General features: G+C 41.7%; 3 pseudogenes; all 3 read left to right on the top strand.

Annotated features, from left to right (window-relative positions):
• Positions 1-17,249: 17,249 nt before the first annotated feature.
• On the top strand, positions 17,250-18,789 carry LOC144372883 (forkhead box protein L3-like; annotated as a pseudogene).
• Positions 18,790-44,222: 25,433 nt separating this feature from the next.
• Positions 44,223-46,437, top strand: LOC144372888 (sodium/calcium exchanger 1 pseudogene; annotated as a pseudogene).
• Positions 46,438-49,233: 2,796 nt separating this feature from the next.
• LOC144372884 (zinc finger BED domain-containing protein 4-like) lies at positions 49,234-52,685 on the top strand (annotated as a pseudogene).
• The last annotated feature ends 19,404 nt before the right edge of the window (positions 52,686-72,089 follow it).

Below are 72,089 nucleotides of genomic sequence, written 5' to 3'. Positions count from 1 at the left end.
GCATTCCTTTCCCCACTTTCATGGCAGCATGGAGCAGCCTGGGGTTGGCTCAGGGAGCACTGCTGCCTCTGTCTCAACCCGAGAAACAGTCGACCAACCAGCAGCAGGACTGTACCAGCTGGGGACAGCATGGCTGTCAGAGCTGTCAGAGCTGTAGTGGTTCATGGGAGAAAGCTTGGTACCCACTTTGTTTTCTTGCATAGCATTTAATTTTTTTGCTTTTAAAATGTTTGTATTATTGTATTGTAGTTATTCCTAATAATGAGCAGTAGTGTGGTTCATTTTGAGATAAGCATACATGCATGGAATATAATTGCTCCCTTGTAGTCCTCAGTGATTACCTTCCCCGCTCTCCTTCCTTCCTCTGTTTCCCTTCCCCTTCTCTACTGGTCTTCTATTTATTTATTATTTTTAATTGGTGCTTTATAGGTCTACATAAAGGTGAAATTTATCATGGTATATTCATATATGTACCCAGCATAATTTGGTCAATTTCATTCGACAGTTGCTTCCGTTCCTTTCCTCCTCCATAATCTGCTATTTCCTTCCTCTGCTCCACTGATATCCCTTTTTAATTTTTTTTTATTTTTCACTTGATACATTCAGACATACATGACAATTATGTATAATATTTTGACATACATACGTGGAGTACAACCCATTCCAATTGGATCCCATTCTTTTGGCTGTACACGATGTGGACTTACATTGGTCACGTATTCATATATGAGCAGAGGAAAGTTATATCTGCTTTCTTCTACTGTCTTTCCTATTCCCAGCCCTCCTTCCTTTCCTTCATTCCCCTTTGTCTAATCCAATCAACTTCTATACTTCCGTTCATGCATTAGTGTCCACATATCAGAGAGAACATTCAGCCTTTGGTTTGTTGGGATTGGCTTATTGCACTTACCATGATATTCTTCAGTTTCATCCATTTACTGGCAAATGCTATAATTTCATGCTTGTTTATGGAAGAGTATTACTCCATTGTGTATATATAACACATCTCATTTTTTTATCAGTTCATCTGTTGAAGGGCACCAGGGTTGCTTCCATAGCTTAGCTATTGTGAATTGAGCTGCTATGAATATTAATGTGGATCCATAACTGTAGTATTTGGATTTTAACTCTTTTTGATATAAGCTTACAAGTGGGTAGCTGGGTAAAATAGAGGTTCTATTTTACATTTTCTAAGGAAACTCCATACTGTTTGCCACAGTACTTGCACCAATTTGCAATGTAGTGTGAACGATTTTCCCCACATTTTTGCCAACATTTATTGTTGCCTGTATTCTTGATAATTGCTGCTCTGACTGGAGTGAGATGGCATCTCAGTGTACTTTTAATTTCTCTAACTGCTAGAGATGTTGAACATTTCTTCATATATTCTTTATATATTTGTTGACCATTTGTATTTCTTTGTGAAGGGTTTTTGTTTTATTTGAATGTGTTCTGAATGATTCAAATACTCCTACACATATTCATATTTGTTTCTCTCCTCATTTCTAGCCTTCTTTTTCTTTTCATATTTCTTTTTTTCCCCTGAAAGTCTCATTTTCCCATGCTCATGTGAGGGCTAGGGATTCTGATTAGTGTATTTTGATTTTTTTTTGTGTGTGTGTGTGTGTATCATCTTTGCCACTACTCTTATCTCCCTTATCTCCCCCAACACCTTATCTTTTTCTTTTTCTTAATACTTTTTTAGTTGTAGTTGGACACAATATCCCATTTATTTTATTTTTAATGTGGTGTTGAGGATTGAATCCAGTGTCCCGCATGTGCAAGGCATGCACTCTACCACTGAGCTACAGCCCCAGCCCTGCTTTTTCTATTCCTGAAGCCAAAGTTTTATTCTCTTTCTCATCTTTATGTTCTTCTGGTTTCTTTTTCCCTTTTTACATTAATAAAATAAAGAAGGACACTACATACTGCTCAAGGGAACCATACTCCAACAAGACTTAACAATTACAAATATATTGTTAAATTTGTAATTGGATATATATATATATATATTTGGATATATATATCCAAACAATGGAGCATCTACATTCATCAAACTTTTCTCAAGTTCAAGAGTCAAATAGCTCACCACAAATAATTTTGGGTGCCTTTAATGCACCTTTTTCACCACTGGATAGATCTTCCAAACAAAAGCTGAACAAAGAAACTACAGAACTCAATAATACAATCAATAACTTAGACTTAACTAATATATATAGAATATGTCATCTTTCAATGAGAGAATACACTTTCTTCTCAGCAGCACATGAATCCTTCCCTAAAATAGACCATATACTATGCCATAAAGCAACTCTTATCAAATATAAAAAATAGAGATACTACCCTACATTCTATCAGATCATAATGGAATGATATTAGAAATCAATGATAAAATAAGAAATAAAAGCTACTCCAACACTTGGAGACTAAATAATATGCTATTGAATGAACAAGGAGACACCAAGGAGGAGATTAAAAAATTTTAGAGGTGAAAGAGAACACAGATATGACTTATAGAAATCTCTGGGACACTATGAAGGAAGTTCTAAGAGGAAACTTCATTGCATGGAATTCATTCCTTAAAAGAAGAAAAAGCAGGGGCTGGAGTTGTAGCTCAGTGGTAGAGCACTTACCTAGCAGTGCGAGGCCCTGGGTTCTATCCTCAGCACCACATAAAAATAAATAAAAATAAAAGTATTGTATTTAACTAAAAAAATATTAAAAAAGAAGAAGCCAACATATAAATGACTTTACATTACATCTCAAAGCCCTAGAAAAAGAAGAACAAATCTACACCCAAAGCAGTAGAAGATAGGAAATAATTAAACTCAGAGCTGAAATCAATGAAATTGAAAGAAAAGGAACAAGTGAAAAAATTGACAGAACAAAAAGTTGGTTCTTTGAAAAAATAAATAAAATTGACAGATCCTTAGCCATGCTGGTAAAGAGAAGGAGAGAATAAACTCAAATTACAAATATACAGGATGAAAAAGGAAATATCACAACAGACACTACAGAAATACGGAACATAATTACAAATTATTTTTGAAAACTTGTACTCCAATAAAATAAAAAATATCAAAGGCATCGACAAATTTCTAGAGTCATGTGATTTGCCCAAATTGAATCAGGATGATACACACAATTTAAACAGATCAAGTTCAAGTGATGAGATAGCAAACAACATCAGAAATCTACCATCCAAGAAAATCCAGGACTGGATGGATACGTAGCCGAGTTCTACAAGACCTTTAAAGAAGAACTATCACCAATACTCTTCAATTTCTTTCAGGAAATTGAAAAAGAGGCAGCACTTCCAAGCTCATTCTATGAGGCCAATATCACCCTGATTCCAAAATCAGGCAAAGACACATCAAAAAAAAAAAAAAAGAAAGAAAGAAAACTTCAGACCAATATCTCTAATGAACATAGATGCAAAAATTCTCAATAAAATTCTGACAAATCGATTACAAAAACATATCCAAAAGGTCATGCACCACAATCAAGTGGGACTCATCCCAGGGATGCTAGATTGGTTCACCATTCAGAAATCAATAAATATAATTCATTACATAATAGTCTTAAAGATAAGAATCATATGTTGGGCTGGGGATGTGATTCAAATGGTAGCGTGCTCCCCTGGCATGCGTGCAGCCCACGTTCCATCCTCAGCACCCCATACAAAACAAAGATGTTGTGTCCACAGAAAACTAAAAAAAAAAAAGAAAAAAAAGAAGGGACTTTAAAGGGTAAATTTCAGGGTGTGTGAATTTCCTCTCAATATGTTTTTGTTGAAGAAAACAACTGAGACTACTGCATCTAGTAAGATTCTCAGCATGGCTAGAAACAGTGCATCCTGGCTGCTGCTGGGAGGCTGTTATCATCAAGCAGTGCTGGAAAGCCCCAGGCCCCATGTCTGCCCATTCATGAGGGCTGGGGCTCCCTGTGGGGTTGCCCCATCCCTACTCAAAGCTGAGCAGGGCAGCTGCAGGCAGGAAGGAGGCTGCTCACAGAGTGTCATGTTACCCAGGCCTGGGATCACCCACAGTGTTGGTTACTTAGGGTCCATTTGGGACCACCCTTTAGCTTGCTTGGGCCAACTCAGCTGCCCTACTCCCATGTCTGAGGCAGCAAGGGCAGTAGCCCCTCACTGCCCAGCCAGGCTGGCTGCACTATGAGCACTGTCCCAGAACACTTACTGACCTCAAGAGCAGCTAGCCAGCCCCAGGACATGAGCCTCTCCCTCTGTTGCTCACCCTGGATTCTGTGGAGGACACAGAATGAATGGCAGGGAGGCCCTGCCCCAGAAGGTGCCACTCCCCTCCACCCCACCCCCAAACCTGCCACCCCCTGTGCACGTAGGTCGTTATTACCTTCTTGAACCTGATCAATTAAAAATGGAAAGAGCTCATCTCCTTCCAGTCTCCTGGCCTGTCATGAACATCCAGAGGCTTGGGAAGCATTGGGCTCTGCCTCCTGCAGCAAGAGGGCATGGGCTGAGTGACACACCCCCCTCAGATAGGAGAGAGCCCTTGGGCCCCTGCCTCCACTACCCCCTTTCCTCTAGACCCAGGTCTCGCTCACATGTGAACTGGGTTCCCCAGAGAGTTTGCAGTGCGTGAGTCTTGACTTGCTCAGCACTTCAGCGAGCTTCTGACCCTGGCCCCATCTCAGGCAGCTTGTGAAAGACCAAAGGACCAGCCATGGGGCCAGCTATAGCCAAACTGCTCTGCATCCCTATGACACTCCACACTGGAGCAATTCAGATGCACAGCATGGTCCCTAGGGAATGGTGCCTCTTAACCACAGCAGTTCCTACTGGGCTGTGATTTGTGACTACACTGTGGCACCTTGCAAGGAAGACACACACAGGGTCAGCAGCACCTCACAGGATGAGGACCTCAACACCCACATCCTCTATCCTCAGAGCTCAGAGGCATCACAAGGTCATAGCCAGCCTTCCAGGCTGCATGTGAAAAGGGGGGCTCCTTGTGCACAGACTCACCCAGCAGAAGACAGCCTGGCTTTCTGTGGCTGTTTCTCAATGGGACCTGGGAATGGACCAAGGAGAACTCACAGAGAGTCTGGTGGGGACACAGCCCATCCAGGATGACAGGTTGTGTTGTGCCCTCTCATACCCTGATGCCTCCACCCACAGTGCCCCTTCCTGTAGAGAAGGCTGGCCTCACAACCATCACCAGCCAAGGGCAGAACTTCCAGAGTCACAGCAGTTTGGGGGAAGGTGGGAAAGGTAGGCAAGTCTGCCCCAAGTCCACGGCAACCTCTCTCGGCCTGCTCTAAATGTTCTCATTTCTTTCCTCAGAAAAGAATCCAGCAGTTTCTCCAGTTTTGTCCTAAGAAACCATGGCTTCCTCACTCTGTCTCAGGACATCAGTGTTCAGAGCTCTATCCTGAGTCCTGGGCTAGTATCCCTCCTTCATCACTAAGGAGATTTCACACAAAAAAAGTAGAGTTCTGTTCCTGGGCAGAGAGCTTGGAGATGTCCCTGATGTCAAGAGTTGAGCCCCTCATATCCCAGCCCCCAGCCCAGGGGCACATCAAAATGTGTGAAGGAGAGACTGACCAACTGCCCTGAAATCTCAGCATTTCACACTCACCAAGCACAGGGGCAGGATTGTCTTCCTGTTCAACATGGTAGGCTGACCACATGATAAACTTCCTTGTCCTCCCTCAAGACCTCATTGATGTAAGACTAAAGGTATGCAAAAGTAGAAAGCTCTTGGCCAAAAGGAGCCCCCAGTGACAAAGAGAAAATTCCTTTCTGGATCAATAGGAACTGGTTTTGGAAGCAACACTCTGAACAATGCACTGCTGCTGAAGTGGGGGCCCTGCTCCAGGAGAGACTGTGGGTGCCATATCCCGATAACGTGCAGACACTTGCACATGATCAGGTATTACACATGTCACTCGGGATGTATCTTGTTAACTTTACTCATCACCAATACCTATCCATGCAAAGTGTGGGAGCCTGAGCTGCTGCTTGTTCCTCTCTGAGGAGGGGATAGTCAACACCCGCACCACCCAAAACCCTGTCTTGACAGGTATAATGTCCTAATCTCCAGGGAAATGAGATGGCCCCTCACCCCCGGGGGCTGCAGAGCACTCAAAATGTGGCTACTGCCACTGAGGAACTAAAATTTTATTTAACTTTAGTTGATTCCAATTGTAATAGCCAAAGATAACTAGTGGCTGCTAAATTGGATAGTGCAGATGCTACACTACAATTAAATGGCACCTCTTACAGAGTGGACACAGCTGTCATGGTGGTAGTACTAGTGATGTTAGTAACAGTAACAAAGTAATGGCTCCAATCACTAACCTGTTTTTACCATAAAATCATCCCCCTAATCATAGTACCTTGTGGTGGTTGATGGTTTTTGAAGTGCAAGAATCTCACATTAGATTTCTTGCCTCCTCTTAAGTGGAAGTGAATGGGGTACTTGACATCACACTGCAGAGTCCATGTGACCCTTTTGCATATGGGACAACCCAGGCAGACCTGCTGTAGGCACAGTTTCAGCAGAGGGGGAGTTCAGAGAGGAGTTCAGAGAGGAACTGAACGGCTTCACTTGGCTTGAGCACATACATCTCCCAGGTCCCCAGCTGCTGGAGTCAGCCTAGGCAGGATGGCCCTGTGTCTACCCTCTGTCCTGGGCTCACCTGTTTTTTTTTTTCTTAGTTGTGGATAGGTCTTTAACTTTTTTTATTTATAAATGATGCTGAGAATGGAACACAAGGACTCTGACATGCAAGGCAAATGTGCTATGACTGAGCTACACTCCCAGCCAATGTGGCAACTTTTTTAAAAAAGTGTCAGAGATATAATTATATAGTAATATGTATACAGATATGTAAAAGTATTTTTAAGAAATAAAACACTAGAGGGACAGGGGATGTAGCTCAGCGGTGGAGTGCTCAACTGGTATAGGAGAGGCCCTGGGTTTGATCCTCAGCACCACATCAAAATAAATCAATAAAATAAAGGCATTGTGTCCAAATACACTCCCTCAAAAAAACCTAGTAAAAATATATTTTGTATATGCATGTAAAATGATTACAGTGGACCACTTCTTGGTAAAATTAAAAAATTAGCCACAGTACCAATGAATGACTCATTTAAATTGAAATTCTTGGACTAAAAGTAGGCATGCCCTTTAAATTTTGGCATATTTTCTGAAACTTCTCTGCAGAAGAGTTATGACAATTTTGTATTGCAATTATCAGAACTTGAAAATTCCATTTTCCAACACTGTTAACATTAGATTTTCTCACTATCTTGATTCTTTGTATTTGATAGGCAAACACACACATGTACTTTATGTTTCCTTTGGATTCCTCTATTGTGATTTGGATTACTAAATTTTTGGTATGTCATCTTTTATAAACAACAGATACTGGGTTTTACCACTTTTGTAGGCTCTTTGTTTCTCCCTATTGACTTGTAGGAGGTCCCTATGTTATTAAGCTCTCGGAAGCAGGGCAGATTCCCCCAGAAACATCACCAAAAACCTGTTTTCTAGCAATTGACCACAGTTTTGCCTCTTGCAGAGAGCTCTTTGCCAGCTTGACCTGAGAACTTCCCATTACTCTGGCTTCTCAAAATTTGCACAGCCTCCCAATCACCTTGCCCTGTGGACCAAGCCTTGAACATAGTTTGCCTTGAGAATCCTCAACATCTCAACCATAGATACCCTTCAGTGAGTGCAGTGAATCATGTAAGCTCTGTCCCAGGGGAGAGAAAGTCCATACCACTGTGACAGTTTCCTATGAATAGGTGTCTGCAATTCTGCGTATTTCAATATTCACTATTATGTGGTCAAATGGAAATCCTGGAGAAAGTTATGGAGATTTTGTGGAATGGTTTTCATTAACTCAGAAAGGAAAGATAGGAAATAAAAATAATTACTAAAATTTAATCATTCGTAAATAAATAATAAATTTAATTATTAAATAGTTATTGAAGTTTCATAAAGGGAAGTATCGAGAAGTCTATAAAAAATGACTTCATTTCATCACTGCCTTTGAGAAGATGAAGAGTAGCGGTAGTATTTCTAGCACTAAGACAAATTCGCCACTGGGATGTAATTGAGAGAGGGCTTCTTTCCACTTGATATATTTTGTATGAATATTCACTGACCTGTGTTGTTTGGTTTTCTGGCATTCCCTCTTATTTGGATTCAGACTTGCCCAGGGCTACCCTGGAATAGGCCATATTCATACCAGAAAGACAGATTACTAAACCCCAGTTAGGATATGTAAATGATACACATATCTTTCAGTTCTTAAGATTCTCATTTTATTTGTAGACACTAAAAATTGTTGAACCATCTCTAGGAAATTTCCAGTTTCCAGGAAAGGAAGATGCAGTCCTTCCTCTCATTCTGTCTGTCTCCCTGGCTGTGGAGTATGTATGTGTTCAGGGGATTTTCAAATATTTGACAAGGGCCCAAATTCCCATGATTGTTCAAAGCAAAGGCCTTATAGGATTTGTGCCCTGTTCTCATTAACCATGCAAGGATACTCCTAGGAAATTTGTATCAGCATAAAGGGACAGTTATGAAAAGAGTGTGAAGCGATATATTCTTTATTCATTGGTAAATTTTTCTATGATTTTTATTCTCTTTTATATTAAGTGGAACTTACCTGAACTGTCAGTTAAAAATGAGAAACAATGCCACTAAAGCCTAGAGTAGTCAGCTCTTTGCTGCTCTGAAGACAAGATCTGATCAGAACGATTTAAGGGGAGGAAAAAAGTTTCTTTGGGGGCTCACGCATTCAGAGGTCTCAGGCCATTGAGAGCAGACTCCATTCTTTGCAACCTCAGAAGAGGCTGAACATCATAACAGGAGAGTGTGGCAGAGGGAAGTAGCTGACATGATCATCAAGAAGCCGAGAAAGAGATTTCCACTTTCCACCTACAGGTACACAGCCCAAAGACTTGACCCCCAAGACAGACCTTCTCCACCTGAACCCCACCTGCCTTCAGTTACCAGCCAACTGATCCCAGCAGGTGAGGAGTTCACAGATTGGGTGAAGGCTCTTGACACCCTATTAACTTCTACTACCCAAAGATTCAAAGGAATATTAACAAGAAGAGAAAACAGCCTCCTCCACCCAACACTACACAGCATGGTTGGAAAATATCCAACAGAACCACAAAAGGCTCTAAGGATGTATCCCAAGATTTGTGACGGGATGAATATGTTATAAAGAAGCCACCTTTGTCAATACCTGCCATGGCCACTCAATCAAATGAGAACAACTAAGATATTCCTGTACCATCTCTTCCTAATTTTCTCAAAGAAACATCAAATGATACAAATGCTAAACAGAGGAAAGGGAGAAAAGGCAGATCCAAGGACCAGCTCTCTTTTGTCATCAACTCTGGGTGGCCCAGCTCCCATGGAATTTGACTTGCCTGCTGAACAACCAGTATTAGGCCACCTAATTTGATATCCAGCCAGGGCCTGCCTCAGAAAGGTACTACAGAGCAAATACAGGTGCAGGTTCTCCTTTGATTTCATGCCCTGGAATAATTGTGAGTATCCTTTCTTCCTCAAGAAGAGGCAGATAATAGCCCACCCTTGGTGGACAGCTAACCCTGGATACCATACGTGGTAACAGAAAACAAAAAAAAAAAAAAAAAAAAAAGAAAGAAAGAAAGAAAGAAAGAAAGAAAAAGAAAAGAAGAACAGCAAAAAGGCTTACTGAACCTTGATCCCTCCAGATGATCCAATTTTCTGCAACCCATACAAAGGATCAAGCCAAGGACATGGACTTTGCAGATATTCACTGTCCCCAAACCTCTCAACATGCACTCCACTCCAAAATCCTCTCACCCTGGTTTGGATTCTTGTCTGGAAAATGCCTGAGTGTGTAAACCCATGCTGCCGGGAAATGACTGTAGAGCAGGGGAAAGTCCGGCACTCAGAGTGGAAGCCTCCAGCATCCATCCACTTCCAAGTCTAGGCTCTGGCAGGAGATTGCACTTGTTTGTGTTCCCTGTGGGTCTCTCTGGGCCTTGAGCACCAAGGGACCCACTTGGTGCTGCTATGCCCTCCTGGCAGCTCTCCAAATATCTTCCAGTGTCAGGGACAGGTGGACTGCCAGCGTATTGACGTTAGCGTGAACGGGTCAGCAGAGGAGCTTTCATTCCTGGCGGCATCCCAGGAAGATCCAACCCAAGGAGCAGCTCAGCGGTCATGTTAGGAGGGGAGACCTTGGCACGAAACCCCAAGAAGGCATGTCCTTTTCAACACATGCAGCCCCAACTTCTTCAGCCCCTGGAAGTGGAGCGTAGTTCTCCTGGTGGCCTGTTCAAGGTGCCCTCAGGGCAATCCTGCTCCTTCCAGTGCCCTGGACCCAGCAGCTGTCACTGGCCTGGCAGGACCCTGCAGTACCACTAGGCGGCGCCGTCCGCGGTTAGTCGCACCAGGCAGGCAGAGCGCCCTGCAATCCCTTATCCCAGAGCCAGCATTGGGGGCTCCACAGGTGCAGCGAAACTGGGAGGGCCGGAGGGCTGGTGAGCACCAGGAGGACGCAAGGATCATCCCAGGTAGCACCAGCTCCAGCAGCCTTGCTCTCCTGTCCTGTTCCTCTAGGGCCTGACTCCACTGACAGTTGGCCCAGTCAGCGAACTGTCTTAGGTTCCTGGGGACCCCAGGGAGCGGCTGCTGGGGACAGCTGAGGGCAATTGTGCATCCAAGGCAGCTCAGCGGGTTAGGGGAACTTGGAGCTCAACATGCCACTAACTCTGTCTGGCTGCCCTTCCGTTCCTAGAAAACCAATCTAGGATATTGAGATTGCTGCACCCGGGGCAGAATGTAGGTTAAGGGCAGGTGCAGGTGGGCCCCTTGTTTTCTAGGGAGGGGAGCAAGGGAGGGAGTCCCTGAACATGGGTGTCAGAGGGAAGGAACAAGAGAGCAAGGGAGCTTCCAGCGCAGTGCACCATCTGCACCAGCCAGGCCCTACTATGGCGACAGCGGCTGTAGCACCTTCAGCAGCAGCTGTTGCTGCTGCTGCTGCTGCCAGACACCAGGTCCAGTCCAGAAATCCTTTGGGCCCTACTGGCTAGATATTTCTGCCAGTAGGCCTGAACCTGAGGGTTCTTCCTCTTGGCCTGCCTCTTGGCTCTCAGACATAAAGCCCTCTGAGAAAATGCAGGGGGTTCTTGGGGCAATCCCTGGATGAAGAGATTTCACCAGAGTATCACAGCCCCTGCCAAAAAGATGCTTCACAAAGGTCTGTGGCATGAGCGCATCAAGTGACCTGTAGGAACCTTATCATCAGGCTCAACCAGGGCTTCCTGTCAATTTCACACATCAGCCTTGATAGAGGAGTGGAAATGTAGAAGTTTCTAAAGTTGGATATTAAAAATGGGGAGAGCTCAACATTTTTCTGTGGAGCCCTGAATCCAGAAAGGAGTTGGGAATGAGAGGATGCTATTTATTTCACAGACACTGAAAGAAGTCGGTATTTATTTGCCTCTGACAAATATCAGTAGCGTCATCAGCTTCAATATACCATCAGCAAGAAGTACGGGCAGAAGATTCTGAAGCAAAAATCGTAATAGACAAGACTTCAACTTCCACAGAATATAAGGCTCTTGCAAGTTCTGAGCCATTTCTTCTTGATTGCAGTGAAGAGCAGATCATACATGTGCTAATGTTGCTTTTCTGGGAGAAGATGGAAGAGGGAAGATTTTTCTGTCAGAATAGGACCTTCACCTAACTTCCAAATCAGAAAACAACCATTCTATGAGTCAGATTTTCATCATTTGAACTAAATATCTGAGGCAACAGACGTATAAAGACAAAATGTTTATTTTTCTTATGATTCTGGATGTTCTAACCCAAGCACTAAGGATCCTTTGTGTTGCTCCTGTAGAAAGGGAAGCACAACATGATGTAAGCACATGGCAGAGCAAGCTGCCCTCCTTATGAGCTAGGAAGCCCTGGAGCACAGGCTGGGCCTACAATCTCCTCTGGGGGAAATGCACAGTGACCTGAGAACTTCCCATTACCCTGACCTCTCCAGACTTACACCGCCTCCCAATCACACTGCCCTGTTGACCAAGCCTTTAACATAGGTGCCTGGAGAGTCTTCAACATCCCAACCAAGCTACCCTTCACTGAGTGCAGTTAATCATGAAGCCCTGTTCCTAGGGGAGAAAAAGTAAATACCATGGTGACAGTTTCCTACTCTTAGGTGTCTTCAACTCTATGTACTTCAATATTCACTATTATGTCGTCAAATGGAAATCCTGGAGAAAATTCTGGAGATTTTTGTAAAATTCTTTTCATGAACTCAGAAAAGAAAGATAGGACATAAAAACAATTATTAAATTTAATCATTAATTAATAATTAAATGAACTTACTTATTCAATAATTATTGAAGCTTCATATAGAGAATTTCAGAGAAGACTATAAAAAAAATAAATGAATTCCACAACTGCCTTCATTAAGATGAAGAACAGCGGTAGTCCTTCTAGAACTAAGACAAATTTGCAACTGTGATGCCATATGAACAGGACTTCTTTTCACTTTATATGTTTTGTATTAATATTCACTGTCCTGTGTTACTTTGTTACCTGGCATTCCCTCTTATTTGGATTCAGACTTGCCCAATGCTTCCCTAGAGTAGGAAATATTCATACCAGAAATATAAATCAATAAACTCCAGGAAGTACATGCAAAGGATCCACATATCTTTCAGTTCATAAGATTTTCATTTTATCTACACACATGAACAGTCATTGAAATATCTCTATGAAAGTTCATCTTTCCAAGGAAGGAAGACGCAGTCCTTCCTGTGATTGTCTGTCTCCCTACCTGTGGAGTCTGTGTCTGTTTGGGGGATTTTCAAATATTTGACAAGGGCCAAAATTTCTTTGATTGTTCAAAGCCAAGTCATTATTCTAAGTGTGCCCAGTTTTCAATAACCATATAATAATACTCCTAGGAAATTTGTACCATCATAAAGGGACAGTTATCAAAAGAGTGATAAGTGATAAATACTTTCTTATTTGGTAAATTTTTGTATAATTTTTTTTCTTTAGTATTAAAGTGAGCTTACCAAAACCGGAAGTTAAAAATGAGTAACAATACCAGTGAAGCCTAGATTTGTCAGCTTTTTCGCTACAGTGAAGACCCAATCTGATCAGAATTATCTTAGGGGAGCAAAGTTTATTTGGGGGCTCATGAGTTCAGAGGTCTCAGTCCATAGAGAGCAGGCTCCATTCTTTGGAACCTCAGGTGAGACAGAATATCATGGCAGAAGAGTGTGGCAGAGGGAAGTAGCTGACAGGATGATCAAGAAGCAGAGAAAGAGATTTCTACTTTTTACTTACAGATAGATAGCCCACAGCCTTGACCAAAAAGACAGACCTCCTCCAGGTCTGGAGGCACCCTGCTTGCCTTCAGTTACCTTCCAACCAATCCAAACAGGTGAGTAATTCACAGATTGGGTTAAGGCTCTTGATGCCCAATTAACTTCTACTCTCCAAAGATTCAAAGAAGTATTTACCAGAAGAGAAAACAGCCTCTGAAACCCAACACAGCATGTTTGGAAAGTATAAAAAACAAAAACAAAAAAGACAATAAAAATGTATCCAAAGAGTTGTGACCAGATGAATAGCTTACAAATCAGCCACCTTTGTCAATACCTGCCATGGCTGCTCACTCAAATGAGAACAACTAAGATATCCCTGCACCAGCTCTTCCTCATTTTCTCAAAGAAACATCAAATGGTACAAATGCTAAACAGAGGAAAGGGAGAAAAGGCAGTGCCAAGGACCAGCTCTCTTTTTTCATCACCTCTAGCTTGCCCAGCTCATGTGGAATTTGGCTTCCATGCTGACAACTAGTATTAGGCCACCTAATTATACATTCAGCCAGGGAGCCTGCCTCAGAAAGGTACTATAGAACAAATTCTGGTGCAAGTTCTCCTTTGATTTCAGGCCTTGGAATGATTGTGAGCATCCTTTCTTCTTCAAGAATAGGCAGACTAACACCCCACCCTCGGTGGACAATCATACCTGGACACAATATGTGGGAACAAAAAAGAAAGAAAAAAGAAAAGAACAGAAAAGACAAGAGAGAACGACAAAGAGGCTCACGAACTTTGATCCTCCAGATGCTCCGATTTTCGGCAACCCACACAAGGAATCATGACAATGACTTGATTTCCAGACAGTCACTGTCCTCAAACATCTCAAACATCTTCTTCTGCCTATTCTTGAAGAAGAAAGGATGCTCACAATTATTGCAAGGCATGAACTCAATGCACTCCACTCAAAAATCCTCTCACCCTGTTTCAATTCTTGTGAAGGAAGTGCCGAAGTATTTGAACAATACTCCGGTGAAATGACTGCAGAGCATGGGGAAAGTCCGGCACATAGAAAGGAAGTGTCTCACATCCATCCACTTCGGAGTCACAGGCCTGGAGATCCTAGGCTCTGGCAGAAGAGTGCACTGGTGTGTGTCCTCCATGGGACTTTCTGGGTTTTGCGTGCCAAGGGTCCCCCTTGGTGGCTGCTATGCCATCCTGGCTGCTGTCGACATACTTGCGGGTGTCACAGGACAGGCGGACTGACAGCCCAATGACGTCACCGTGTGCCAGTCATCCTAGGGGCTTCCTGACCTGGTGGCATCCCAGGAAGATCCAACACAAGCAGCAGCTCAGTGGTCACGTTAGGAGGGGAGACCTTAGGACCGAACCCCATGAGGGCATGTTCTTTTCAGCACAAGCGGCCCCCAACTCCTTCAGCCCCTGCAAGTGCAGAGTGGTTCTGCTGGTGGCCTGTCTAATGTGCCCTCTGGGCACTCCTGCTCCTTCCAGGGCCCTGGACCCAGCTGTCACTAGCCTGCCAGCAACACCCTGCAGTACCGCTAGGCGGCGCTGCCTGCAGTTGGTCGCACCAGGCAGGCCTAGTGCCAGAACACCCTGCCTCCTGGTGCCAGCCCACTCTGGACTCTGCAGGTGCAGCGAACCTGGGAGGACTGGAGGGCTGGCGAGCACTAGGAGGACGCGAGGATCAACACAGGTAGCACCAGCCCCAGCGGCATTGCCCTCGCATCCTCCTTCTCCAGGTCCTGGCCTCGCTGAAAGTTGGCCCAGTCAGCGAATTTGCCTGGGTTCCCAGCAGCCCTAGGGAGCAGCCACTGTGGACATATGAGGGCAGTGGAATATCCAAAGCAGCTGGGCGGGTTATGGGAACTTTGAGCTCCACCACCTCCTTCCACCGGGTGCCCCTCCATTCCTAGAAAGCAAATTCTGGAGATTATTGCAACCTGGTCAGAATGAAGGCTAAGGGCAGGTGGGTGGATCTGTTGCTTTTTGGTGAGGGCAGCAGGGAGAGAGTACCTGAACATGGGTGACAGAGGGAAGGAGCAAGAGAGCAAGGGAGCTTCCAGCATGGTGCACCCTCTGCACCAGCCAGGCCCACTTTGGTGGCTGCAGCTGCTGCTGCTGTTGCTGCTACTTTTGCCACTGCCTGGCACCAAGTCCAGTCCAGAAATCCTCTGGGCCCGACAATCCAAGGGTCCCTTCCATTTACCTGCAGCTGCAGAGATATCTAGCCAGTCGGGATGAACCTGAGGCTTCCTCCTCTTGGCCTGACTCTAGTCTCTCAGAAACAAAGCCCTCTGAGACAATGCCCCAGGTTCTTGGGGCAACCCCTGGAGGAAGAGATTTCACTGGAGTGTCACAGCCCCTGCCACAATGATGCTCCAAAAAGTCTGTGGGATGAGTGAACCAAGTGCCTGATTGTAACCTGATAATCAGGCTCAACCAGTGCTGCCTGTCATTTTCACACATCAGCCTTGCTAGAGGAATGGAAATGTAGAAGTTTCTAAAGTTGGATATTAGTAAAAGGGGGAGAGCTCAAAACTTTTCTGTGGAGCACTAAATCCAGAAAGGAGTTGGTAATGAGAGGATGGTGTTTATTTCACAGACACTGAAAGAAATGTAGCTGGTACTGATTTGCCTCTGACAAATAGCAGTAGCATCACCAGCTTCAAGATATCATAAGCAAGAAGCACAGGTGGAAGATTCTGAAGCAAAAAAAGAATGGAAAGAATTCAACTTCCATAGAAAATAAGGCTCTTGCAGGTTCTGAGCCATTTCTTGCTGATTGCAGCACACAGCAGATCACACATGTGCTAATTTTGCTTCTCTAGTGGAAGACCTAAGAGGGAAGACTTTCCTGACAGAATAGAACCTTCACCAAACCTGTAAAATAATAAATCAACTGTTCTATTAGTCAGCTTCCCATGACTTCAATGAAATACCGGAGATAACTGGCATTTATAGACAAAATGTTGATTTTTCTTATGATTCTGGATGTTCTAACCCAAGAACTAAGGACCCTTGTTTTGCCCCTCTAGAAAGGGAATCACAATATGATGTAAGCACATGGCAGAGCAAGCTGCTCACCTCATGGGCTAGGAAACACTAGAGCACAGGCCCGGCCTACAATCTCCTCTGGGGAAATGTACTGTGACCTGAGAACTTCCCATTACCCTGACCTCTCAAAACTTGCACTGCCTCACAATCACATTGCCCTGTGGACCAAGCCTTTAACATATGTGCCTTGAGATACTTCAACATCCTAACCACAGCTACCTTTCACTGAGTGTCGTTGATTAATCATGAAGCCCTGTTCCTAGGGAAGAGAAAGTAAGATTTCCACTGTGACACTTTTCTACTAGTAGGTGTCTTCAACTCTATGTATTTCAACATTCATTATTATGTTGTCAAATGGAAGTCCTGGAGAATGTTCTGGAGATTTTGTGAAATTGTTTTCATTAACTCAGAAAAGAGAAGTAAATAAATGTATTTGAAATGTGGAACATTAGTGTAACGTTGTACTCTCAGTTGGAATCTGGCTCATTAAGCTTTTTGCTTTATAACAGAGTTCTTTGAAAATACTGTGGGATACTATCTGCAATTCTGATTTTCTCTACTATTTTTTAGTTCTATCTACTTAGTCCTCGTAAAAGTATGCGTAATTTCTTTTTTCAAATATCTGTGTTCTTCTAAGGATAGGCGTTCCTATACTCATTTAAAAGCATACAAACTAATAACCAAAGTGAAAGTAACTGCAAAGACATAAGAATATTATTTTTGCTTCTAATTTTAATATTACTTTGTCCTTGATAAATGTTGACATGTGCCAAGGCATAACTGATCCAAGTTAAGTATATTCTGAATTTTCATTAATAATAATGTTTATGAAATTATGGTCATACATTTGGTACTACTATGTAAACCATTTAATTTATTTGATACAGGAAAGACAGAAAATAAAAATAATTATTAAAAACTATGACACCAACGACTACCCAGCCGGCAGCTCAGAGGAGGAAAAGCGGCTCACGCGGCCCGCGTACAAGTGCCTGAGGAGGCCGGTGGCGGGGCTCTGGGGACAGCCAGGGGCTCCGAAGCCGGAGACTGTCCCGGGTGGAGGGAGAGAGGGGCTTTCTTCCCTGGGGCGGGCTCTGGGAGAGAACGCACCACGCGCACTTTGGGGGGGTAGCCGAGAAAGCAGCTTGGATCTCCCACCTGGCGGGACTCCGAGTGCAGGAGAGGTCCCAGGGTCTGGGTGGAAGCCAGAGCTGTGTGCACGGGGTCTCTAGCCAGGACAGCGCTTCCCTTTCCCCCTCCAACCCCGCGCTGGCTGCCTGGGGAGGCGGAGCAGTCGGCCTCGCCCACCGGGCGGGAAGGCTGCCTGGCTCCCCGCGCCCTGCACGGTGCCCGCTTGCCTGACGCCCTGTCCGCAGCTACATCGCGCTGATCGCAATGGCCATCCAGCAGAGCCCCGCGGGCAGGGTGACCCTGTCCGGCATCTATGACTTCATCATGCGCAAGTTCCCTTACTACCGCGCCAACCAGCGTGCCTGGCAGAACTCCATCCGCCACAACCTGTCGCTCAACAGCTGCTTCGTCAAGGTGCCCAGGACCGAGGGCCATGAGAAGGGAAAGGGCAACTACTGGACGTTTGCAGGCGGCTGCGAGTCGCTGCCGGACCTCTTCAAGAACGGCAACTTCCGCCGCCGGCGCCGGCGACGCGGCCCCAAGCGAGAGGGCCCGAGGGCACTACGCACTGAGGCCGCTGAGGGGTCCCTGGGTCCATCTGAACTCGCCGCGCGGGTCTCCGGCCTCAGACGGAGCGCCTGCCCTGGGCCACGAGGCCCTGGCCCCCGCCCTCCCTGGCGCCCTGGGAAAAGAGGGCCACAAAGACATCAAGTTCAGCATCGACTACATCCTGTCCTCTCCAGACCCTTTTCCAGGGCTCAGGGCTCCATGTCTTGTGCAGGAGGGGAGCTTCCCCCGTTGGAGCCCCAGTAAATAAACCTCCACTTCCGAGGAGGCAGTGAAACATGAGACAGGTTGCTTCCTGGTGGCCACTACAGAATTAGCCTGGGGTCTGGGGTTAGTTTCTCCCCAGGAAGCAGGTCTCAGCCCCACCTTGAGCCATGAAGCCCCCTGATTGCGTATTGCCACGAACTTTGAACTTTCTCCCCAGTCGGACCCTGAGTTCCTGGGTTGGAGGCAAAGGTGGAAGACGGCCTTAGGAGAGCTGCTTACTGTGAAGTGACTTTATCCATTCCGAGAAAAGTTCCCCAGCAGGAACAACCCTCTTGGGTCCAGTTTGACTTTGGAGTTTGCTTGTGGATTTTTCAGATTTCAGTTCCACGGGAAGAATGCAGGGAACATTCCCTGGAGCCACATAGCAGTTCATTCCTGGTGAGGTGAGAAAGACTCGTGGACAGCCGTGTTCCAAAGCTGGTGTGTGCTCAGCAAGCAGTCAGTGAAGTTGGCTAACACCTCCCTGTAGGTTAAAAAATAATAAGGTAAAAAAGATGAAGACAGATATTTACTCATCCTCGTGAACAATAATGACCCCACATTCCTGATGCCCTGTGTTTGGGTTAATAGGATCAGAAGTAACAGATGTGTCTTGTGTTGTCAGCAAAGTTTTGATGATGGTTTAAAATGCCCCTTGCACAAATACAAATATGGGAAAGAAGAAAGGAAGGGTGGGAGGGGCCCAAATTTGGGAGGGCAAAGCCAGTTCTTCTGAGCAGGCATCCACTCCTGCTCTGGCACCAGCTGGCTTCCCAGAAATGCAGGCTTGGACAGCAAACTGTTGGTAGAGCCCCAAACACGGAGGTGCAGAGCCAAGCATCCGAGCTGGGCACACTCCATTTGAAATGTAAATGATTTAATTACTGTGTAGAGACAAGCAGTTTTAAAAACACAATTATGCACAGTGAAACTATTTGACCAACCTTATCATTTTTCACCAGCCCATTTTCGCAGAGTTAATTGCTTTCTGTGATTTAATTTGCACATTAGTATGGATTACACCTAATCGGATTCGCTAGGTGACAATGATTGGCTAATTTTGTGAATGGCAAAAAAACACACCCAAAGAGGCTGGCTGTCTGGATTGTGAATTATAGTCTTGTATTATTGGGACTCTCTTAAAAATGGGCTCTGAGTAATGAAGGCAGGCAGGCTGCTGAGGCAGACCCGAGCCACGTGTGAGGCCCGCCTGGACCTGGCTGTGTTTCTGTTCAGAGGCCTGACATTTTGTTAATTCCAAGTACTCCTTTGCTCATCTCCCTGTAAATAGAGACTGTGTACGCCTTTGTTTGGGGAAGAGGGAAAAGTGTTCCTGACAGATGTTGTGAATGGCCCGGCTCCTACTCTACATTGAAAACTAGTGAGTTGCCGGCTCCTTTGGTGACCAGGCCCTGCCAATGGCAGCCTGAGCCCTGGAGCCGCCCTCGGCCCAGCAGGAAGAGAGGGAGCCAGCCTCAAATGCCCTTTCCTGAAAGCATAAACAAGACCTGGGAATGAGGCCTCTCCTCTGCAAATGCTACTGCTATTCCCAGACCTCTGCTGGCTTACACATGAGGCTCCCCAGCCTGCCAGGATGACCTCAGCCAGGACACGCCACCTCCCGGCATCTCTCAGGCCCTGGGAGCTGGGTGAGAACTGCAGCACAGGCATGAAGCCCCCTGCTGGCCCCTTCCTCTGCACTGTCTGGTCTGGGTTGTCAGAAGGGCCATGTGCACATGTGTGTTGCTGGTATGTGTCCTGTGTCTGTCTGCATTCCTGTTATTTATATCCCTTTGTCGGATGTGCTAAAAGAATTGATTTAAATTATACTAGATATAATTTAGATGGTGATAAGGCACAGATGGTACTATACATAGTGTATGGCATAGAGAGTATCTGAAGATATATTTTTCTGTAACCAATTGAACAAATAAAATTTGCATTTTATCTTTTAAAAATAATTATTAAAGCTTCATATAGAGAAGACTATAAAATATCAATGACTTCCATAATTGCCTTATTAAGATGAAGAGTAGATGCCGTATTTATAGAACGAGGATAAATTTGCAGCCAGGAGGCAATATGAAGGAGACTTCTTTATGAAAGGAACGTGACCATAAAACTCAAAGTGACCAAGATATCTTTATTGCAGCAGTGCAAAAGAGGAGATAAAGAGATACAGAGAAAGACTGGGGAAAGAGAGAAGAAAGAGGGGAGAGCAATGAGAGAGAGAGAGAGAGAGAGAGAGAGAGAGAGAGAGAGAGAGAGGGAGAGGAGAGGAGAGGAGAGGAGAGGAGAGGAGAGGAGAGGAGAGGAGAGGAGAGGAGAGGAGAGGAGAGTGAGAGGGAAAGTGAAAGCCAGAGAAGAAAGGGAGATCAAGAGCAAGAGAGAGTGAGAGAGAGAGAGAGACAGAGAGACAGAGTGAGAACAAGAAAGCATGAGAGAGAGGCCCAGCAGGAGGGAGTTTTTATAGCCTAAATCTAATAATGTCTCTGGGTCTGCAAGCTGCCTTCTTGGCACAAGTTGGGGTTAAGTGTTCGGCCTTGAGTGGGGGGTTGAGTGCTCAGCCTTGAGTGGGGTTGAGTGTTCAGACTTGACGCAAACAGGTGATAAAGGACCAGATAGATGGGGGTTTGGGTGCATGGGTTATCCTGCAGCTAAGGTTTGTTCAGCATGCCCTGCAGACAACTTAGTTTAGCCTGACCTGCACCTAACATTTCTCCCTTTTTGTTTTTCTAGTTGACATGGGGATGGTGTAAAATCATCTGGCTACTTCCTGCTTAATGATGGGAGGTGTGGAACCTAGGAGGGAAAGTGGAGGAATGTCCGGGGGACAGGTCTGGAACACCAAGGCAGCTAGAAATAACATCCAGTGGCTATAGACAGTTATCTCAGAAGGGGCAAAGTCCATAAAGGTTCCTTGAAGCCATAGGTTGTCAACAGCATCAAACCATTTCTGAGTGGAGGAGATCTTCGGTATTAGCCATTGGTCCCATTGTAGGGACTTTAGGAAGTATCGGAGGTGGCTTGGTTGAATCCAGTATTGTTAACGGTGACAGCCTGATTGCAGCCAGTGGAAGGGCAATCACCTTGACCCATAAACTGAGAGTGGGTGGTGTCATCCTGGTACCATGTCGCTTGGATGTTAAAGCGCCATCTTTGGTTGGGATAGAAACTTGAATGAGATTAATGATTAGTAAAAAAGCAGAGAATTGGCAAAAAATCTTGAGTTTGGTGGGTGTGGTGGGAGTCCAGGACTGGACATTTGGAACAGATGCCTTTTTAAGGTGAGAGACATGTTACCAGGGAGAGTGGTCCAAAAGCTTGGCCATTATTGGGGTAGTACCTATGACTGTATGGGGTCCCATCCAGTGAGGTTCCAACGATTGAGGATGCAGTTCCAGAAGTAATACTGTGTCATCCAGTTGAAGAGCGTCCAATTCAGTTCCTGGTTGTGTTGGGATTGTGGCACTGAATGGCGCAAGAAGGCATCAGTCTGCGTGTTCCCTTAGGAGTTTGTGTAGAAGTGTGAGATAGGACAGATAGGATACAAGAGGAGGAGGAGTGATTGGAAAGCTTTGGGTGGTTAAGAAAGGGCACCCATAGAGTTGCTCAAAAGGACTAAGGCCTGAGGGATCTCTGGGGGCTGCCTAAATTCAGGTGAGGGTCAATGGCAGGAGATTGGGCCAGGACAGCCTGAGTTCAATAGCATGTTTAATGAGATGATCCTTGAGAATGCTGTTAAGCCTCTCAACCTTACCAGAGGATTGGGGTTGGTGGGGGATGTGGAGCCTCCAAGTGATGTTGAGGCATTTGGAGAATAGTTGAAAAACCTGAGAAGTGAAGTCTGGACTGTTGTCTGACTGAATGGAGGCAGGAAGTCCAAACCTGGGAATGACCTCCTCAATGAGGGTGGAGGTGACAATGTTAGCAATTTCCCTGGAGGTAGGGAAGGCTTATATCCAACCTGAAAAAATATCAACCAAAGTAAGTAGGTAGTGAAGCTTTTTGTGCCTAGGCATGTGAGTGAAGTTGATCTACCAGTCTTTGCCTGGGTGGTGGCTCCTCATCTGATGTGTGGGGAATTTAGGTTTGTTGCTTCTTTGTGGGGATGCTGTAGAGCAGACAGAACAAGCAGAGTGGACCTGCCAAAGAGTAGTTCTCATTCCTAGGAAGTGAAAGAGGAGTTGTAAAATCTGGAAAAGGATTTAGGGAGGGTTTTAGGTAGAGGCAGAGTCTCTGGAGCTGGAGGAGTTGGTCATGAGTCATAGGTCTCTGTCTTGGGCATCAAGGGCTGGTAGTCTTAAAGAAGTAGTTGATTGGCTGACTGGTTGGTGAATTTGTGTATCTGATCTTTCAGGAAATTTTGTCAGCAATTTAACAGACATGGTCCCATTAGGAGAAAGATAAAGAGGACAAATAGGGGCCTTGCAAGGGGAAGAAGCCAAGGCCATACTTGACTGAACCTTTCCCTTGGAGACCATTGGCCTAGTTGCTGTCTCCTATTTTCTAGCTGTTCTTGTCCTTCATTACTCCTAGGAATGACTGTGTTTTGGCTTAACTATTTTTGGTAGGTGTTTAAGATCAAGCTGTCAAAATTGACTTTGTTTCTATCTATTGTTAAGAGTCAGCCTCAGCCGAGTTCCCGTAGGGTTCACTTGTGGAGGAACTTGAGAGCAGCTTCTTAGTTCTGCTAGTGCCATTTACGCTAAGATGGGTCCAGATCTTGCTTGACAATGTGGCTTCCCTTGGAAGCATCAGGAATGACTCCTGACTCCAATGACCCTCGTATTCACGTATTCACAGCAAGTGCACTAATTGGCTTTTCATTCTCCAGTGGTCTCATTAATCTCCCTGATCAGGAGGTTATGTGGCCCAGAGTTGAAAAGCTCTTTAGAGAGTTCTCTGTTCCCTAGATTCAGACTGACTCAGAGGGTAAGGGCAAATATTGGTTTTCTTGGTCATTTTAATTTAATTTTAATTTTAAGTTTTGATCTTAAACATCTAGCAAAGTCATTCTGACATTTAGTAACATGGGAGGCAGAGCTTTATCTCACATAAGGTGAGGCTCTTTATAGATCTTAGGTAAAGTGTTCTAGTATTGAAGCTGATCTTTGTTTTTAAATATCATATTATAAAGTTTCCATATATTGTTGCTTGATGTCGCATGAATACTAGGTAACACAATATGATATTACATTTAAATTGTACCCCAGTTTATAGAACTTTATATTAATCTTATTGATAACAGTTCCAGTTATAGAAAATTAATGATATAAATAAATCTCCAATATGTTATTTTTATAAGCCTAAGATTACCATGCAACCTTTTGGAAAACATCAGCTTGATGTATTTTTTTAAAGCTTCTATCTTAAAGACTTATATACCTGGAATATATGAACACATTTAATATACAAAAAAGAGTAATAGTACCACAATTACATTGATGTTTTTATATTAATCAAGTTCAGATCTTAAAGAAATAACATATTACAATATTGAAAAATAACAGTTGTTGTTAACCATAGTTGTATAATCCTTAATTTCATCAAGATTACTTGCTCAAAAAACTTACATATATAAGCAACTTACACAGACCTTCTTTATCAGTTGCTTAAGCCCTCTTATTTATTTAATCACATAGACTCTCTAATCCAGAAACACATTTTTCTTCTATTAAATCCATATTTAGAACCTTCTAATTACTCTTTATCATCTGTTAACTCTTCTTTATTTACTCTTTGAAACAATCCTTGTAAATTTCTAAATTTAGGCAAGTTATTCCATTTTAATAAGGGATATTTTGTTATTTGAGGTACACAATTAATCACATCTATTTACCACTTCATAAAAACATAAACAATGTTTAAGTGTATAGAATTATGTTGTTGAACGGATGAGCAAGGCAAGGCACATAAGATAGCATGGGAGATAGGGAAAGAGTTTTATTTAGTTGCAGCCAGATTCAGAGAGCAAAGCTTCTGCTGTAATCAATTTATCCCTTGAACCCCAAATTTAGGTAGTTTCAGAATTTTTCACACAGCATGTAAGGGGAGGGGCTCAGAAGTTCACAGTCTTCAGAAGTTCACAAAAAAAAGCATTTTTTTCTCTCTCTGTTTCGGGCAAGTTAACCCTTCAAGGACACCTGAGAAGGGGAGAGCTTCTTCTTCCCTTTCTTCCCTCTGCCTGCCAGCTGTTACCATTGAGCCCAGTTGGTAAATCCCTTATCTTAGAAATGTAGCCATCACTGTGAAGCCCCAACTCAAGTCCAGAGGCCTTGTTTACATTTTTTGTGAAAACACTAGTAAGGGGGTGTCCAGAACCTGGAGTGCTGATTTTTTTCCATCCAGTGACCAAGTAAAACAGGGCAACACGAAAAGAGGAAATTTATCTCCATTGAACTTTTCTGTAGGGACTCTTTGCTGACAATCCTAAAATCAGCCATGGTAAAGATTCTGTAGAAGGTCAGTTATGACTTTTCTGTGGGACTGGATAGGAAGGGGGAAAATGGGAAGGTGGGGCTGAGAGCATCTCCCATGGATCTGAGAATGAGGAAGGAGATGTAAAAGAATAATTAAAAAGGGGCCTGGGATTTTCCCTAGCAAGGAAAACTTGAGCAGTAGAACAGGTAGAGCAGAGGGGAAGTTGGGAGTGAATACATCAAAAAGCCTGTAAGGGACTTTAATTCTTAGTAACCTTGTTTTTAGTGATGATAAAGCAACTTTAAAGGCCATTTTCATCAAATTTTGGATAGGGGTCCGAGGGTTCTCCTCAGCTAGTTTGAGCTTTGGGTTAGCTGGTAAGAGGACCTAGTTAGACCCAGTGTGGGCACTGACAGGAGAAGAGAGGAGTGAGTAGGTGGAGGGATAACTTCAGTACCTTCTACCTCAGCAAGGGGGCTATGGTTTGAGGAAGGGTGGTAGTTTGGGTTTTGGATCTAGTAAAGGGAGGGGAGAAAGCAGGTTATTGAGGCAGGGGAGATGGCAATTTAACAGACATGGTCCTATTAGGAGAAAGATAAAGAGGACAAATAGGGGTCCTGCAAGGGGAAGGAGCCAAGGCCATACTTGACTGAACATTTCCCTTGGAGACCATTGGTCTAGTTGCTGTCTCTTCTTTTGGTGACAGGGTGCAGGTGATAGATTCATCAAGAAGGTCAAAAGTAGTGGACGAGTCTGGAGGAGGAGAAGATTGGGGATTGGTGGTTGTACGGGCTAGTTTGCAAGCAAAAAAAATCTGTAGAGGTTTGCAAGAGGTGCAGAGATCAGGATTGAATCAGAGCAAGAAGAAAGCTTGGAAATAGTAATCTCTACAATTTTTTTCAAATGCTCATGGTAATTGTGGAGATCCCTTAGAATGGAGGGATCCAGGGACCCAAAAGAGGGACAATTTCTTTGGTTGTCTAAGGGATAAGTGGGCCAGGCCTAAATGATATATTTGATCAATTTTTGGGGTTCAATGTCTGGTGTCAAGGAGAGGGTTTGAAGTTATCCAGGCGGCATTGTAGGGGAGCGTCAACAGGTAGAGAGGACCCATTATTCATGTGGCAAACGCAGTATAAGGAGGTGGGAAGAGGATTGCAAACACAGTATAGGGTAGAAGGAAGGAGACACAAACATAAGGGGAGAGGGAAGGAGATGCAAAGATAGTATAAGAGAGAAGGAGCAAACTGATTTATTGGCAAAAGGGGTATACCCCCTAGAGCCAAAAATCAGGAGTGCCTAGTGGCAGGTTCGAGCTACAAAGACTGGTCATCAAAGAATCCTTACAGTCAAGGAGGCTTTCATCCTGGTTGGAGCTGGGCCATGGGACACCTTGGCCAAGGCTTTTCAGGACCTCTCCTGGAGAGGCGGAGACTCCCAGGGCCTGAAAGAGGGGAGAGAGAGAGAGAGGCAGGAGAAGAGAGAGGAAGGGGAGGGTAAGCCTCCATCTAATGGCTGAGTCTTAAAGGTGCAAGGACTAGGACTTTATGAGAGCCACCAAAACCGTGAAGGTCTGGGTGGGGTGTGATGTACAGTTGTCTGTTATGTGTTCTGAGAGGTTACACAGTCCTTTGAGGGAGACCTACAAAGCCTATGCTGGTAAACTACCAGCTGGGAAGGGGATGGGAAATGATTTTGAACACAAGAGTCAAATCTGCCTGAGGAAGGAGTCCCTCAGGGCCACCATGGCCTTAAAGGCTGTGGTGGGGGGTTTTCCTCCCCACAGGTGGGTGAAGAGTTTTGCCAGACAATCAGTGGTCAAATCCTCCTGATACCACAATTGGGTATAGGACTCCAGGAAGGGGAAACTCACCAATCAAAGTCCTGTGGTGGATGGAGTTCTGCTGGTAGAGAAAATGGGTTCAGGCCATCCAGTGAGTGGCACTTCTGAATGAAGAGGGATCCAAAAGTGGGTTTTAACCCTCTTCCTGGTTTTCGGCACCAATGAAAGGAAAGTAACCACAACACTTGGAGCAACCAAGAGATCTTTACTGCAGCAGTGCAACAGAGGAGAAAAGAGAGAAAGAAAAGTGGGGGGGCCTGGCAGGGGAAGGCTTTTATAGACCTTCTGCTGTGCTGCCTAAATCTAACAGGGTCTCTGGGTTTGCAAGCATTCAGCCTTGAGTGGGGGCTTGAAGCAAACAGGAGATAAAGAACCAGACAGAGGTTGAGTGGTCAGGTCGGCCTGCGCTAACTTTGTTTGGCATACCCTACAGACAACTTATTCAGCCTGTCCTGCACCTAACACTTAGGAGAACAACACCTGAGTACTGCATATAGCTATTGAAATGGATTTCAATGGGATCTTCTTCTCTGGGTTCTACCACATTATTTGTTTTTATTGTATTGAAGATGGAACCCTGGGGAGCTTAACCACTGAGCCCTATCTCCAGCTCATTTTTGTATTTTATTTAGAGTCAGAACTTCACCGAATTGCTTATGACCTTGCTAAGTTGCTGATGCCAGCTTTGAACTTGGAATCCTTCTGCCTCAGCCTCCATGTGACAGGCCACCAGGCTCAAGTACTTTCTTCTTCACACACAAGACACATTACTCCTGTCATCTTTGTCCTCTTTCCAGAATCAACAACAATCTGGTAGAGCGAGCTTTTCCTAAATGTGCTGCCTTTCTTTAACCTCCTAGGGTCCCTTGACTGTCCTCCTGTTCACAAGGGTTTTCTCCTGGTGGACTGAGTCTCAGCATACCTGTGGGATTCTGCATACCATTACAAGATCCCATTATGGTAATGATCTGGTTTCCTGAGTGTGGTCATGATGTGCTGATTCTCTGTCATGACCCCGAGGTGAAATCTCGAGTTTGATCGTGCTTGTCATTCTTCTTGTGCTGAGGAGTCCTCAGGGATATCCAATAGAGGAGAGAAGATGAGTGGCCAAGTAATTCACTAATTACACCACAGTGCAGAGAACCTCAAACACCTTGATGAGAACTGTGGGACTGCCCCAATTCTGGGCTCTGGGAACACAGATCATTATCCCTACCCTCATGGAATTCAGATGACACCCTTGGAGAGGCAATGGCAAGCACTAGAGACCAAATGCAGCAAGGGGGCTGCCATGGCCCTGGAGGCTCCCAAAGCAAGCTGTGGAATGAGTTGTTTCCACTTTGGGTTTATATTGAGCAAGATAAAAATCACTGGAAAATTTCACGTTCTAGGACAACATGTTCTGTCTTCTTTTTTCCATGGTATTGAAGATTAGTTGATTCTGGCAACTTGTTGACCAAAGTCCTAATTGCTGATCTACTTTTTAAAATTTTTCATTTGCTTTCATTAGTTATATATGACAGTAGAATGCATTGATGCACTTTTGAAAGATCATATGTAAATTGTTTTTTGTTGTTGTTTTTAAAAGGCCCCTTGGCCTGCTGGTTCAGTAGTAAACTATCGAGGCCTGCGGAGTGCCAGGAGGAGGTTCCCACACCATGCTGGAGGCGGGATGGAGCCAGGCCTACCTTGGACTCAAGCTCTGTCCAGGAGCCAGTCCCCAGGGATGGCCCAGTTTCTATCTGCCACCACCTGGCACCATAGATCCTTTGGTTTGGCCAAGGACTGCCTCCACTCATCAGCAAAGATCCTTGGGAGCTCAGGATCGGCCCAGATCTCCCAGGATGACATGAGGTGATAGCCTGGGCAAATGGTAGTCACAGGTCCATCTTACCTCAGGCTGACCCCTGCCAGAGCTCAGACTCAGTCCAGGAAGAACTCATCCCACTGTCAGATGCCCACCAGAGCTCAGGCTCTGCCCCACTCTGACTCCGCCTACTGAAAGATACCTGCTAGAGTTCAACCCCAGCCCAGGCCAGCCTTGCTGACAGGCATGAGAGCCTGGTCCAAGGTAGGCCTGGCTCCATCCCGCCACCAGCCAACGCCCAGCAGAGTTCAGGCCACATCCAGGACCGACTCTGCCCACAGGCGAACACCTTCCAGAGCTCAGGCTCCTGCCTGATCAGCCAAGGCCAGCTGTGCGGGATCCTGAGCAAGGGTAAGCCAAGTTCCATACCGCCACCTGCAGATCCCTGCGGAGGTCAGGCCCAGGCCTCATCTGCCCAGCTGAACTGCACATGAGCCTGTTCTCAGGGTAAGCCTGTTGTCATCCCACCACTGGCTGAATGCCACCAGAGCTCAGGCTCTGCCCTGATCAGCCTATTTCACCTGCATGGGAGTCCTTACCTAGGATAGGCCTTGGTCCTTCCAGCCACTGGCTGACCTCGGCCTGTGATGAGACTACACCCAAGCACAGGATAGCCACAGGTCCATCCAACTACTGTGGGCCAGGCTCCAGCGCCTGTCAGCAAGGCTGACCTGACTGAGGCTGAACTTCAGTGACTGTCTGTCAGTGGTCAGAGACAGTCATGGGCAGAGCCTGAGCTCTGGTACCAGTCTCATGGTGACTGGATACACTTGGGCTACCCTGGGCTTGGACTTCATCTCCTGCCAGGTCATAGAGTTGGATCTGGGCAGAGCTCAAGCTTTGGCGAGGTTCTGCATGTGGCAGGATGACACTGGGGGCCCACCTTGCCTGGCCTCCCAAGCAGTTCAGCAAGGACAATCTTGGCTGAGTTTGAGCTCCACCTGTTGATCGGAGGCAGTCCTGCATTTGGTCCGAGCTCTGCTTGGGGCCTGCTTGTGGCAGTTGGTATTAGGCCTACCTTGGGCCAGGCTCCTGTGCCTGTCAGTGAGGCTGATATGGGCTGGGGCTAAAGTTCTGCAACTGTCAATGGTTGGATCAGTTGTGGGCAGAGCCTGAATTCAGTTGCTAGTTTCTTGATGACTTGGAAGGACATGGGCTACCCTGGACTCGGGCTTCATCCTGCCAGGTCGTTGAGTTGGATGTGGGCAGAGCTAGAGCTCTGGTAGGGTTCTTCAGGTGGTGGGATGGAACAGGGCCTCCCCTTGCCTGGGCTCCTGTGCAGGGTAGTGAGGCCAATCTGTGCCTTGTATAAACTCTGGCAGGGTTCTGCATGTGGGCGGAGTCAGTCCTGGGCCAAGCCTAAGCTCAGGTGGTGGTCTGGTGGTGGCCATATGTTCCCGGGGCTACCCTCTTTCCGGGTTTCTGTGCACATCTGCAAGGCTTATCTGGTGGGACCTGAGTTACAGCAGGGGTCTGCTGGTGGTGGGAAGACCTGGGACCTACTCTGGGCTTCAGCAACCACTCAAGTCGTCGAGGCTGAAATGGGCCAGGATTGGCCACCATTGAGTGTCTGTTGGTGGCAGTCTGTCCTGGTCCAAACCTGAGGTCTGGAAGGAGCTGCTGGATGGAGGAGGCAGGCCTGGGCAGAACCTGAGCTCTGGCACCAGTCTCACGATGAGTGGATGGACTCGGTCTACCCTGGGCCCCATCTCCTGCACAGGTCCTTGCAGTGGCTCTTTACTGGATCTGAGCTCCTGAAGTGGTCTGCCGGTGGGCAGAGGCAGTCCTGGCCAGAGTCTCAGCTCTGGGGAGGGTCAGCCAGTGGTTCTGTATATACATGGGAAAGCTGCATTAGAGTCTTACCACTGTCTTTCCTTTGTTTATGCCCCCTCCTTTCCCTCCATTCCCCATTGTCTAATCTTCTGCACTTCTGTTCCCATCACCCCTCCTATTGTGGGTTAGCTCCCACAAATCAGAGAAAGCATTTGTCCTTTGTTTTTTGAAAACTGGTTTAGCTTCAGTTACCATGATTGTCTCCAGGTGACAGATATTGTAGTCATATTTTTTTCTGCAAATTGGTATGTTTTCTTTAATCTTCTTTTTAAAAAATTGTTCTAATTCTACAGGACAATAGAATGCACTTTGACATATCAGACATAAATGTAGTATGATTTGTCATGCTTCTGGTTGTGCAGGATGTAGCATCACACTAGTCATGTATTTGCATATGTACTTTGGAATAAATGTCTGATTCATTCTACTAGCCATTCTACCCAGTGTACCCCTTTCCCTCTCTTCACTTCTCTATGCAGTCTAAAGCAACTCTATTCTTCCCTACCCCCCTCCTTACTGTGATTATCATAAGCATATCAGGGAAAATTTTCAACCTTTGGTTTTCTGGGATTGGCTTATCACTTAGCATGATAAGCTCCATCCATTTAACCAGCAAATGTCATAATTTAATTCTTCCTTAAGGCTGAGTTTATTCCATCCTATATATGTGTGTAAAATTGTTTATGTGTGTGTATGTGTGTGTTTTGTGTGTGTGCATTGTGTGTGTGTGTATACATACATGTACACACATATGTATATCGATACTCATACACATCACATTTTTTATTCATTTATCTGTTGAAAGGCACCTAGGTTAGTTCCATAGTTTACCTATTATGAGTTGAGCTGCTGTAACATAATGTGACTGTGTCATTGTAATATACTGGTTTTAAGTCGTTTGGTTATAAAATGAGGAAAGGGATAGCTGTGTCAGATGTTGGTTCCAGTCCACGTTTTCTGAGGAATCTCCATACTGTTTTCCATAATGGTTGCCTCAATTTGCAGTCACACAAGCAATGTGTGCATGCGCCCTTTTCCCCACATCCTCCCCAACATTTATTGTTACTTGATGATTGTATTCTTGATAACCATGTTTGTGACTGGGGTGGGATGAAATCTTGGAGAAGTTTTGATTTGCTTCCTACTAATGGCTAAATGTTGAACATTTTTTCATGTATTTGTTGCTTCTTCTGTGAAGCGTCTGTTAGTTCCTTAGACCATTTATTGATTTGGTTATGTGTTTTTTTGGTGTTATGTTTTTTGAGTTCTGCATATATCCTGGAGAATAATGCTCTGAGGTGCATGTGGTGAAGATTTTCTCCCATTTTGTAGGCTCTATTTTCACACTATTGATTGTTTCCTTTGCTGAGAAGAAGCTTTTTAATTTGAATCTATCCTGTTTATTGATTCTAAAATTACTTCTTGGAATGTAGGAGTCTCCTTAAGGAAGTCAGATCTTAGGATGACATAGTGAAGATTTGGGCCTACTTTTTCTTCTATTTGGCTCAGGATCTCTGTTCTAGTGCCTAAGCTTTGATCTATATTCAATTGAGTTTTGTGCAGAGTGAGAGAGAGGGCTTTACTTTCTTTTTATTTTATGTGGCTTTCCAATTTTCCCTGCACCATTTACCATTTGTTGAATAGGCTTTTTTTTTTTTCTTAAATGTATGTTTTTGGCGTCTTGGTCTAGTTTGAGATAACTGTGTTTTTGTGAGTTTTCTCTGTCTTCTATTCTGTACCATTCATTGGTCTCTGTGTTATTTTGATGATGATAAAATGCTGTTTTTGTTATGATGTCTCTGTAGTACAGTTTAAGCTATATACTATTATGATATGTCTTACTTCTCTCTTCTTGCTTTGTATTGCTTTGTCTATTCTGCATCTCTTATTTTTCCACATGAATTTCATGGTTGCTTTTTCTAGTTCTGTGAAGAATTGTCTTTGGGATTTTGGAATTGTATTAAAATTTATGACCAAGCACAAATTAGTTAAAACTATGAAAAGAATCCCAGCTCACCATAGACCTGACAGCTGTCTGGTCACTGGTGTCAGTTGATCCAGCCACTGTCTCCTGCACACTTGATGCTTGCTAAGCTGAGGTTACTCATTGCATTTTGGTGTTAAGGGTTGATTCTACTCTGCATGTTGATACTGAGGTCTTGGTTCAGCCACACTTTGCCAATGCACAGCCTGGGATACTTTTCTGGGTTTTTTAAACTTTTAATTGTGTCTGAAAGTTTCTTTGGGTCCTTTAATCACTTTGCTTGATCAACTTCTGTGTGCTAGGCACTATACTAGGTGTGGAGTACAGAGTGAATAGGCCAAGTCCTTGCTTCCATAGAACTTAATGAAGTTAGGATAATCATAGCATCTACCTCAATGTTATGAGTTATGTAGGCATTTTGAGGTCTTAAATAATTTTCCATCCAAGTTCTACCTTTCCTCAATTTTTAATCAGAACTTGACTTTTGATAAAAAGTTAAAAATCTCTCTTAAGATTCATAATATACATAATTCATATCTTTTAGGCTTCAAATCTAATATCATTCATTTTCCAAAAGAGCAATATTGGGTCAAAATCATATTTAACCTTAAAGTAGACTTGCAACTAAGTATATAAAAACCTAGAAATAAAAAATGATATTGAATAAAATTTTAAAATGTAAGTGGTCAGCTTTTATTTCCATGCACACGTCCAAATTTTGATATGGCCATTTTCAGTAATTAAATAGGCAGCCAAGTTAAACATCATGAATATGAATGGTAATGTATTTGTGTAAGAGTATGTTTCTGAATTGTAGATGAACCATCAGTCTTGTGTGTGTTTATTGTGGAATTTCAGATAAGAATAGAGAAGGAAAGGACGGGTGGCAGAATTCTGGGGAAAAAAAAGGCATTGAACCATCATTAGACTATACACATGAGATTCTCTGACTTTTCAGCAGTGCCATTGACTTTGGAGTAAGAGTTCCACTAATTAGAGTTCATTTTTGAAAAATTGGCCATTCAGGTATTAATAAGAGGCTACTCTTTAAATAAAATCAAAGGGGTGTGCCTTTGAATGGATTCATTTTTTATGTGCATTATTTATTTTGGGCCCAGTCTGCTTTTTTGGGATAACCATTAGATTGATATAATATGATGTGTTCCTGAACCCAGAGGTGAAATTCCTGTCCAAGCCCCTATTGATAACACTAATAAAAGTCCAGTGACATTAAGGTGAAAATTTCAAAAGAATCTCAAACAAATGTATGCTTTATCATTTATTCTGTTTGGACCTCAAAAATTAATAATAATGGCACTGTTAATAGAAAATCTTAACTATATTCAAGTCTCTGCAAAACTGACCACCTCAACTAGTACTTATTCTCAAAACTCTGTGTTCCATTTTCTTTGCTTGATTGTTTTCATAGTCAAATTTACATATGGAAACTTCTAATGTGCTAATTTGTTCATTTTGCTTACTGCCTATTGTTTTTCCTCTAGAATATAAGTCCCAAAGGAATAGCAACTGCACTGGTGTTTTTTTTTTTTTTCTTTGTCTTTCTAGTGTCTGGGAGGACAATGCAGAGCAAAGAGCAGGTCCTCATAAATATTTGTTAAATGAACACAAGAAGAAATGAATTTTATTTATTTAATTAAGAGAAATTTATTTTTCTCTGTCCCATCAAACTTTAATGAGTTATTTGGTGACTGACTTTAAACATTATCAGAAAGTTCAGTTTTCTTGAGTCTTCAAAATATTTTTAACAATTCAAGCATAAAACATAAAATGCATGATTAATGACTCTCTCTTAATAGATGAAATAAGAGATTCTTTGACTTGTTTATGAACAAATAAACAAATTGGAACAAATAAAAGCTTTAAAATTAATTCCTGAGATAACTGAAAAAGGGTCATTTTACAAGCTCTAGCCTGAGGCTGGGTCTAACTGCCATCTCTGTATAGTTAATCCTCCTGCAATGTAACAGATAATCTGCCTGTCATCACAGAGTAGGTGGCCAGGCAGGACTGTGGGTGTGGATATGGGGACTATGTCAGTTGTTATCCAGGGCCCACACTGCAGTTACCAGGAGCTAGTTGGTATTAAGTTGCAATTCCACTGGACAGGAACCAGAGAGTTTATTTCACCCTGAAAGCAAAAGCCGTCTCCTTTCTACACAGACAAATCCCCTTAGGGTAAGTGGGATTTGTTCTGTTAATTCATCTACCATGTAAAAAACAATGGGCTTGATGCTGGAGATAGAGTGTTCAACAAGACAGATAGAGGCCCTGCAGCCATGGACAGGACTTTCTCGATCATAATTTTCAATCTGTTTATTCTGTTTTTAAATCCCTGTCAGGAGAATTAAAATACTCATTTCTGCTTCTTTGTGGTCCTATGGTCTTTTAAATTTCCAAAAAGTCTTCATTTTTATATTCTGTTAAATATTAATATTGAGTGGAACAGCAGAATAGAAAATATACTTAAGTGGATAGAAGAGGGCTTTTTCATGTGTCTTTACCATCAATTAGCTAGTTCACCTTTCACTCACTGAAGTTCATCCCTGGTTGAACCTTAGAACCACATAGAGAACATAAAAAAATAAAGCCTCCATTGATTTACATATGTAAACCTCTCACACACTGTGTTCAGATCCAACCTCTGACCAATAAGAGAATCTCCAAAAGTAAGGGCCTAGACTTCTATGTAAGCAAATCCATTTGTGCTTTCTAAATTATAAGATTTGACAAATTCCCCTCTAAGCTGATTTCCCTTTTTTAAAATTAACTGATTTTTTTCTGAATTTACAGCCAAGCCATTGAGCATATTGTCAGGAAGTTTAGAAAACTGTAGCATAGAATTTTGATGAAGGGGCACCATTAAGTGAGCATATTTACTTGACTTTTTTCCTTTATATTATTTTTACTTCCTCTTCTCCTCTTCTCAAGAGCATCTTTTTCTTTCAAGGACTGTGAGTTGAGACTATGCAGGAAAATCTGAAAGACTCACAAACATCAAGTTGATAGGTTTCCATCTCCTGAAAAGCTATCTACTGGAAGCTGAAACTTCATGACAGTGGGAAAGCTCATGAAATTCACCAGCCTCTGCTCACAACACTGTGGCTTTTCTTGTTGAAAAAGATTTTAAATGAAAAAAAAAGTCATTCTGGATGTTCCTATCATGCAGCTTGAAATTTAATTCCTAATTCAACATTCCTAGTTCCAAGAGGCACACTAGAAAGCAAGAGTGACTGTATAGATCAGATTCACTCTTCAGTTGAAGTGACGAGGGGGTGCAGGGGATACCCCATAAAATGCCTGTAATTTAAGGAGCGAAGCTTTCCTGTCATCCAAGGCTTCCTGTCTGGGAGTTCTGCATGTTTTCTGCCTCTACTTAGGGCTTGCATAAAAAAACTGGAGAGGTCTCTGAAGACTTCTGTTTATCCTGAGTCTTGGTTCACATGAGAGAATGTCTTGGAAATTCTTGTCTATGTCAGCTCAGAGGAGGCAGAAGTAACCCACATGCATAAAGTAGGTGCTTCATAATTACCTCAGTACTTTAATCTCTTTGTGTGCCATGGGACTCCTAATTAGGGTCCCTTCTCCCCTTTCCTTCAGAGCCAACCCCTGACTCCCAGGAACACATGCACAGGCCTCTCATATTTCAGTCCTGCCTAGAATTCCAGTTTGTGAGAGGCATTATTTCACATTATTTTCTTCTGGATACTAGGGAACTCTGCCCTCTATTTTTAGGCATTAGCTTCCTTCTAGGGCCTCCCAGAACATATTTTTGCCAGGCAGCTGGTTTCCACCAGTTCTGCTCTCTCCTGGCTTCTCTTTTTTCCTTTATGCCCTTCTACCCTTTACACCAGTGCTTCTCAAGGGATGATCCAAGACCACTCTCTCAGAAATACCCCGGTGCTTGTTGAAATACAAATCTGGGGGTCCTTTTTACACCTGTTATAAATCAGAATATAGGGCCCAGGTGTCTGCCTTGTAATGCGTTCCCAGGTGATTGCTAGGGAGCTAAAGTTGGAGAAGCATTGCTCTGTGCCTTTTTCACATCATTTCTTCCCTCTAGAATGTCCTCTAACATTTTCAGCTTTGTCATTCTTCTCATTTCCTCCTTTATAAATTTTTCCTTATTCTCTTTAGTATTAATGGTCACTAATGGTAGCTTTCACACAGAAACTGGGAATTCCTTAATGCAGGGATCTTTTATCAATTATCTTTGTAATTCCTGAAGTGTCTGTGAAGGTGTTTGTACATTAAGGCCACTCACTAACTTCTTTGTGAGTACAAGAAGGGTCCTTCACTCCAAACCTAGAAATATGGAGAGTACACACTATATAAAATTTCCTTAAGGATAAATGGCAGCAGCTAGCATAGAACATATTTTAAGGTAGGAGATATTTTTGTATGCATTATATATAAAAGAATGCGTATGACCTTGTTCCTTTTCCTTATAATATCAAACATCAAAGAAAGATTGCTCTGTCTCTTCAGGGATGATAATGAACAGATTATTACCTAAAATAGTTATCACTGTCCATCAAGAGGACCCTGGAAATTTCAGAGTCCAGAGGAGATGTTCCAAGGTCCTGCTCTAAGATTTCAAGTTTATATTTGAAATCTCTTGGTTATAGAGCCATAGACTGAAGGATCTGAAGTTTCTAGAATCTTGGTTCTAGTAACCCAAGACCCCAGACACTTACCTGGGAACTGGGTAGTTCAGTTGAATGTTGAATGATGCAACTGTTTGAAGGCCAGGGATGTCTCCCTTCTCCTGTGACTCTCTAGTAATTAAACAATTGTGTCTCCCAGTATGTGGACTCTCTCCTGCCTTGCCACCTCACAGCATCTGGCACATATGAGTGGCTCAGAAAATCTCAGCAGGTGAAACCATGAATGACATTTTGTTCTTGCAGTTTTCTTGATTTCTGACCAATTTAAAATTAAAACAAAAAGTCTTGACTTAAGTAAGTAAAGTTGTGAGTTGCATTAAGATTCTGGAAAAAAAAGTATAGATTTGTTAGTAGTGATGTATTAAGTGATTTGTTATGACTGTTCTGTATCATTTCCCATGGCTCCCATCCCATTCCCCTCATTAGTTTTGCTTTTTCAATGCTAGAATTTATTTCTCCTTTTTCCTTCCTGAGCAAGTGGAAGAACCTTAAGTTTGTTACATGACTTTGGAATGATTTCAGACTGCAGACTTCAGCTGATGATCCCCCAAATGAATCATCTTTCCCTTATTACTTGATGAATATGAGTGTTTATAAATTGGGGGTTGGGGAAGGAGACAAGAAACAGGAATGGAAAACACACAAAGCCCTGGATGTACTAATGCAGTCTGAACACATTTATTCAGGTGGGAGGCAGGGGCAGTGTGAGAGGTCATTCTATACTAAGTATCTAAATGCAGAGCTCTTTGTCCACAAAGAACAGCATTATTACCCTATGTAGTGGAAACAAACAACAGATATCCTTTTGGTGTGATGCAAAGTACCTACATTTAAATCCCAGCTGTCATTTAAGTCTGTGTGACCTTTGACAACTTATTGTAAGAACTTTTTGTTTTTCTAATTTATCAAAGGAGAATGATAATACAGATCTCCTTGCAATATTGTCACAGAGGTCAGCAGGAATCATGAATGCAAAGCACATGCTCAAGTCAGTGATTTCAGTCATTATTGCCATTAATGGCCCTAAGTGAGGGCCTTAAACCCTGCTCTCTGACCCTGGTGCAGTAATTCTAAGGACAATCCTGACTGACTTCACATGGAACCCAAGATTATCAGTGCATCTTCTCTCTGAATCCTTCTTTCTTTAATTTCTATTGGAAGACTCTCTCTGCTCCAGTATTCCTCTGCGAGCCCATATTTCCATGTTTGTCTGCAGAGTTAATATAAAAATTTAAATCTTGGTTCTCTTTCTCTTTTACAGGGACTCTATAATGAAGATGATTTTGGTTGGTGTTACACAAGATTTCTTTAAATTATTCAAAGGAGGGAAAGATAGGCTTCCTTGAGGATGTCCCCAGGGTCAGGACTCTCTCAACAGAGCCCATACAATCAGTGAGCCAGGGCTGATATAGGGCCAGGTGCTGGGCAAGATGTCAGGGCCCCAGGTCATCTCTTTATGCTAGAGACAATTTTTCCAGCCTGAGATTTTTTACTATGAACCTAAAACATTTATTTCATTTCCTTCAGCTTACACTGATATTGGCTTTTCAACCTGATGTTGAACTTTGCACATTTTAGGGCTCATCAGTTTCACAGAGTATTTTCCAATGCAAATGCTGAGGCCCAAGTCCCAGATTATGATTCAGCATCAGAGATTTGGGGAATCAGCACATGACCCTATGATAATTATTTTTTTTTTATTCAGTAAACATGTGCTGTACATTTTCTATGTGCCAGGCTCTCCTCTAGGAACTGGGAATGCATTGGTAAAAAGGGAAAAAAAGATGTTGCTCTTCCAGGGTTTACATCTGTCAGAGGGAGAAAGACAAAATGTAGAACTACTGAATAAAGTACACAGCAGATAAAAGTAGTAAGTGCAATGTAGAAAAATAAAATAGAGAAAAGGGCTAACAGGTTCATCACATGACCTGTTTCCAAGAACTTCTTCATTATCCTAAATCCTAAGTGTATCTTTTCTTTATATATATATTTTTTCTAGTCACTTTACCTGGTCCTTACCCTAGTTGCTCTCCTTGCTGAACAATTTAGCGACAGGATTTCTAACCCAGGACAGGACCCTCACTCCACTTTCATCAGTTTGGGCAGAAGGACTTCATTCTTCACAAGACCTCCCGTAGCCCAGTCCTTACATGACTTGTCCCAATTTATCAATCAGCTGAGATGAAACTCTGGAGAGGACAGAGAGAGAAAGAAAAAGAAAAAGTTTTAAAGGTAGTAGCAAAGAGTACTGTGGAAACTAAGTTCCTTTCTGAATTCTGACCCTGGTCTTATAGACTGAGGCTGGGAGCCAGAGGAGTATTTGAACCTTAGATGGGATGGTCACATGTCACATTAAAAATATCTTCATCCTCTGGCAACATCTCCTTGTCTAGAAGCCCTGGAAAGTACTTGCTTCAGTCATGGGTAAAGATTTATACTTGCTTCCATGTTGCCTTAGAAATAGATTAATTGCTTAGCTCTGAGGCTTTCAGTCAGCAAAAATTACATAGAAGGGAATTCCAAGTCCTGATGAAGGCGAGTCAGGGAGTTCCTTGGAATAACCCCACTGCCAATCAATAGAATGGGATTAGGCCATCCATTGTGAGGGCTGGTGAGGACAGCAGCATATTCCTTTCTCCTGAGTCAGGTTCTCCTTGGTAGTTAAAACTGGCCCCGGTTTCCTGTGGGGAGTAGGCACTCTGCTGCCTCACTCCTCTTCAAGCCCCTTTGCAACCTAGCTGCTTCCTTATCCTTTACAAAGCAGTTTGATAAAGACCTGTCTGTAGGCATGTGTTTCTCTTCCTTGTAACTGATTTCTCCCTTCAGCACAGGTGCCTGGATTACTGGCAGGCAAGTATCTCTTTACCTTCTTTTTTGTCAGACCCATTAAAGTTTGTAATTTGTAATGATAAAGTTGTTTTGTCTTAAAATAAATAGTAAGTAGAAGATAATTCAGGTGTTCTTGATATTCATGGGCTTAAGACTCATTTTGATGATGAAGTAGATATTCCTAAGTGATCCCTGGCCATAGACATAAGAGTTGATCTGAATACACCATAAAAATCAGCCTACTTTTTGTGTCAGCCTTCAGTAGATCAAGGAAGAACATAAGAAAGCCGGGAACAAACCAAGATACCTGTGGCCTCTGTTCTTATCTTCCTGCTTAATGTTCTTGTAAAATTTTTTATATATATTTATATATATCTCAGGGAAGTTGAGGAGAGTTAAATAGAACTTCTGGAATCTTATAATGGAAGGAAGACCATGGAAGAAAGGAAATACAGGAAGAAAAGCAACTCCTTTAGATAACACCTTTCCCACATCCTCACAACCTTCTGGGTTTGGAATTCATTAAATAAAGAAAGCAACCAAAGTCCAAAGAGTTCTTCCCAGTTTTATTGCCAATAACTTACATCAGTGTTTTCCGTCCCCTGGTTACACAAATTATGATGCTGTCACTTTTTGAATATAATTGTGATGATTTTCAGTAACCTCAGAAGCCCCTCTCCTTTTTCCCCAATAATGACAATGGATTTTTACTGATCCATGCATTTTTACACATCTGGTCCTCATTTGGCTAAGAAGACATTGTGAGATGTGGGCTAGGGCAGAGATGGAGGGTAGGGCCTTTTTATGGCCAAACTAAGAGAGTGCCCTGACTGTGCATGCAGGAAAAGGTTGCCAGGCAGTTGCTAAAGGGCAGGAAGCATAGGGCTGCTGTCTCTAGGAACATGCCAGCTCTCATGCTACATACCACAGTCATTGATGCTTGAGTCTCTAATCCATAAGATAAAAGCCAGGCTGTTGGAAACCTTCCACAAGACTATTGCTAACTGAGTTCTTCTAACCTGCTTAGAAGTCAAGAGGCTTTCCAATGGACTAATTCAAGCCCAAATCCAACAATTGTCCAGCATTACTTCACCAACTATCAGGGATGACCTAATGGAACAGTTAATGGAAGTAGACAGGGTGTGAATCTTAACTCAGAAGTTTGCTATCTGTATGATTTTCAACAAGGTCTTAACTAGTCTATACCTCAGTTATTCCACTTTGTAAATGAGCTAATAGTATATACTGGATAGGGCTTAGTGTATTGCCCACTACACAACTCCAGGAGGTGCTGTTTACAAAGATCATAATGGAAATACAAACACTAAAAGTTGTGTGATACAAAAATGCTTGTTATTATAAATATTAGCTATAACTGATACATGTAAATAATTTAGCACGATATCTATAATAGATTTATGAAAAGAACCCAATATCGGTCTCTCAAGAAATTGACTGTGATTTGTTATACTTTTTTGAACCTTGATTGTAAGAAGAAAAATGTTTAGAGGAAAGAACATAGTCTGCAAAGGCCAAAAGGTAAAAAAGTGCCTTATTTAGGAATCAAAAGTATTTCTGCATTCAGGAGTACAGAGGTTAGATCATTAAGGATCTTGAGCTTACTACTGAGGGTTTTGACCACAGGGCATGAGGAAAAAGAGAGCCAACAAAGAGTTTTAAGTAGAGTCATAGTGTCAGATCTGATCCTTAGCAAGTTTATTTTGGCTGAAATTTGAAAAATAGAATGATGAATTTGGCAGTGAGTTGAAGGAGTGATTAATTATATCAGGCTTGGAGACAGACACAGGTTTGAATCTTTCTTCAGGGTTTACTCTCTCTGTTCACTACTGTTATTTGTTACAAATATTTTACCTTTTTTGATCCTTATCAGTCTCCAAGCCATTTTAAGTTGCAAGACTACTAAAAGGATAACTACCCCTTTTTAAATGTTAGCTGTCTGCTCTTTGATTTTTGAATACCTGCTAGGCATTGGGATTGTTTAGAAATCAGATCTCAATATAGTAGGCATGAGCTGGTCTCCTTGTTTCCTCCCATCCCCTGCAATATCTCCACTGAACCAGGAGAGAGCCTGTTCTGAAAGGAAAACTAGATATTACTTTATGATCAGAACCCCCTGAGATTCCTGTCTCTCTCCTCATCAAAGCCAGTACCTCAGTGGACTCAGTGGCCCCATGATCCATTCCCTTTGCATTTCCACTCCTGCACAGCCCTTCCTCCACACTGGTTTCTCTGTGGTTCTGGGATGTGCCAAGCACCATTACCATCACCATTACCTTTGTCCTTTGTTGTAATACTCTTCCTGCAGTTTCCACAAGGTTGACCATTTGCTTCCTTCAGGACTTTGCTCAAATGTTGTCTTTATCAGAGAGGCCTTCCTTAACCATCTACTGTAAAATCATGCTGCTGTATGTGTGTATGCATTCACACACACACACACACACACACACACACACACACAGACACACACACACACACACAGACACACACACACACAGTCTTCCTTAGATTGATTCTGCCCTTCCCACACTGTAGTACTTTTTACCACCTGATATTTCATTTATTACTTTGTTTTCTCCCCATTAGAATGTAAGCTCTGAGAAGACAGAGACTTTGTTTTATTCACTGATGAATTCTTAGGTTTAGAAGAGAGCCTAGTGAGTCATTCTAAATTTCATACTAAGCGCACATAAATTATGGAGTAAATGAATGCATAAGAGAGTTGGAACTAAATCTCCTCTATTTTTCTTGCAGGCCAGTGGAAGGTCATCTTGTTTTAAGCAGGGATCTCATAATCCACCCAAGCCCTGTAATGGCTGAACAAGCAGACACACATTGACCATGAACTCTTGCATGCTTTGTAAATGTGTTTCTTTCATTTGCCAGCCTTTTACCCTCTCCTGGTCTTCTTCAGTATGGGAGAAATACAAAAGAAGGTTATCTCCCAATAGTGATGAGCTACAAGGGGCTTGAGGCCATGGTGGGATCTCTGAGGATCTTCCAGAATGTGCTGACCATGGTGATTCTCCTGGGACCTTGGAGCAGTTTTCAGTGCAAGCCATCAGCAACAAACATAGACAAACGTGGGTGGCTCTCAGGCAGCATGGAGCTATGGGAGCATCTCATCCAGCTCCTCTTTTAACTTTTTCAGGCCACAGGGCTATGTTCTGACTCAGGATGCTTTTCCTATCCATGTGCTATGGATGTCATAACTGGCCTCCCCTGAAGCCAGTTACCACCTTATACTTCATTTATTCCTCCCCATTAGAATATAAGCTCTTAGAAGACCAAGACTTTCTCTTATTCACTGGTGAATTCTTAGGTCTAGAAGAAAAGGTCCAGATGAGAGTTGTGGACCTTCTTGGACTTCAGCATCCATTCCCTACCCCTTTTACCCCAGCCCCTAAACCCCAGGTCCTGGAAGCTGAGGTGATGTGAGATCGGAGCTGAGTTTTGCATGAGTTGGTGGTTGAGTTTAGGGCTGTGGTCATTCTGTCCACTACTTTGCTTGCAATTCTCTGTGTTCCTCAATGACTCTGTTGTCTTATCCCTAATTGCCTATAGCCCTTCATATTACACACACACACACACACACACACACACACACACACACACACACACACACACTTTGTCTCTGTTTCTTTGCCAAATAAGCTGATTTAGATGAAATCATCGTTCTTGAGCCCACTATAGAACTAATGTGTGTTTTGGAATGACCATGGAAAGTGTGACACTGACACAGAGAAGGAACATTTTATGGCTGGTAATATAGATTTCAAAGCCTGCCAGGGTCTTACAGACAACTAGGCCTGGACCCAGTTATCTGTCCTTTCTGTTGGGGTCAGCCTGCAGGTTGTGAAGCAGGCTATGTATACAAATAGAAAGGAGTGTTCTTGAAATACCAGATGCCCAGTTGCTAATATATCTGGAGTTCTGGGTTGCTAAAAATTAGGAGAAAATGTGCTCTCATCAAAACATGCTTTTAAAACCTGTACTTAATGTGTGGAAATATTGCATTATAGTGGAATTTTTTTTCCTCTTGAGAACAAATACCATTGAGCTTTGATTGCAGGCAAATGTAGAGATTTATCTGTTTCCAAGTTTAGAGCCGTAAGGTGTGATTTCTTGAAATACAGTGTAAGTGTACTTCAAAATTTAAGATCATCATCATCATGCCTTGTGTTGGTAGGAGTTTTTCAGAGTCTCAGTTTCAATGCATGAATCTTAATAAAGTGGTTTTCTCAATGAAAAATGTCCTTGAAGACAATGTACTAATCAAAATTTAAAAGAAATATCTGCTTTAGCAACAAGGAGGTTATTTTTAATGCTTCAAAAGTCTTGTTTTTCTTTCTTGTTGTCCATTAGTATGCATAAATGTGTGCTTAATAAGGCCAGGCTTAAAATTGAACTTTTCATTTCCTGGAAGTCAGTCATAGGTCTTGCTCAATGAATGGAACTACAAGTAGAAAATTCACAAAAGAGAGATCAAACTGTAAATTTCACAAAACATTGCCTAATCACTGATGGAATCAGATTAATGATGATTCACCAGAGATATTGTGATGGTCAAACATACAGAAATTTATGTAAAGGTATTAATCATGCTTTGGATTTGGGTCTAATGATGTGATTATTTTTCTACCTTCCCTGCCCCATCTTCTTTTTACCAATATGTCAGGACAGTTGGTCATCTCCCTGTACAACATGCCTTGGTTAAGCCTCTCACCCATGATTCCAATGAGATTTCATATGTTAGCTCTGATGGCTTTCTTATTTTCCCATATGGACCATATAACTCCTGAGACCGAAATGGAAAGAGGAGAAAATGATACCAGCAAGTGTACTGTCTCATATTACCACAAGAAAAGGGTGATTTTTGCCTATTTGGTAGCCCCAAGATTATTCTTTCAGAGACAAGATTGCTAGAGCTACAGGGTATTTTGGGGCTATTGTCAACATGTTTCTGGGAGTCTCTATCATTGTTGACCAGTTTGTGTCCTTTATGGAAGTCATCACATCCCAAGAAAAATAAATAACCATAAAGAAAAACAATGGAAAGACCACCAAGATGACTATGAGGATCTGGAATGAGACTATGTTCAACCTGACTGTGATGGCCCTGGGATTTTCTGCTCCCAAGGTTCTGCTTTCAGTTATTGATGATCTTAAATTTTGAAGTACACTTACACTGTATTTCACTGCAGGAGACCTGGGGCCCAGCACCATCGTGGGAAGTGCTGCCTTCAGCATGTTCATCATCGTTGCACTTTGTGTTTAGGTGGTCCCTGATGGAGAGATGAGGAAGATTCAGCATCTGCATGTGTTCTTTGTGATGGCAGCCTGGAGCATCTTCGCCTACACTTTTCATTTCTCCTGGTGTTGTGGAGGTCTGGGACGTTTTGCTAACTTTCTTCTTCTTTCCCTTCTGTGTTGTGTTTGCCTGGGTAGCAGATAGGAGGCTTCTGTTTTACAAGTATGTCTACAAGCAGTATCAGGCTGGCAAGCAGAGGGGAATAATCACTGAACACAAGGGGGACCAGCCATCTTCCAAAACGAAAATTGAAATGGATGGAAAAGTAGTCAGCTCTCAGGTTGACAATTTCTTAGATGGCGCTCTGGTTCTGGAGGTCAGTGAGAGAGGGACCAAAATGATGAATAAACTAAGGGAGAAATGGCAAGGATTCTGAAGGAACTGAAGCAGAAACATCCAGAGAACGAAATAGAGCAGTTAATAGAATTAGCCAAATACGAAATCCTAAGTCAGCAGCAAAAAAGCCAAGCATTTTATCACATTCAAGCTACTTGCCTGATGACCGAGCTGGCAACATTTTAAAGAGGCATGTAGCTGACCAAGCAAGGAAGACTGTCAGCATGCATGAAGTCAACATGGAAGTGGCCAAAAGTGACCCAGTGAGCAAGGTCTTCTTTGAACAGGGGACATATCAGTGTCTGGACAACTGTGGTACTGTGGTCCTTACCATTATTTGCAGAAGTGTGGATTTGACCAACTCTGTGTTCATTGACTTCAGGAAACAGAGGGGACATGGCCAATGCTGGATCTGATTATGAACTCACTGAAGGAACTGTGGTCTTAAACCTGGTGAGACCCAGAAGGAAATCAGAGTTGGCATCATCGATGATGACAGCTTTGAGGAGGGTAAAATTTTTCTTGCACACCTCAGCAATGTCAAAGTATCTTCTGAGGCTTCCAAAGATGGCATCCTGAAAACCAATCAGTCTCCACTCTTGCTTGCCTTAGATCACCCTCCGTGGCCACGGTAACCAGTTTTGATGACAACCATGCTGGTATCTTTACTTTTGAGGAACCTGAGACTCGTGAATGAGAGCATTGGCATCATGGAGGTGAAGGTATTGAGAACATCTGGAGCTCGAGGAAATGTTATCATTCCCTATGAAACCATCGAAGAGAGGGCCAGAGGTGGAGGGGAGCCTTTGAGGACACTTGTGGAGAGCTCGAATGCCAGAACAATGAAATCGTGTAAGTTCTTTTTATGTATTTGTGTGTATGGTTGAGTGAGTGAGTGCATGACTGTGAGAGTATGTGCATATTATTAAACCAAATGGCATTAAAGGAACAGAATAATTATTATGGAAGACAACTGTCAAAAGTACCAGTACTTGCTTGGGTGTCACCTATCAATATGTACTAGACACAGATCTTAATTTGACATTGAGATCTTTTTTACTTTTGTCCTTTTATATATTTGATACACTGTAGACCATGATAAAATGAAGCATATGATGTAAGTTATCAGATCATTTAAGATGGGTTGAAAATTCTGTATTCTATTTAGGATCATACAGTATATATACAGAAAATGAATGTTTAACACATCACAAAAGGTTTCTGATTTCATTGCTGAGTACAAATTGGGAAAGCCCAAAAAAGGAACACCTTTAAAATGAATTTCCTGGATGCTAGGACTGAGTGGAACTATTTCTGTGGTTTTCATCTGACATTGTGGTTTTATGACAGTACAATGTTTCTGGTTGTATGCTAGTGTTTAATTATGACTTAATGACCAACCCTGCTTCTTTCTGGAATTGTAATTTTAAAGATGTATCTTGACTTTAAATAAAATTTTATTATTGGTAAGCATTGTTAATGCTTAACAGGTCCATTCATTACATTCATGTCTTCGTGTGACGTTAAGATAAGTACAATGTTTCTTTCAAAAGAAATCATCAAAGACATGTTGTTGTGCTGGCTTCTTAGCAGTTTATCCATTACTCTCATTTTTTAATGGATCCTTTTTCCTTTGGTGATCATGTCCAATGCCAGGTTAATATTGTCAGATCCAAGCAAAAAGGAGTTTTTCATGCTGCAATAAAGTTGGCTCTGTAGACTCAAGCCAACTTATCTTCAAGGATGATTTTATATTTCTGCCACAGCACAGTTCATCTTAGAGTAGCTTTCTTCAAAACCTATCATACATATAGATAAGGGCTCTTCACACAACTGAGCTTTATTAACTACTTTGAAAAATCTCCTTGTTTGATTGTTTAATACTGTACACAAAATCGGAATTTGTGATTCTTTTCATGGTGCCATAAAAAGATTTGTACAAAAACTTTGGATTTAAAAGTTACCTAATTTTAAAAATCTATTGATCAAGGTAGACAGAGAGTCTAATCTCATCAAAGAGGGAGAACAAGTGGCAGTCCACCTTTATTGATTTCTTTGATTATAAGAATGAGAGAAATTCTCATTTAAAAAAATTTCTTTTCAACATACATCAATTTTTCTAACAAAAAATTAAATCCAAAATAACATTTTAAGTTAAGTGGAACAACAATCTTTATGAATGTATGACAAAACTAAAATATTAACTCTTTGTCTAAGTTAAATTATGTTGCTGTCCCAGCACCTAATAGCTTTTGTCTAAAGTGTATCAACATTTTAGTTTGTAGGTAAAGGTGTTAAGGATTCCTAAACATTTATCTTAATTTTAGGGTAGAAGATACCATTTAAATTTATAAGGATGTCTGGATCTATTTATTCATATTCTTACATAAACTATTTGAATTATTTTGACCTGACCCTTTTATAATGAAAATATGTATTTCAGAAATAACACTGATAAAACATATTCTCAGCAAAATATTTTAAAATTATAATGCAAAAACATATTTAATTATATAAAATTAACAGCTATCACAAGCTTTTGTGAAAGCACAATCAATGACAAATCCTAAATCCGTGCCAACTAATCTTAACTTTTCAACAACATTCAATTAGGGAATTCAACAAGGAATTCTGTATAAAGTTAACAGCTAATAAAAAACAAATCAGGAATATGTTAATTTGATTTGTGGTTTGGTAGGTGATATCTATAAATGTGAAATGCTGCTAATGATTGTTCTTTAATGGTACTATTTCAGTGGTCCTAATTATTACAAAATATTGTTTGTTCTTCCAAACTTTAATATTAACTGTTCTGGAAAATGTTAAGGCCAATTAATTAATGCAGCTACAAATCAAATTTAATTGGTGCCCCCCACGCTGGCACATGGGTCCCTGGGAGGGGCGCAGGGACCTCAGCATTTCAGGCTACTGGGCCAAAGTCCTTGGCTGTGGTGCCTAGCCAGCAGGAGGGGCGCTGGGGGCAGACAAAGCAGCTAAAGAATGGGCGCCACGCCAATAGGGGTCCCCAGCGCACAGACCAGCGCCGCCCAGATCCTTGGCCTGCCTAGAGTTTGCAGAGTGAGAACTGGGACATGGACCTCTGGTAGATGTGGATGAATGTCTGCTTCTGCCTTCCTGTCCTGCCTGCCTTTGTCCCTTCTACTCACAGCTCTGAGCTCTCGAGGCAGTGTGACGCTAACCCAGGACATGCTGACCAGGGGCCAGTGTGCCTGGTGGGAGGCCCCTTCCTGGCCCTGGAGGCTGCTGGCTGTGGCTGGCTGTGTCTTAGCAGGCTCACCTGCTTCTCAGCTTCTCACTTGGTGGTGGTAACTCTGCCTCGTGTTGAGCACCAAGGCGTGCTTCTCAAAGGACGCAGGAGGCGATGGCCCTGGATTGCTTCTGCTTTGTGAGGTGTCCCACTGCTGTGAGCTTTCCTGTGTGCATCTGGGACATGCAGGAGGTGCTGTCAAGGTGGTGGGGACCCGGTCTTCAAGACCTGCAGCCAGTCTCCCCTGTGCGTCCCCATGGCCAGGCACATGGCAGCAGAGCCCCATGTGGAGCACTCACAGGAGCAGCCCGAGAGATGGAATGGCTATGAAAGGGTGACGGTGATGCATGTGCACAGGGGCACTCAGACCAGCTCTCCATTGACCTGAGACACTAGCATGAGGAATGAGCTAGGGTAGTTATGGTTCCTGGTGGAAGAAAACTAGGACACTAGTCCCAGAGGAAAAGGTGATTGTGTTTCTGATGACAAGTTCAAAAATAGAGGAGGAAGAAGATGATCCAGTTCCCAGCCACTGTTTGGAAGGGGTGGACTTTCAGACTGAGCAGGAGGATGTGAGGAGCAGGTGGAGGGCCAGGCTGGTGGTGCCTCAGGGAGGATGGCTATGGGGCTCTGTTCCCCCAGTACAGCAGCACGCAGCCCAGTGTGGCCATGGAAGCCGTAACCCAGAGCCTCCTCTCCAGCTGCCACATCAGCTCCAGGAAGAAATCTCCAGTGTGGAACCATTTCTCCATCTCCCTCTGGGACAGACTAAGGCAATATGTAGGCACTGCATGCAGGAGTTCAGCAGGGGCAAGAACGAGAAAGACCTGAGCACCAGCTGCCTCATGAGGCACATGAGGCCTGCGCACCCCACCAAGCTAGTGCAGGGGAACTGAAGTGTGTCCCTGGGCTCCTCCTTGCTGTCACCCTCACTCCTGCTTCCACCACAGCCTGCAGAGATTGGGGATGTGGGCTCCACACTCTTGCCCATCAGACTTGCCCAGAAGACGGCAGCTACGATCCCATTCCCTGACCACATGCAGGAAGAGCCCATGTCTGTGGTCTCTTCTGAGGTCTCTGATGTACTGGTCATTGGAGGTACAGCAGAGAGGAGGCCCAGGTAGGATCTTCCCCCACCTTGCCATGCTCCACTACTAGCGAACCACAGAGGGCATGAGGGAAAGAAGCCTTTGCCTTCCCAGGAGCACGGGGGCCAGAAGGAGGTTGGTCATCTGGAAACACTTCTACCTGTCCCCACTGGGTAGCTCCAAGGCCTTCTGTGTGCACTGCATGAGTTCAGCAGGGGTAAGAACGGAAAGACCTGGGCACCAACTGCTCATCCAGCACATGTGGAGAGTGCAAGGCTCCATCATGCTGTAGGAAAACGGGGGATGGCTTGGGTATCCCCCTTCTGTACCCCACACCTCCCCACCCTGCTGCCCACCCTGTTGCCTACAGAGGGGGAACCCGGATCATCCTCTTCAGGAAAGCTGGTCCAACAGCGCCCCTCGACCTCCTCGTACCCAGACAGGCTGGCTGAGAACCTGCCTAGGGATGCACGTCTCAGGGATGTGTCCCTTCTGTCATCCTCCAAAGATGTGGGCGAGTCCTCCTTTGGCGTCTCTCTTAAGAAGCAGCAGACCAGCAGGTAGAGCCCAAGGAGATGTGAGCCTGGTGCTGTCTTCCAGCAGAACAAGAAGGTCATGAAGAGGCTGAAGTCGGAAGTCTGGCACCACTTCTCATCAGCCCCCATGGACAGTCTGAAGGCCCTGTGCCTGTACTGTGACTGCGTCATCAGTGGGGGGACGAAGAGGGATATGGGCACCAGCTGTTTGATGCAACATCTGTACAGATGCCACCCCAAGGTGGTCGGGGCCCAGAAGGGCTTCCTGGGTGCCAGTTTGGCAAACTCTCTAGCTGCCACTTTGGCTTCTGCAGAAAGCTCCTCTAAGATACCTGGCCTCCTAGCAGTGGTCAGGAGGAACCACCAGTGGTGTTTCCCATCAGCAGCAAGAAGACCTCAAGCTGTGGAACCACTTCTCCCTTTGTTCTGTGGACTCCACCAAGGTGGTGTGTCTGCATTGCAGCTGGACCATCAGCAGGGGCAAGAAGCCCACCAACCTGGGGCTCCAGCTGCCTCCGGAGGCACCTGCAGAGGTTCCAGTATGTACTCAAGGAAGAGGTCCACTCCAAGACCACCCTGTCCAGCTCTCCAGGCATCAAGGGGCCACTGAACACAGAGTTGTTGGGCAGGTCCTCCTTCAATGACCCCAGTGAGAAGTTTTATGACTCTCACTCAATTGCCAAAAAAAATCACCAGTCTGATAGCAGAAATGATCGCACTTAACCTCAGCCATACTTCTTTGTGGATAACGGTTGGTTTTGTCAGGCTGCTCAAATACTAGAAACCTCAGTAATCTTTGTACTCCCCTCCCTACTTCTCCAGGACAGCTATCCCAGGCATGTATGACAATGTTAAGCAGATGATTCTGACAGCAGCTGAAGGAGGCTGACAGCAGTGTGGTCCACTTCACATCGGATGAGTACCCAGACCTGTGAGTACCTGACCGTCACTGCCCACTGGCTCACCTTCGCGTTCTTGGCCTGCCCACACTGAGAGGACCACCACTGATCAGCGCTTTTGGACACATCGCAGATTGACTGTGTCTATGGCGGTGGCAGCATCCAGAAGCAGCTAGAGTGCTGGTGAGAAGCTTGGGTGTAAGTCCATCGGCCTGCAAGCGGGCATCATGGTCACCAACAACCAGAGCATCGCAAGATTCTGACCAAGGCGGAGCACTCGAGCATGCCCTGCTTCAGCCACAAGGTGGACCTGATCATAAGTGAGGCCATCAAGAGCCAGAGGATGGTGCAGAGCCTGCTGAGTACCTCCCAGAAGCTGTGTGAGCGGCCCAAGCACTCCCCAAGTGCCAGGGAGAAGCTGGCCACACTGCAGCGGGAGTAAGAGCTGCAGCAATACTGCCTCGTCCAGAATGTGCAGTCCAGGTGGAGCAAGTCCCTGCAAATGCTGGAATGGCTGCTGGAGCAGAGGAGGGTCATTAAGGAGATGTCCATCGAGTGCAACTTCAGAGAGCTGATCAGCTGCTTCCAGTGGGAAGTCATGCAGTCTATGTGTCATGCACTGAAACTCTTAGATACCACCAGCCTGGAGATGAGTACCTACATGTCCACTCTAAGCCAGGTCATCCCCATGATCCACATCCTCAGCAAGAAGGTCGAGATGCTCTTTGGGGAGAAGATAGGCATTGACATTATGATGATGTCGCTGAAAGAAGTCATGGTGAGCCACCTGTCCGCCACCCTCCATGACCCGCTGCTGGAACCTCGCTACAAAGCCTCCCTGTTCACAGAGGAGGAGGTGGAGCAGTACAGGCAGGATCTAATCAGGGAGCTAAAAATATAAAATTCTACCTCAGAGGGCACAGCCGTCTCCAATGGCTGTGACTCAGGGCCGGGTCTAGAGACTGGTGGAGAAGAAAGCCTGTCGTCGCTGGTGGCCAAGGTGGAGAGGAGAGACAGGTGGGAGAGGCTGCCCAAAGACATGGTGCTCACCTACCTGGAGGAGGAGGTATTGGAGCACAGCTGTGACCTGCTTGCCTACTGGAACCTCAAGCGGTCGTCCTGTCCTGGACTGTCCACTTTGGCCACCAGATTTTGGGGCTGTCCCCCAAGTACCATCCCTTTGAAAAGCTGTTCAGCACACTCACGGAGAACGGCAGCTTTTGCCAGCCCCAGCTCATGATGAAGCATTTTGAAAATCTTATATTTTTGAAAGTGAATCTTCCCTTGATATACTTTCATTATTGAACTCACGACAGAGTTGCCAGACCAGAGATGCTCTCCGCAGTGCTGGCTGGCTGTTGTTCCAGGGCTGTGACCCTCCCAATAGGGACATGTGAGACATCAGGCTAGCATCTGGGGCCACTTGCCAGGCCACACTGCAAGGTAACCTCACAGACGCCTTACTCCTGTCGAGCCAGGTAGCAGGGGTTGAGGAGTCCACTGGACGCAGCCTGTCTACTCAGTTATGAAGTGGGGGATCAGGTTTTAATTTATAACTGCAACATCTCTTTTAAGTTATGGGTCAGAAATTTGTTTTATTAGAATGGAGACAAGATGTAAACAACTCTATCCTGTAGACTGTTTATTCAATTGTGTAAAAACCATGAATCAGGTACTATATTTTAGTTAAATATTGCTTTAATTGCAACAAAACCACTTTTGTAGCTGTGAAATGAAACTTGTAAATAGGAGATGGAGACAAAGCCATCCTGACTGAGCAGTTTTAACTGCAGGTTCTAACGTGTGTCTAGGAATGGAGAGAATATTCTGGAAGCCAACTGTTTACCACAGAGACGAAGTGTTTGAAAATAAAACTGTACTTGTCACAGAGCTTGTAGTTGTGGTTCACGGTTGCAGGCATGTTCCATTTCAAGTCTTTGCATTCAGGGTTGCACAGTCCATTCATTCTCTCAGAGGTTCCAGACTGTCGTCCTGAGTCCTTGAGATGGGAGTCCCTTGTGTCCCTGCTGAGGATTCAGCTGGTGCAGAGCAGAGCATTGCAACAGGGGGCCCATTGCCTGCATCTGGCACCTCTGACTCAGTGTTCCTGAGCAGTGGAGCTCTGTGTGCACTGACCCAGGTTCTGGGACCACGCCCTGGGCCCTGGAGGCAGTAGTGACCAATGGGGGCATCTGGAAGGCTACAGTGGTAAGGCTAGCCTTAGGCATTTAGAATTTTTTTTTTAACAGTAGGAAAGATTCAGCCATCACCCAGGTATTTTAGAATCTCAAGAAAATCCGAATGAAATTCTCAATTGTCAGATTCTTTTAACAATATGTCTTCAAAGTTTTTTCTTTAACATCTGAAAAAGGTTCATGTTTTAATTTCAGATCATTAAGTGTTGTGGGTGAGAAAACTTGCCCATCTGCCATGACCTCTTAGGAAGTTGTTCTGTTCACATACTGTACCTTTGCTTACTCTAAATTCGAGTAGACTGTGCTTTAGTGAATTTATAAATGATGGATTCAGTTTCTGAAATTAAACTTTTTATTTGCAATTTCCAAAAAAATTAAATTACTTAGAGCTCAATAATGATATCATTTGGGAAGATAATTGGAAAAAAATGAGCATTTACTATGATATATTTAAAACAGAGAGTTGAGAAAACTATGTAAGTTGGAAAATTTACATAACATATTGCTTAGCAAATCAGTTTACTACAGGATTCCTATAACAGAATAATGTATTAAACAACGTGTCTGCCCAAAATTAATGTTAACAAGTGTTACATTTTAAGGTATGGTTTTAACTTCATTAACTCTAAGATGTAATATGTAAGGCATCTATCTCAAAAAATAGAGCTTTCTTACACTGAATATTTATATACTTTATTGAACAAAAGACTCAAAAGAAAGAAAATTTCAGTGTAAATTGTATCAAATTATTATTATATTATTACCATTATTATTATTATTATTACATTCCATCGGAAAAAATATTGGTTTTGGCTGTTTATAACCAGGGTTCATCTCTTGCTGACAGAATTCTAAGGAACAAATATCTAGCTATATGATATGACATGTAGCTTTATAATATGGTACAATAAGACCACCAGATACAAATAAAGTAAAATTTGAAGTGATTAGAACAAAAGAACAATTGTGCATTGGGAAAAATCAGGAATAATGAAAAATACTATAGAAAATATCATTAGACAAGAAAAGGTATTAGTACATAGTGCCTTGAATCTAGCACATTCAGGATTTATTTTATAGTAACAGAGTTTCATTTAGACTATAAAATGATTTATACTGGCATTAAACTTTCCTAAGTAATGTGCTAATGTAGGAAATTTGTTTGGAATAATTTTAGCATTTCAATGGATTTCTGCTTTAGTGAGTTATCTTTAACAAGAATATTTATCTCTTTTTGAGCCAAAACACATGTAGCATCATCTGAAAACCTAAATTATAACTACAAGATGTTTTTGTAAATTCCTATGTTTTCTGAATGCATAACTGTTATAAAAATAAGACAGGTTAGGAGCCAAAAACATTTATGAGTTATATAAAAAATTTATAATTTAGTATTGACTGGAGACCATGTTGATTATGTACAGAAAGGTTCTTTACCATGTCAACCAGATTTCCATTTATGCTGTTGTAATCTCATTTTTCTAGTGCTCATTACAGTTTGAGGTTATAATATAGTTACATAAAGGAATTCATCTTAGCCAATGAAGAAATTTCTTAGTGTAGGCACATTGAAATGTTTAAATCCTGGTCTATTTTCTGAGTCAACATCCAAGGCCATCACACAGGGTTGATTGCTTCCCTAGTTCAGGACTTGAATTTAAAAAACAATATCAATTCCTACTTAATCAGCTACTGATGAGTGACTAACACTGGGCTAATATTATGAGCGAAGTCAAAAGAAATATATGTTCCTCATACTTAAAGTGGGAGATATATTTTGTAAGTATAAACATCATTATGAAGACATTGTGCAGGGGATATAGGAAGCCTTAATCTTGGAGAAAACATTTGAATTTATTTTGGAGGACAGACAGCATAACTGGAAAGAAAAATGGGATGTGCATTTTAAGAAGGTATCCTATCTTGGAAAACATAGGAGCATGGACAATGTCAATAAAGAGGATCCTTATAAAAATTAATGACTTAGTCACAATTCATTTCCTTTTGTGCAGTTTTAAATCATTATGAATGTGTTTAAATCAATCTGACATATCCCTTAAAGGGTCTTTGTTTGTGGAACCCTTTTTAGGGTATAATATGTAGAAACAAAATTTAGAACCACTATTATTAGACGACCAAGAACTTTCTCAAGTGCTCTCTTTTTAAATTTTTTTGGTGCTGGGGATTTAACCCTTAGCACTTTATAATATTTTATTTAGAGTCAAGGTCTCACTAAGTTGCTTAGGGCCTTGTTAAATTGCTGAGGCTGGCTTTGAACTCACCATCCTCTTGCCTTAGCCTCCAGAGCCCCTGGTGAATGCCACCATACCTGCTGTCAAATGTTCTTTCATACATTTAATATGGTGACAACCCAAGGAAGCAATAGCATTGAAGATGAAAAAAGTGAATCTCAGAGATCTATGAAGTTAGGAATCCAGAATTTGAACACCTATTTGACTTCAAAGATGTGCATGTGCTTCTCTGTGCCACATTACTTCTTGAAGCTTCTAATAAAATTGACAATTTTTCTAGTAAACTGCTGTCAGTATTTTGTTTTGTTCTTTGTGAATTAGTCCTTGGCCTCTAGGAATGGTTTTTATTTACTTTAATCTAATAGCCTCATGAATACTCCTTCCATTCTGCCACCCACTCACCCTCTATTCTCAGAGTTACCAGTGTATATCCACTGTCTTAAAAATCCTGAACAGATTTTACACTAAATTTTGATGTGGGAAGAGATGCTCTTTGCATTTTTTCCTGGGAACACCAGTAACCCAGGGCAGGTGATTTAAAGATACTGTATTTACTTCTTTTGAATGGAGCTACTTTAAGGATATAATACCTATGAGAGTTATTTATTGTCATTTTGCTGCTGTGTCTTTATTAGCTGAGGTATGAAAAATTGCCTGTGGACAACATTGTAATATTGTAATCATGGGAACCTCCTATAAAATATTCATGTGACTTTCTGTTATGGCTACTGAAGTTCCAGCATTTGAGATTCATTCTTTGGGGTAGGAAAGCTGTTTGTCCCTTAATAAAGGGTAAATGCCATGAGAATCTTAAGTTTCCTTGCAACAGTGGAGTAGAAGTTGTTCTGGGGCAAGAGCCAGGAAAGGATTAAAATTCAACCAATGTAAGGTGGGTCGGCTGCACAGGAGATAATCTTACAACTGCTTTGGGTAAACCAGGTAAAAGGCTGGAGTGGCAGTCTGTTCAAGGTGCTGACTAAGTAGGCAGAACTTTTGTTTTCCTTTCCATACTTTTATTAGTGCATTATAGTTGCACATAATAATGAAATTTGTTGTTACATGTTTGCACATGCACACAATATAACAATATAGCTGGGCCAATATCATCCCTAGTATTTCCCCTTTCCCTCCCTCTGGTCCTTTTCCTCTACTGATCTCCCTTTGATTTTCATGAGAGCCTATGATTTTACCTTTTTCCACTCTAGCTTCCACATATAAAATATATGACCCTTGACTTTTTGAGTTTGACTTATTTCACTTAACATTATGTTCCATCCATTTTCCCACAAAAGATATCATTTCATTTTTCTTTATGGCTGAATAAAACTCCATTGTGGGTATGCATTATATGTTTTCTTTACCCACTCACCCATTGATGGATACCTAAGCTGGTTTCATAATTTGGCTGCTGTGAATTGTCCATGCATAAGATAGGACTTTTTCTACTGACTTTTCATAGGGCCTCACAGATTCTGCCTTATAGTCAGGAAGTCCAGAAGGACCTGGGAGGAAAATAAAGCAGTCAACAATATGGACAGGAGTACATGAAAGTTCCTTTCCTTTCTCTCCTGGTTCTACCTGCTGTCTGCATAATACCCATCTATTTGCCAAAGGTTGACACAGCCAGGCCTCTTTCTTCCGTGGGCCTATACAGGTGTCTTACTATAGAGCCAGGCAGAATAAACAATTCATTTTCATTTTCTCAGGGATCTAGATGACATTTTCTTTCCTTCTTACAGTCTCCACAGGTTAGATAAGGCAGTAGGCTTTGGACTATTTTGTGGCAGCTAAAGATATGCAGGCAAGTGGCAATAAACAGCCAAAAGCAGAATTTTGGTTCCTTGCTTATTAATATTTTGATAGAGTTTGCTGATTTTGTTTTTGTTTTTTAGGTTTAAGAATGAGAGATTGGAGGATTCTGGGTACCCTGAAACTAAGGGTGATACTCAAAATTCAGGCCACCCCATTTTCCAATCTTAGACTGCCTGAAAATAGAGACTCTGCACCCAAGTTTGAACTCTGTCTGTGTGCTCTCCTGTCATTAAGTTACTTCATCTTGGAGTCAGTTTTCTTACCTGCAAAATGAGGACAATATTGGTGATGGTGGAGGAGATGGTAGTGGAAGAGAAGATGGTGGTAGTGTTGATGATGAAGATGAAAGTGGTGGTGGTAATGATGATGGTAGTGATGGTTTGGGATATGTTGGTTGTAGTAGAAATGGTAGTAATGGTTATGAGATGGAGATGGTATTGGTGATGGTGAAGTGAAGGTGGTGGTGGTGGATTTTGATATGATTGTGGTGGGGGGAGTGAGGGAGTAATAGTGAGTGCTAGAGGCAAAGAAAATGGTGGTTGTAGTTTTGGACATGATGATGGGGATCATGGTGGTGGTGATTATCGGCGGTGGTAGTGGCAGTGATGGTGATGGTGTGGGTACTAAAACTTACTGAGAGCAAGCATTCAAGCTGTTTTGATTTAATCTTCACAACCATATATAACAATATATTGTTATTATATTCATTTTACAGAAGAAGAATTGAGGCTCAGAGACTAACTTCCTCTTGTTCAAACAGCTAATAAACATGATCTAGAATTCAGCAGCAGAACTTCCTGACCGTAGAGTCTACTCTGTCTCATTAGCTTTCACACACAAGGACAAGGCTCTGTTGCTATGACTGGTGTGGCTCAGAAAATACAAACCAAGAGTGGTGATTTATCTTTTCTAGAATTCTTAAACATATATCAAGTACATCACACTCTCACTGCCCAGTCTCTATTAGCCTAGAAAAGCCATGATGAACTAAGTTTGAAAAGGAAAAGAATGCAGAATGTTATAAACCCTCCTTGTACCTGGCCCATCCAATTAGCGACTATTCTTTCCTCCTTCCCAGTATGCATTTTCTCTTATACCTAAATTTTAAAAAGAAACTTCATTATTGTGAGCTTTCTGACATTGCCTGCTCTGGCCCTGGAGCATTTAATTTCCTCATATGGAAATTAAATTTTCACACTTGAAATAGTATTTTCTTGGCCTATCTTTTTTTTAACTATGTTACAAGACAGTGTAAATTAATAGCAACAGAGAATTAGTATTGGGGATGGTTGTTATCTTGTGTTATCACTATGAAAAAGTTTTAAAAATGTGTTATATAACCCTGGAGGTGATTAATAGTAAGAATTATTGATTGCAAGACTCTCCTAGAATAAGTGACCCTTGGGAAGTTTATCTGATACAAACCTTCAATTGTAAGCATTACAGCAAAGGGAATTTTTAGGTAACATTTTTTAAAAAGTCAATTTCAAGTCATTCTTGCTTCTGAATTATATTCATGGACAAGAAAAGCAAGCAGAAAAAAAATCCTACCTAAAATCAGATCACTATGAAATGACATTTTTCATTGCATACACTTTGTAAAAATCAGTGCAAGTTTGTCTGTAAAATATTAAAATATTTGTTTTTGAAGAAACTAGTTTTATTGTATTCAATATTTTTAACTTTTGTAGGCAAATTTTTGGTCTGGTGGAGTAAGCCTATTAGCAATATTTGTAAATATGAGTAATTATAAGATTTTATAAATTTTTACAGACTACTTGAAGATAGAGATTCCATATCAAAGTTTCAACTCCATTTGTATGCCCTCCTAACTTTGTTATAATTTTTTATAACTTCTAAGATATTTTATAAGTTATAACTTTTTATGTATTTATATGTTATAATTGTAACTTTTAAAATAAACCCAATATGCTTCTTCAATAAGGAACATTTCTCTTACATACCGTGCATGCACGCGCGCGCGCACACACACACACACACACACACACACACACACATCACACTTCTTATTTACCAAAGAAAAAAATGGGAAAGTTAAATTAAGTGATATTGATGTCCAGTTTAGTCTTAGGGTGCAATAAAAAAAGGACAATTCCCAAAGCTGTAAGAACAACTTTCCTTCTTGCTCACTGAGCATTACCATCTTAACTTGCCAATAATGTTTTAAAATGAGCTGTTCACTTTACTGTATATAAATGTGTGACTGGGATTTGTATATTTGGAGAGAAAGAAAAAAAGGGAGAAAGAGAGAAACTGAGGGAGTAGGAAAGTGAGAAAGTGGGGTGGTGGAGGGAGGGACCCTAGGAGGGAGAGAGTATGGCCAGAGAGGAGAGGAGGGAGGAGGGAAGGAGGCAGACAGAGGAGACAGACACAGAGACAAAGAATTTGTAGCCCTGACAACATTTCAGCTATTACTAAAATGAAGTGGAGACTGAAATTAGTACAGATTTTTGTTCAAGCAAACAGAAGACAGTAGGAGAGTAAAGAAATTGAAATGAGATTTACTGAATCTGCTTCTTTATTGAAATCATGGATGAAATACAAGACATGTTTTAGGTACTCCATAAATGGATATATTGATAGCCCATGAGCACCCAGATGTTGGATGATGTTATACAGGGAAAAAATAGCTGATATGATTAGATGGGGAAAAGTTAGGTGGTATTTTGGAATGATTCATGAGTTACAAATTTTTAAATGTCTGATTACATATAAAACTGGAAGTCAGCATGATATTCCTTGTGGCAATAGTACTAGATAAATCAACAATGAGGATAAGGAGTGGAATGGCAAAGAATAATGTTATACTGTGCATTTTATTATCACACTTGGTTGCTATTTTTTTCCTTCTTGGGCCTTAGGAATAGAAGTAGAGGCTGATTTATGAGTTGAGAGTCAGTGCAGAGTGTCAGATTTCTATAATGAGATTATAATATTAAATCTAATGAAGGGAAAATATGCTTACCCAAACCAAATGGACAGCTATGATTAAACGACCCTTGATGGATTTGTTTAGACAATACAGCAGGTAAAGTGACCTCCTCTTTTCTTAGGTTTATGATCAGTTCCATGAAATGAAGATTTATGTCTTTTATTATTCTGATGACACAACAATATGATCACAGAATCAAGCTTGAACAAGATGGAACTCGTAACCAAGTGATATGGTATGAAAACCATTGAGGTTTGTTTAGATTAATCATGTGTGTTATATTTTATGGTGGCTTCTGTCCTACAGCAACTCAGTTATGCTCCTCCATTTACTTTTTAACTTGAAATTTCATGTTGCAAGCATGTGTCTTGCACACACACCCACATGCATATGCAGCAGCAGAGGCATGAGCTCATGCTGCATCTGGAAAGTGACAGCATCTCAAATGTGTTGTGCCCCATAGCATGTTCAATGAGAATGGCATCTAAATGACATCTCCATATGGCTGAGGTCATGGCAGAAGCTATGGAGATTGCATGTGGAAGAGTGTGGATAGTAACCAAAGTTTTCCAGGGTAAATAGTTAAAAGGCTTGATATATGTACTTTATGAGTAGCCCCACTTCCCCCAGTCAACAGAACCCATTCTCAGAGAGGAAAGTGACTTAGAGTTGGATTAGCCTTGAAGAAGAGAACTGCATGAATAAAGAAAACCATATGTAGGTACTTTTTAAAAGAATTTATAAACCAAAACTTCACCTAGTCTTCATTTTCTCATTTTTACCTGAAATTCCACTGTTGAAGAGTCACTCCTTACATTAAATCTTTTTTCCCCAATTAAAATGCAAATATCCAGCATCATTTTAGTGTAAACATACACTAAAATAATTATTGTCAGATCTTTTCACTGTTGGAAGAACATGATAGAAATGGAATGATTAAGGAACCTGAGAAGGATGAAAAGGTATGATGATGAATCTTAAAGAGAAGGTTTTATCTGTCATGGTTTTACCTGGAACTTGCCCGATAAAGGAGACAACAAAAGTGATTTTTCAAGTAGCTTCTTGCACTCACTTTTGGTTGCTTAGCTGCTGTTTTATTCATTAATATTCATGTATTTGAGGTCTGTGATCTGTAACCAAGACTTCATGATATTTAGCATTACCCCCCATGCAGATACTTTTAAGAGTATCTCCATTAAATATCGTTTTCTCCTGGAGCATTCTGTGCTCTCCAGTGGTGTTTATCACCCAAGCATTTAGTAGTGATCCCTGTAATGTATGCAGAACTGAAGATCCTCCTTCATCACTCTGATTCTGCTGGGAGTTAGTGTGTGTTATAATACAAGGGAAATGGGAAGGAAGGGAGGCAGAAGGGAGCCAGGTTGCACATGTGTGGTAATCCATCTAGATAAAATCATTCGATGAGACTAGTCAGCTAAGGAGGAGGTGTGAGAATAAATGGAATCCCTCCCCTTGGGACTATATATTTATAGTAAACTCTAGCTGACAACAGCCAACCCCCACTGGCCCACTCTTCTGGCTTCTAAGTTTTCTTTCTCCATTATAAGGGCTTAGAGCAAACCTCCATTCTCACCCCACCCCCACAAGTCTCTAGGCCTAAAGTGAGTATTTAGGAGTTCTAATCACTAGGTGATGGTCCTAGGTAAATAGGAACAACAGCAAAATGACTAGTAAATTCCTCTTCCATTCCTTTTAGCCTAAATAATGCAAGGCACAGTGCTGTCTGTCCCTCAAACAAGAGTCACCTCAAATAAGAAATGTTTATGAGATTCATTGGTGTAGAGAGAAGCTACTGACATAGGCGATCCATTGCTCATTTCTTATGGTTGAAGTGATGAGATCATCTTTTGTGAGAATAGAGAATATCCAGGATGACTTTGAATCCATGTTTTGGATTAGGCAAGTTGATGCTGATGTCTTAGTTGCTTCTGGTTTCATTTAGGTTGGTATTCTTCAGAGGGACTTAGAGAGGAATGGGACCCATGTTAGTAGAGTTTGAAGGAAAGAAATTGCAGAAAAAGAGAAATCCATTGGTTTTACATTTACCTATGCAATGATTAGCTTTCTTTCCTGACTTTCTACCATTTAAACTTACTACTCAGGTTCCTTAGCCCCCTCTTCTAGATTGATACATCTGCCAAATGATCCCATATAGAACAGGGGACATCTGAAGAGCCATGGATCAATCTGCACAATACATCAGCTTTCATGTCAGCCTGGAGACTAGCTGAAATCCAACAACCTGTCCCTGGCTCACAACATTTCACCAGTATCCTACAACTACCCTCAGTCATGGGTGAAGTACAGATTACTTAATAATTGAAATAAAATATATGTAGTTAGTTATTTTCTAATTTTCTCACTGTACAGATTGCTTGTCTAGGGATCCTAAATGGACCCCCATCAATGAATCGTGAGACTATCCTGACCAAGCTGGTATATTCCACTGATTTCCTGTTTTATGGTACCACTCTGGCCCCTCCAGATCCTGTGGCTGTGGACATAGCATCATTTTGCCAATATCTTTTTCTCATAAGAAAAAAGATAATGGGTTGCAAAACACATTTTCTGCTGCCAAAGCTGATTACTCTTATGAGCATGTATCAATTCCAGCATTTTCCCTGTATAAAACAAACACATCGGAAGTGTGTGTCTTCACATCTCTTTTGTTTAAAAGAATCAAAAGGGAAAAAACAAAAGCTTTTGAAAAAACTATGCACAGTCTTTTAGACTGATTTAAGGGAAATCTGGTTCTATAATAAGATGCGGTCTGGCAGCCCATTTGTAGTTAGACTTACAAACTAGACTGGAATAGTACAGGCAGGCCTGTGCTTTATTGAAGTTGCAGTAGTTCATAAAGGAGGTGATGCCCTCTGGTGATATTGTATTACTGCCAAGGTTGATAGGGATTGCAATGTGTGGATGAGAAAGTGAGCAACAACTCTCACTCTGTGATTTGTGTAAAACATATGAGCTTGAAGAGATGAGTCTTTGTTTAAAGCAAAATCAACATTTGCAGGGGAAGGGAAAGGGTCACAGAGCTCCAGGATCCGAAAGGGAAGAGAAAGATGCAGAACTCGGAGCAGGAAATACCAAGTCCTCCCTTGGTAAATTTATCACACCCCTACTAATATTTTTATGTTAGCAAATGTAGGCTGTAAATGAACAGCTCTAAAATGGGAAAGAAGTCACAGTCAATCTGCAGTTGCAAGTTTGCAGCAGATGCAAGGCTTTTTCCATGCATTTCCTTTAGGGCATCATGAAAGAGAGTTGCTTATTACTGGCCAGCATGAGCATATCCACCAAAAATGAGGCACAGACTGCAGGAGCTACTGATACATGACAGATATATTGCTCAAACTGAAGGAATAGAGATGACAAGTCCCTAGTCTTTAGGCAGCCAAAGCCAGGTAGAAAATGTTTATCCAATATTTTTAGCACTTCCTGGTCAAGCATCCTTTCTATCCTTATTCGAATTTGTTGAACCTTAAAAACAGACCCAGTGACCTAACATTCCTTCTGGTCTCAGGCACCAGGCAGAGCTATACCATTGATTGCAGTGGCATTATGGCACATTGGATGATCATAGCCATTTTTCATAAAGGTAATGTGAATATTCATAACAAAATAAAAAATCTATAGGAAGATAAGGAATGTACCTTGAAACCTTGTTTGCAAGTCTGACACACTGGAGTGCTGGTCATGGTGTTGTTGATCAGAGAAGTGTGCAGTTCTCACAGTGTGGTTTGTTTAAGTGCAGGAGAGAGAAACTACAGGAGAGAAAGGCAGAAGGAGAGAATGTTTTACAATATAGGAGAAAGAATTTGATGATAATTATCCCCAAACATGATGCCCTCATTTCTATCCTACCATGTACTTCATAAAATGATTAAAAGCAACATTGAGAGGCATTATTTTGATTATTTTGACATTATTTTGATGTGCCCTTTTTGCATCAGAAAATGCAGATTAAAGAGGGTGGGTTTGAAAATACAAAGTAAAAAAAGCCTCTTACAAATTTTAATATATAACAAAAGCATGGCTTATAAACTGAAAAGAATAGGATATAAACAAATGAGTTGTGACCGCCGGCCAGATGTTGATCTTTTTTTTTTTTTTTTCAATATTAAGCAGGTACTGTTTTATCTTGCATCCAGAGATGATTGATTGCTCTTGAGCAGGAGTGCGGACATTATGGATGGGATGCTTGTGATGTTTGTGTACTCCACTTATTGACCACAATGGAAAATCAGATCTCCCTAAAGGACAAAATAGCCTCATCCTAACTCAAGAACTACAAAGTTATCTTGTAGTTTGACCTATAAAATCATCACCACCCACCTGAAGCTCACAAACAAGCACTGTTGTCATTGATGATTCCCCTCCTGGTGTAAAGTGTGCTTTTTTCTCAAACCAGAGACATTGTTGGCTGCACCTTGCTTGAGTGTCTATTTTAGGTTGGGTGAGTTCACTCATCTAAGTCAATGGTCAATTCTTTGAAATGATCCCCCCTGCTTCAACAAGAACATGTATACAAAAGGCATTTGACCTTGAAAATATGGATCCCTCTTTTTAATCATTTTTTGTATTTTTAATTTTGATTTTTGATATATGACATCAGATTGCATTACAATTTATTTACACAATTTTTCATATTTCTGGTTGTACACAAAGCAGAGTCACATCCTTTGTGTCTTCATACACATACCTAGGATAATGATGACTATCACATTCCACTGTCTTTCTTATCGCTATGCCTCCTCCCTTCCCCTCTCTCCCCTTTTCCCCTTCGCCCTATCTAGAGTTCATTTAATCTTCCCATACATCCCCTCCCCCACAGCATATTATAGATCAGCATTCTTAAATCAGAGAAATCATTTGGCATTTGGTTTTTTGGGGATTAACTAATTTCACTTAGAATTATATTCTCCAGCTCCATCCATCTACTTGCAAATGCCATGATTTTATTCTCTTTTAATGCTGAATGATATTCCATTGTGTATATTTGCGACATTTTCTTTATCCATTCATCTATTGAAGGACATCTAGATTGGTTCCACAGTTTAGCTATTGTGAATTGTGCTGCTATAAACATTGATGTGGCTGTGTCCCTGTAGTATGCTGTTTTGAAGTCCTTTGGGTCTAGACCAAGGAGTAGGGTAGCTGGGTCAAATGGTAGTTCCATTCCCAGTTTTCCAAGGATTCTCCATACTGCTTTCCATATTGGTTGCATGAATTTGCTGTCCCACCAGCAATGTATGAGTGTGCCTTTTTCCCCACATCCTCGCCAACACTTATTGTTGTTTGTCCTCATAATAGCTGCCATTCTGACTGGAGTGAGATGAAATCTTAGAGTAGTTTTGATTTGCACTTCTCTAATTGCTAGAGATGTTGAACATTTTTTCATATATTTGTTGATTGATTGTATATCCTCTTCTGAGAAGTGTCTGTTGAATTCCTTGGTCCATTTATTGATTGGGTTATTTGTTGTTGTTTTTTTTTTTTTTTTTGGTGTTTAGATTTTTGAGTTCTTTATATATTCTAGAGATTACTGCTGTATCTGATGTGTGTGTGGTAACAATTTGTTCCCAATTAGTAGGCTGTATATTCACCTCAATGATTGTTTCTTTTGCTGAGAAGAAACTTTTTAATTTTAATCCATCCCATTTATTGATTCTTAATCTTAATTCTTATGCTATAGAAGTCTTATTAAGGAAGTTGGGGTCTAATCCAACTTGAGGGAGATTTGGACCTACTTTTTCTTCTAATAGATGTAGTGTCTCTGGTTCAATTTCTAGGTCCTTGATCCACTTTGAGTTGAGTTTTGCACATAGTGAGAGATAGAGGTTTAATTTCATTTTGTTGTATATGGATTTCCAATTTTCCCAGCACCAATTGTTGAAGAGACTATCTTTTCTTCAATGTATATTTTTGGCACCTTTGTCAATTATAAAATATTTGTCCTCTAATCTGTACCATTAGTCTACAAGTGTATTTTGGTGCCAATACCATGCTAATTTTGTTACTATTGCTCTGTAGTATACTTTAAGTTCTGGTATTGCTTTAGCTATTCAGGGTATTAAAAATAAGAGTATTTTTCCAGATGAATTTCATGACTGCTTTTTCTATTTATATGAAGATTGTCATTGGAATTTTGATTTGAATTGCATTAAATTTGTATAGTGCTTATGGTAGTATGATCATTTTGACAATATTAATTCTGCCTATCCAAGAACAAAATAGATTTTTTCATTTTAAGGTCTTCTTTAATTTTTTTTGTTGGCATTCTGTAGTTTTTGTTGTAGAGGTCTTTCACCTCTTTTGTTAGGTAGTATTTCATTTTTTTAATGCTATTGTAAATAGAGTAGTTTTCCTTGTTTCTCTTTTAGAGGATTTGTCACTGATATACAGAAATACTTCTGAGTTATGGGTGTTAATTTTGTATCCTGCTACTTTGCTGAATTAATTTACTAGTTCTAAAAGTTTTCTGGCGTAGTGTTTTGGGTCTTATAGCTATGAAATCACATCATCAGCAAATTCCAATTCTATTTAACATAGTTCTCGAAACACTGGCCAGAGCAATTAGACGAAAGAATGAAAGGGATATGGATCCCTTTATCTTAAATTGCCTACGCCAGGAACTTTTAAGTCATGCTCATTTCTTCAGGATCTTTCCCTAATCTTTTGGTCATGTTTAATTATATCACTAGTTAGCAACTGTGTTATACATTTTAGACACTCTGTTATCTATTTTCTATCTCAATCACATGGTGCTAGTCATATCACTATTATTTTTCTCTTTATAGAAGGAATGACTTTTTATCTGCTTTTCAATGCCTAATGTCCCTGTCACCATCCACTTTGTCAGAATGATGTCTTAAGGGGAGCTCCATTGGTCACTCTTTGGGTGACATATTTCCCTGGCTTCTTGTTGCCTTCAGGGTGGTTCCGACTCTTTGAGTAGAATGCAGGGCCCACCAACGGCTATTGTTCTGTCTTTCTCTCTTTGAGCTATTGACATTGCATCCAAAGTGAAGCCCTCTGAGAATGTGGGTTCCTGGAGCCTGCTACCTCACCAATACTTTACACTTCTACAGAGGAATTTGGGCCCAGTTTCAGTCTCAGCTTCCTAAGAGGTCCATGATGTAGGGGAGAGAGGGTGCCATTTTTCTCAATTTATGGAGAAAGGAGAGAGTGCAGATTCCATTGTAACTCAATAGGCCACTACTAGGCAGAATCAACTCTCAGAGACCTCTATGTAAATTGTATGATTTGTGAATTATTGGTGGAGAATTAATGTATTCCTTTATGCTATAGTACATTAAGGTTTTCACTACATTAAGTTGATTCTTTTATATCCTGCTACTTTGCTGAATTCATTTATTAGTTCTAGTAGTTTTTTGTGGACCCTTTTGGTTCTTCTAGGTATAGAATCATGTCGTCCGCAAAAAGTGATAATTTAAGTTCTTCTTTTCCTATTTTTATGCCTTTAATTTCTTTCGTCTGTCTAATTGCTCTGGCCAGTGTTTCGAGAACTATATTGAATAGAAGTGGTGAGAGAGGGCATCCCTGTCTTGTTCCAGATTTTAGGGGGAATGCCTCTAATTTTTCTCCATTGAGAATGATGCTAGCCTGAGGCTTGGCATAAATAGCTTTTACAATGTCGAGGTAAGATCCTGTTATCCCTAGTTTTTCTAGTGTTTTGAACATAAAGGGATGCTGTACTTTGTCGAAAGCTTTTTCTGCGTCTAATGAGATGATCATATGTTTCTTATCTTTAAGTCGATTGATGTGGTGAATAACATTTATTGATTTCCATATATTGAACCATCCTTGCATCCCAGGGATGAATCCTACTTGATCATGGTGTACAATTTTTTTTGATGTGCCTTTGTATCCGATTCGCCAGAATTTTATTGAGGATTTTTGCATCTAGGTTCATCAGAGATATTGGTCTGTAGTTTTCTTTCTTTGAGGTGTCTTTGTCTGGTTTCGGAATCAGGGTGATGTTGGACTCATAGAATGAATTTGGCAGAGCTCCCTCTTTTTCTATTTCCTGAAATAACTTGAAAAGTATTGGTATTAATTCTTCTTTAAAGGTTTTGTAAAACTCCGCTGTATACCCATCCGGTCCTGGGCTTTTCTTGGTTGGAAGTCTTTTGATTGCTTCTTCTATTTCATCTATTGATATTGGTCTGTTTAAGTTGTGTGTATCCTCCTGACTCAGTCTGGGCAAATCATATGACTTAAGGAATTTATCGATGTCTTCACTATCCTCTATTTTATTGGAATATAGGTTTTAAAAATAATTTCTAATTGTCTTCTGTATTTCTGTTGTGTCTGTTGTAATATTGCCTTTTTCATCCCGTATGTTAGTAATTTGAGTTCTCTCTCTTCTTCTCTTCGTTAGCATGGCTAGGGGTCTGTCAATCTTATTTATTTTTTCAAAGAACCAACTTTTAGTTTTGTTAATTTTTTCAATAGTTTCTTTTGTTTCAATTTCGTTGATTTCCGCTCTGATTTTAATTATTTCTTGCCTTCTGCTACATTTGCTGTTGTTTTGCTCTTCCTTTTCTAGGGCTTTGAGATGGAGTGTGAGCTCATTTATTTGTTGGTTTTTCCTTTTTTTGAGGTATGATCTCCAGGCGATGAATTTCCCTCTTAAAACTGCTTTCATTGTGTCCCATAGATTCCGATATGTTGTGTCTGTGTTTTCATTTATCTCTAAGAATTTTTTGATTTCCTTCTTTATGTCTTCTGTAACCCATTGATCATTCAGTAACATATTGTTCATTTTCCATGTGATGTAGGATTTTTCCTTCCTTCTTTTATCATTGATTTCCATTTAACACGCATAAATCAAAGGCATTTCTGTATATCAGTGACAAAACTTCTGAAATGGAAATGAGGAAAAACACTCCATTCACAATATCTTCAAAGAAAATAAAATACTTGGGAATCAACCTAACAAAAGAGGTAAAAGATCTATACAATGAAAACTACAAAACCCTAAAGAGAGAAGTAGAAGAAGATCTTAGAAGATGGAAAAATATACCCTGTTCATGGATAGGCAGAACTAACATCATCAAAATGGCGATATTACCAAAAGTTCCCTATAGGTTTAATGCAATCCCAATCAAAATCCCAACGGCATTTCTTGTAGCAATAGATAAAGCAACCATGAAATTCATATGGAAAAATAAAAGGCCCAGAATAGCAAAAGCAATTCTAAGCAGGAAGTGTGAATCAGGCGGTATAGCGATACCAGATTTCAAACTATATTACAGAGCAATAGTAACAAAGACAGCATGGTACTGGTACCAAAACAGACGGGTGGACCAATGGTACAGAATAGAGGACACAGAGACTAATCCACAAAGCTACAACTATCTTATATTTGATAAAGGAGCTAAAAGCATGCAATGGAGGAAGGATAGCATCTTCAACATATGGTGCTGGGAAAACTGGAAATCCATTTGCAACAAAATGAATCTGAATCCCCTCCTCTCGCCATGCACAAAAGTTAACTCAAAGTGGATCAAGGAGCTAGATATCAAAACAGAGACTCTGCGCCTGATAGAGGAAAAAGTTGGCTCCGATCTACATATTGTGGGGTCGGGTTCCAAATTTCTTAACAGGACACCTATAGCACAAGAGTTAATAACAAGAATCAATAAATGGGACTTACTTAAACTGAAAAGTTTTTTCTCAGCAAGAGAAACAATAAGAGAGGTAAATAGGGAGCCTACATCATAGGAACAAATTTTTACTCCTCACACTTCAGATAGAACCCTAATATCCAGAGTATACAAAGAACTCAAAAAATTAAACAATAAGAAAACAAATAACCCAATCAACAAATGGGCCAAAGACCTAAACAGACACTTCTCAGAGGAGGACATACAATCAATCAACAAATATATGAAAAAATGCTCACCTTCTCTAGCAGTCAGAGAAATGCAAATCAAAACCACCCTAAGATACCATCTCACTCCAGTAAGATTGGCAGCCATTATGAACTCAAACAACAACAAGTGCTGGCGAGGATGTGGGGAAAAGGGTACTCTTGTACATTGCTGGTGGGACTGCAAACTAGTGCAGTCAATTTGGAAAGCAGTATGGAGATTCCTGGGAAAGCTGGGAATGGAACCACCATTTGACCCAGCTATTGCCCTTCTCGGACTATTCCCTGAAGACCTTAAAAGAGCTTATTACAGGGATACTGCCACATCGATGTTCATAGCGGCACAATTCACAATTGCTAGACTGTGGAACCAACCCAGATGCCCTTCAATAGATGAATGGATAAAAAAAATGTGGCATTTATACACCATGGAATATTACGCAGCACTAAAAAATGACAAAATCATGGATTTTGCAGGGAAATGGATGGCACTAGAGCAGATTATGCTTAGTGAAGCTAGCCAATCCCTAAAAAACAAATACCAAATGTCTTCTTTGATATAATGAGAATAACCAGGATCAGAGCAGGGAGGAAGAGCAGGAAGGAAAGATCAACATTAAACAGATACAATAGGTGAGAGGGAAAGGGAGAGAAAAGAGAAATTGCATGGTAATGGAGGGAGACGCTCATTGTTATACTAAAGCACTCATAAGAGGTTGCGAGGGGAATGGGTAAATAAACAAGGAGAAAAGTGAAATACAGTAGATGGGGTAGAGAGACAAGATGGGAGGGGAGGGGAGGGGGGATAGTAGAGGATAGGAAAGGGAGCAGAATACAACAGTTACTAATAGGGCATTATGTAAAATTGTGGATGTGTAACCGACGTGATTCTGCAATCTGTATTTGGGGTAAAAATGGGAGTTCATAACCAACTTGAATCTAATGTATGAAACATGATATGTCAATAGCTTTGTAATGTTTTGAACAACCAATAAAAAAAAAGTTGATTCTTTACGAACCATATACTCATTTAACATATGCACATGTACATTTATTTTTCATCAAATGAATAAATGTTTAATTCTAAAGTTGACTGTGCTTTACTTTTTTTGTGTGACAATTTTGATCATGGTTTTCCTGTGTTAAGTGGGTTATTGGGGACTGAGTAAACTCTCCAACAGCCCTGAGGTAAATCTACAATCATCATCACATCCAAATAATTGTTCACTGTGGAGTGAGAGTTATATGGGAATTTTATTTTTTTACTTTTTTTTTATAAATGTATGCTTCTAAAGAAATAAGCATTACAAAAAGGTGGATTTTTTAAAGCAAATGAACTAATTATATATATATATATATATATATAACTGTGAAGTTATATAACACAGAAGGATAGGAGTGGGGAGAATTGTAGGATAATCTGTGCATTGCATGAGAAACAAGTATCTCCCCTAGTGATATTAATGGAATATTGTAAACTCAATTCAGTACCAAAATTTTAAATTAAAAAGGAAGGAGGGGGCTGTGGAATAGAGGCTGTTGAGAAATCTCATTTTCAGCAAGTTAAAAAAAAGAAAAGAAAATCACGAAGGCAATTTAGTTTATTTTTTAAACATTCCCTGTAGTGCTGTGAAGCTCAAACAGCAGCTCTGAGATAGTTCA

The sequence above is a fragment of the Ictidomys tridecemlineatus genome, unplaced genomic scaffold, assembly GCF_052094955.1.
Source record: "Ictidomys tridecemlineatus isolate mIctTri1 unplaced genomic scaffold, mIctTri1.hap1 Scaffold_183, whole genome shotgun sequence".
Classification (NCBI taxonomy): domain Eukaryota; kingdom Metazoa; phylum Chordata; class Mammalia; order Rodentia; family Sciuridae; genus Ictidomys; species Ictidomys tridecemlineatus.
The sequence above is the reverse complement of the archived record's forward strand: the minus strand, read 5'-3'. Positions and strand labels throughout refer to the sequence as shown.